The 72,089-nt window shown below is 42.4% G+C and overlaps 1 long non-coding RNA gene across 1 annotated transcript; it reads right to left on the minus strand.

Moving 5' to 3' along the window:
• Nucleotides 1–10,749: 10,749 nt before the first annotated feature.
• Nucleotides 10,750–23,503, minus strand: LOC116988062. The gene is made up of 3 exons (XR_004415852.1): nucleotides 23,421–23,503; nucleotides 12,175–12,177; nucleotides 10,750–10,760 (listed from the first exon to the last, which is right to left on the minus strand). It is a non-coding gene; the product is annotated as an uncharacterized LOC116988062 (long non-coding RNA).
• Nucleotides 23,504–72,089: the final 48,586 nt, after the last annotated feature.

A 72,089-nucleotide genomic window follows, 5' to 3' on the forward strand; every position in this document is an offset into this window, starting at 1 on the left:
AGGTGTATCGTGGAGAGAATAGTGACTGGATTCACCAGGGCATGTTTCAGTAACTTGAAAGCCCAAGAAGGAAGGAGGCTCCAGAAAGTGTTGGACATTGCCCAGACCTAAATAAGTATTAAATCTCCCCACCATCAAAGGGATCTACAGGAAGGATGCCTCAAAAACGCAACTAGTATCATAAGTGACCCACACAATCCTGGCCACGCTCTGACCTCGCTGCCATCATTGGAGAGAACGTACGGGAGCCTGAGAACCGTTAACTCCAGGTTCACGAACTGCTTCATCCCATCAGCTTCTTGAACCACACTGCACAACATTCACCCGCTGAGTTTCTCCAGCATTTTGGTCTACCTTTGATTTTCCAGCATCTGCAGTTCCTTCTGAAACACAATATTACCCGCAGTCTTGCCTTGGTACCGAACTACTATGAACTTTGCATGGGTTGCAGTACATATTTAGGATGGTACCGTTAAGGTCTGGTTACCTAGTGTACCTGATATTTGATTGTATTACTGTTCATTGTATATTTACTTGTTGTATCTGTAGCAAGTAAGAATTTCTTTGTTCCGGTCCCAGTGCATGTGACAAAGTAAACACTCTTTGATGCTTGAAATTGTGCAGATATCTTTGCCCTGCAGCCAGTACTTCTTCTGTGCTTCTGACTGGCAACCTAGTCCAATTTTGTGAAAGAGCAGCACTACCCGAGATCGTGCCTTTTGCTGAGGCATTAGGCCAAATCCTTGCTTGCTCTCTCAGATCAGTGGAAGAGATCCGGGGATACAAATCCAAAGATAATCAAGAGTATTCTTCCCATATCCGGGGCAATATCCAACACTCGATCAAAATTCCATTGCTGCTGGATAGGGCTGAAGAGCACACTGCCCCCAGTCACTAAACCTCATGGCTGTTAATCAGTTGGGACATCTGTGGCAGAGAAAGTCACTGCATCAATCTCTGTATCATTACTGTTGAGTCATTCTCAAATGCTTTAAGACAGTCATCTATAGTTCAAATGAGCCTGCAGCTGAGTGACAGTAATGTGAGAATGGATGGGTAAAGGGTAAATAAACATTTTGCCGAGATCACATTCTAAAACCTCTTCGCCCTGTTAAGCCCTATACCACTCTCAACCAATGGAATATGGAGACAACCTGGTCTTGTGCTACAAATAATATTCTACACGTACAGTGGTGCTAAGGGAGTGGCGCTCTCTCCTTGAATGAGACATTCAACTAAGCTCCTATACTGCCCTTCCAGCTGTACATAAATATCTCATGCGACTATTCTAAGGATGGCGGGGAACTCTCCCAAATGTCTAACTCAGAGTTATGCCACAATCATCACTGCCCATTGTGATCAGCAGACCATTCCCTCTGTTATTGATTTATTGTAGTTCGCTGTGTGTAAAAATGTCTACAATTGCTTTTTAAATGTGCTTCATTAGATATAGAAATTTTAGGTGCGCCTGTTCATGAGAGTTGTCATACAAATGCAAGTCCTTCTTTACATACAAGTTACACATTTGACTAACACTGTCTTCCGGAGACTCAATGGAAAATGACCAAGCAGCAGCTTGCCAGTCAGAACACTGCCACACTGTGGCAGTATCTGGTATGGCTCTAAGCTATTTTCTTGCACAAGTCCCTTGAGTGGGACTTGAATCCACAACCCTCTGCAGCAATGTCACTTTCAATTGTGACAGATCCAAATAAAAATATACTGGAGGCTGCAGGTGCTGTCAAGAAGCTTCTGTGGAGTCAAAGGGATTGTTGACCCTTTGGGTCGAGATTCTGCATCAGGGACTCAGCCTGAAATGTTAATCATCCATTTGCCTCCACAGATGCTACTTGGCGCACTGAGTTTTCCTGGCAGTTTACCTTCAGCGCCAAACAAGAATGGGCACTGTCCTAATGGTGTCAACACTGAGGATTAGTTTATAAATTATAGAGGAAGATGAGTGGAATTACACAGGGCAGTTCTTCCAAAGAAATGCTAAACGACTCTCTGAGTTAAAGGATGAGGATAATGCAGTGAAATAATGCAGTATAGATGAAGATAATATAAGGTCAGTGATAAACCCCGAAGAATGCTAATTGACTTGAACTTTGACTGTTTCTCTCTTCACAGATGCTGAATGGAACATACAGCATAGAACAGTGCAGCACAAGAACGGCTCACTATGTTTGTGTCAAACATAATGCTTAGCTGATACGTGGAAAAGAATGGTGACAATAACAGACAGAAAGGGAATAAATCCAGACTCTGGTTTGCATTAGAAATCAAATGGTATTAGCAGTTACTTGACATTAATTATATGTCAAGCATGCCACTTGTTCCTCTCTGATTATCACTACCCTGTATGAGGCTTGCTTTTGAGCCTTGACAGGAATTAAATTTGAATCGTGAAATTTGTCCATTGCAGCACTGATAGCAATATGTTTGTGATACTGTGCATGTCTGCACCACAATGCCACATTAGGGAATTAATGCGTGCGTGGGAGTGAGTAAGAGACAGAGAAAAGAAAAGAAAGAGATAAGCAGAGGGAAAACTGAATGTCACAATGGGAGAGGAAAAGTGAGTGAGAATTGTGTAAGTAATTAATGCTTTTGGGGAAACTGAGATGTTGAGTTGGATGGGATGTCGCTCTGAACATCGAAGAATGGTTTTTAGTCAGCTTGGTTCAGGGAAAAAGTGACGGCTTGAAAACCCAACAAGTCACTTTGCAACAGAGCAGCCTGGAACGTCAAAACATAGTGCAGGAACCAGTCTGTGCCACTCAAAATAAATGGAACTTGATGGATCTGTGTGCAGACTGTCAGCTGTTGCACAAAAGCACAGCATCCCAAAGAAAAGAGACAAGTCCTGAAAATCAGTGTTTCAGTCATAACAGTCATTTCCCGTAAGCAGGAAATTCTATGGCACTAAAACAGTCAGTGCACATCTGAATGACACAAACACACCAGATTTAATTCTTGCTTCCTTTTAGTTTATTAAGGTTCAATGTATCAAGTATTTATGCAAAGTTATCAGAGGGTAAAGAAAGCAAGACTTATGAATTATAAATTAAATGCTATAAATTACCTTTCACATTCTCGGGCATCGTGTGATATCTTAGAGTCATAGAGTTGTACAACCTGGAAACGGACTTACAGCCCAAATTTGTCTTGCTGACCAAGGTGCCTAACGGAGCTAGTCCCATTGGTTTATGCATATCTTCCATTCATTTCTCTAAGTACCGTCTTTATCTCTTATTCCCCTTTCCCCTGACTCTCTGTCTGAAGAAGGATCTCGACCCGAAACATTACCTATTCCTTTTCTCCAGAGATGCTGCCTGATCCGCTGAGTTACTCCAGCCTTTTGTGCCTGTCTTCGGTTTCAACCAGCATCTGCAGTTCCTCAGTACCAATTTGCCTCTGCCTGGCCCATTAAACCTTTTAAACCTTTTCTATCCACATACCAGTCCAAATATTATATACATCTTGTGCACGATTTGGCCGCTAAGTTTTCTGCACTGCAACGGTCCCTCAGTGCTGAACTGGTACCCAGATGGATTAGTCTGTACGATTCTGGAGCCAGCTCTACAGCACAGCTGACAATCAGAAAAGACAGCATAAGCAGGCACTGAAAGAACAGCCAACATTATCTATATGAGATGGATGATAATTTTACCATCAACTGGGTTGACATCAATAAATTTCATACAATTTTTAAAACATCTGACATAGGGTTAACTTACAGAAAGTGAGATTGGGGCTGTAATACTAAAGAGAATCGCCAGTGGGAAGCCAGATATATGAACAATCAATATACTGTATTAATGTAACTGCTGTTCGGAATGGATTGAGGGACCAATTTGTGCATAGGATATCATGCAAAATGTCTGAGATAGTAAGAGGCAATTTATAGTCCAAGTTGTACAGTATACATTTGATAATTTTGCATAACAGCTGGATTGATTGAACCTCCAATTGTGTAGGAAGGAACTGCAGAAGCTAGTGTACACCGAAGACAGACACAAAATGCTGGAGTAACTCACTGGGTCAGGATGCATCTGAGCCAGAGAAGGAATAGGTGATGTTTTGGGTTGCGACCCTTCTTCAGACTTGGGTCTTGACCTGAAAGGTCACCCTTTACTCCACAGATGCTGCCTGACCCGCCGAGTTACTCCAGCATTTTGTGTGAAACCTCCAATTGTGGTTGTTGCCAAGTCAGATACCATCTACATTAAAATATACTCACAGGACCCATATGTTTAAAAGCATCAAATGACAGAATATGCTAGAACTTGACACAACAAAAGAGCAACACTGAATGTCTGCATTAAATGAAAATGAAGGCAAAACATATGGAAGTCAGAATATAACTTAAAATAATGAGTAAAAATGGCAGGTGAACATAGATAAAAAGCATGAAGAGTTAACATTGTTTTCAGTCTTACCAAATACCTTTTACAAAGCACCAGAACCAAACAAAGGGTATTCTTTTCATTTATTCGTTAGGAATATGTACAAAAGCAAAAAAGACGTTGGATACATTTTGGAACAGTGTCAGATTTACTGAACTTTTTGGCACAATTGTATTCTGAAACAGTTTATATTTCTTCCATCTGCAGATGGTCCAAACCATGAGCAATCTGTAGGAAAGTCTCTCACCCATCACCCTCCCAGCCAAAGCCCCGCACGGTTGCCTGCACTGGACTCATTTCTGCAGTGTGATTTTCAGAAGGGCTGCGAGTAATCGGGACAGGAGGCTCCTGAGACCTGGATCACATTGCGTTCAGTACAGATTCGATAAAACCTTTGGATCTTGATTGGGTCGAAACATATGGGCCAAGCTCAGTGCTCTGCCGGCTCAGGATGATACGTTCAGTATTACTGTCTGTCTCCTCTGTTCTTGATCAATATTTACTGTTTCATGTATTTTGTGTTTTTATGACTGTCGGCAAATCAATTTCATTCCTAGGATAAATAAAGTTCTATCGTATCGTATCGTTTCATGTCGGGCAAATTAATAGCCTGTTTAAGACTGTTATATTCACTACAATGTTTAGATCAGATAGGTAGCAGAGTCATAAAAAGATACAGCACGGAAACTCATCCTTCAGCCCTTCAGGTCCATGCCAACCACCAAGGACCCAATCCTACACAGACCGATTTTATTCTGCCCACACTCACATCAACTCACTCCTCGATTCGCCCTCTCATCTACACAATAGGGGCAATTTACAGTGGCCAGTTATTCCACCATTCATACATTTATGGAAAGTGGGAGCATTAGAGGAAACTTACATGGTCCCAGGGAGCACGCATTAATATCACACAGACAGTGTTGGAGGTCAACATTGAACCGATATCGCCGGAACTGTGAGGCATCAACTCTAGTAGTTGTGCTGCCCTGGAAAAAATTATGTTCTCTGGCTGTGCTCCGATCAGAATGAGGTCTGTGTTCAATTTTATATTGGGGCAGAAGTGGACTAAATGGATACACGGTGCTGAACAGAGGGGTAAGGAGGCATATAGATATATTTGTGGGGAGATCCTTTATTTTATACTACCTCTTGGTTACACAAGCAATGTAACACTGGACGGAATACTCCAGGTGAAGAACACTGCTGGATGTGAATGCGATTCTTTGTGTTGTTTTAGGTCTATTCTGATTCAATTTTTCTGACCTTTCTGCAGTCTTCATCAATTCCTCTTTAAATGTCAGCTTCAATTGCCTCTTGTAATAAAGCATTCCGTATTCTAATGAGCCCTGGTACGGAAACATTCTCTGTGACCTCCCTTTCTAATCTAGTGGTCTCCTTTCTAATCTAATTCCATCTCCTTGCTTTGCATTCAGTGACAGTCAACATTTTCACGCTTTACCCTAAACCCTTCCTTAATTTGAACACTTTCTCCTAATCTTTGTAACATTTTCTGCCCTAAGGAGGGCACCTCTATGGTTTTCCCACGTGCATCTTTGTAGTTTTGTTTTGTCCTGACACTCTAGTAAATTGGTATTCCATATTTCCATACTCCAACAGGCCATTACAACGGCAATGGCATTCCGGTAGGCGGCGCGACTCTCGTCTGCAGCGGCCTCTGCAGTCCGTCTGCGTTTTTATTATTTTATGTCTATGTTTTAATGTAGTTTTTGTTATTTTTGTTGGGGTATGTGTGTGGGGGGGTGGGGGTGGTGTGGGGGGGGTTGGGGGTAACTTTTAAATCTCTCCCTGCACGGGAGACCCGACCTTTTCTTTGTCGGGTCTCCGTTGTCGTTGGGGCTGCAACGAGGAGCGGCCTCCAACAGGAAGACCGGGGGCTGTGGTGCCGACTACTCACCGTCGCGGAGCTGGCCGAGTCCAGAGCGGGTGGAGCTGTGGTGGACGCTGCTGCGACCCGACCCCCGGAGATTCGGTGGCTGCAACTGCGGGTTTGGCGGACGGTAACACCGGGAGCCCACGGGTCCCTGGAGGGAGTCCGCTTTTCGGGGCTTCCGCAGCGGCGACTTCTCCCGCCCGAGTTGCGGGGTTGAAGAGCTCCTGGAGCGGGGCCTACATCATCGCCCCGCGCGGCTTGGAATGGCGGCGGGTCTCTGCGAGCGCACGCCGGGGGCTCTAACACCAAGACCCGGTGTGCGACCTCGCATCACCCAGCGTAGCTTTAATGGCCACGGGACAATCGCCATCGCCCGCCGGGGGCTTTGACTTTGACTTTGACTTTGACTCTGACATCGGGGGGGGAGAGTGCAGTGGAGAGAGAAGTTTTTTTGGCCTTCCATCACAGCAATGTGATGGATGTTTATGTAAATTATGTTGTGTCTTGGGTCTATTTGTTTGTAATGTATGGCTGCAGAAATGGCATTTCGTTTGGACCTCAAGGGGTCCAAATGACAATAAATTGAATTGTATTGTATTGTATTGTATTGTAATGCACAATACGCCGCCCACTTTCAGGGAATGGAGCTGACAGTTGTACTTGGTCAAATTATATTAAAGTAAAGGAAGGGAAGATTCGGGGAGTACAGGAGCAGGGGGTAAAAGACAGTGGGAGTTGAATCCATGTAATAACCAGGGAGGGAGTGCCTGTGAGTTGGCAAAAGGAGCTGACTGTTAATGAAGACAAATAAAGAGTAAAAATGTAAGAATAACTAACAGAGGAAAAAAGGGATCAGAGAAAGAGAAAGAAATCAGGAGGCAGCAAATGTTTAATATACAATGGCTGATCTATCCCAGGAACATAGTCGTCTTTCTAGAGAATTACAGAGTCGTCTTTTAGAGAATATGCAACTCATTGCTGATCCTTTATGTAATTATAAACATCACCTGAATTAGCGTTATCTTCTGTTCTCACCTTGTCCTGCTTTCTGCATCATTGTATTAAAAAAAAAATCACACCTTCTGCTAAATATGTTGTTTGCTGCGTCTATCTGAAAAGTTGATTTAAAGATACAGCATAGAAACAGGCCCTTAGGCCCACCGAGTCCATTCCGACCATCGATCACCCGCACACAAGTTCTATGTCCTGCACGCTACAGGCAATTTACAATTTACAAACCCAATTAACTGCATTTCTTTGGAATGTGGGAGGAAACCGGAGCTACCAGAGAAGGCCCATACGGTCACAGAGAGAACATAAAAACTCCACACAAACAGCACCCATAATCAGGATTGAAAATGTGTTTTTGTTACTGTGGGGCAGCAATTCTACCGTTGTGCCACTGTACCGCCCTTAATGGCCAACCGAATGTTGAGATGGGAGGCCAGTGTTGGAGAGTTTTGTGGGTAGTGGACAGGTTAAATGTGGTAAGGCAACCAAATGTTGAATAGTCAACATTGGATACATAGACAGGACAGGTTTGGAAGGATATGAACCAAACGCAAGTGGGACTAGTGTTGCTGGGACATGTTGTCCGGTGTGGGCAAGTTGGGCCAAAGGGCATGTTTCCACAATGTATACGATATGCCTCTACGATGAGGAAGTGGAAGATGAAAGAGCAGAACCTGGAGAGATTTCGATGATGATCTTACTCAGAGAGGAAAAAAAGCTATTCACAATGATTAGAATGAAATGAGAGCAGTGCTACTGATCTGGGATCTATTCAAACTACAAAGGATTTGGTCAACCTTCTCCTCTCAATACATTCAGGATAGTTCCAGGTTTATATTCCCGTCTATTAATCACAAATTTCTATTAATTGCCTTCTTGCAACCTTCTGTCCTGTCCCCATCCTAATTTCCAACAACAAATTTGAGGAGAGAATGAGAATGTCCTAACATTTGCCTCACCACCTTCACTCTGCGCTCTTCCTGTTCTTGCCAGCCAAATCTTCTCCAGGGATGACTGTAAAGATATTGAGGACAACAGGGTACAATTGGAAGAAGGGTTTCGGCCCGAAACGTCGCCTATTTCCTTCGCTCCATAGATGCTGCTGCACCCGCTGAGTTTCCCCAGCAATTTTGTGTACCTAGGGTACAATACACTACAGCCACAGTTCTTCATGACATTTCTAAGGATTATTCATGCGTCGTGGAATGTGTATAAATTTGATTGGGAATGTTTGGATATGGTTACTTGAGCAGGAACCAAGAAGAGGGAGGTGACTGACTGCTGAATAACTTTGAATGGTAGAAAAGATGGAAATGGGCCAAAAGCTTTCAAACCTTAAAATGGAGGAGTGTATTTGGTAACTTTGAAAGGAAAGAGGTAATTGTCAGAAGAATATAGACATATATTAATGTCAACTAGCACGAGGGCCAGGCGCACTTGCAACCACTTTCCCCAAGCAACATTTATTAATTGGATTAAAGATGCTTTTTTTTTATCTGTACATGTATATAAATGGTTTATTTATTATGTTCCTCCAAAACCGATCAGATTTATGTTCAGAGCTTGTTCTATGGGGTAATGGGCTGGCAACAATGGGGTTGACAGTTAAGATGGGTCTCATTTCTGGCACCATGGAAAGAAATTTGAGATAGCGAAATGGATGAATGGAACTGATAGGATTGCTCCAATAGGAATCACCCGAGACTTAAGGTACCAAATGCTTTCATTAGAGGAAGAGAGTGGGGCAGGTTTGGTGATCCAACAGTCAATCAGACACATTCCCGGTCTTAAAGATAAACATGTTGAATTCCTCGCATTTATTGGAAGTGCGAGTAGGGGAGAAACAGAAGGATGGGAGGAGTCAGCTGTTGAAGAGAGCACATATAATGGAACTTTCCAGAATGGGCTGAGAGGTGTGTATGACGCAAAATTAAAAATAGCAACTAATCAGTGTCATAGATTTACTATAAATAAATGGAAATGATTTGCAGATCTACCACCTTGTATAAATGTGCACTTTGATTGAATGTGACTTGTTCAATCATTTGGTAACCAGTTTATCATCAAAATCACTCCTTCCTGCCTTCACCTCATGATAGATAGAGGCATTCTATTTAAAAGGAATGCAAAGCACCAATTTTATAGCACTAATGGGCAGCATTGCAGACTTCTTTATTAGGCATTTATCAGAAGTATTTTTCAGCTACATTCTGCTCTCAAAGTACAACCAACATACACTCACCAGAGGATGAGTTGTAAGACAGCTGCACCTCCAACGTTCTCAAGTTCCTTTCTTCTCACATGAAGTCCAAGACACCTCAAGTGCCCAACTTAACTTGCTATCTCTTTTCTCCAATACTGAAGAAATGTTAATTATTTCTGCAGATGCTGCCTCATCTATTGTTTCCAGCATTTTCTGTTTCCACCAGTTTATCCATTTGGTTAAACCTCCACCCACCCACTATCTGCTCAATAATTAAACAACAATTTCGCTGTGGTGACATGGCAGTGAAAAGGGCTTGGGTCCAATCTGGCTCCTTTCCAATCCTCTAGTGAGAAATTGTCCGAATATTTCTTCATGAAAACAGTTCCTCCTTAGCTCACCATGCTACAGGTTCTAGGCAAGACAGCTAAAGAAACATGTGTTGGAAAGAACTGGTTTAAATCGAAGGTAGACACAAAATGCTGGAGTAACTCAGCGGGACAGGACACAAAATGTTGGAGTAACTCAGCGGGAAAGCGGGAAGAAGGGTCTCGACCTGAAATGTCACTCATTCCTTCTCTCCAGAGATGCTGCCTGTCCCGCTGCGTTACTCCAACATTTTGAATCTACTTTCAGCTTAAGAAACAGCCTGTAATTTCATGATTTATGTTCATCCATTTCAGGGTTGATAGGAAATGAAGGGTGCTGGAGCTGAGGGTGAGGTCATGGAATGAGCATTGGTGAAGAGAATGCCTGTGATTTCTGCTCACCATCTCTCAGTGGTATGCAGAGCTCAGAAACATTCTGCATTGAGGTGGGGGACTGGGGTTTGCACTGTTCTTTGACCTAGATGGGCCAACACTGCAGCTTCAGTCACTGTAATAAGCTCTGTCCCCCTTGCCACCAACTCTATAACATTATCAGCTGCAACCTGATGTTTCATCACTTCAGATCCCTGTTCAGTGCTACCAACTCCAAACCCAAATCCTCTCCATTACAAGTGTGCCTTTGTAATAGTGTCTCTTGTCCATCAAATGGTTGTAATTTTAAATTTTTCAGGTTTAACTCTTCTGAAGGGCCTTACATTCAACATCCTCAAGACCAAGGTCCTCTACTAACCTGTTCCCGATACAACATACAGCCCTCCAACCATTAAAGGTTCATGTTGAGACCTTGGGAAACATGGACCGTATCTAATTTTTCAGGATCTCATAAAGAAGGCCGACAATGTTGACAGAATTCACTACAGCCTTAAGTGGGCCAGCACTTAAATGTGAACTTGAACTTGCTTGAGCAGTGACTTTGGTTGATTGAAGAGAGGCATATTTATAGGTTCTCACACCCAGCACAAAACTCATGGTCTACCGGGCATGATTGATCCCTGCCCTCCTGTTTGCTTCACAGACCAGCAGCAAGCATCCGCTGTGCACTGGACAAACGCCATCAATATCCTCTCTGCAAAATCTTCCAAATTCACTGGAAGGATAAGCATCCTCTCCTGAGCTAATGTTTAAGAAGGAACTGCAGATGCTGGAAAATCAAAGGTAGACAAAAAATGCTGGAGAAACTCAGCGGGTGAGGCAGCATCTGTGGAGTGAAGGAAATAGGCTCAGTTTCTTAAGCTGAAGGAAGACACAAAATTTCCTTTGCTCCATAGATGTTGCCTCACCCGCTGAGTTTCTCCAGCATTTTTGTTTACCCTCTCCTGAGCTAACATGTTCAGTACTGAGGCCTTAGTCACTCTCAGTTACTCTGGCTCACATGCCCAATACCAGAGCCCTGAATCAGACACCAGTCTGAGTTCTGTCATGGGAGGAGAAAAAGACTTAAGAATGAGCTCAAAGCTTCACATCTCCACCGACTCCTGGGAACCACTGAGAACAGTGACCACTCAAAGTTGAAAAGGGTCCCGACCTGAAACGTCACCAATCCTTTTTCTCCAGAGATGCTGGCTGACCTGCGCAGTTAGTATACTAGGAATACTATTGAGTTACTCAAGACCAGACATCAGGAGCACACAGAATCTCTTTAAAATGGCAGAAGAGCACCACCTCACTGCTCACCAGCCCACCCCATGATACATCCTGCCCCTTTTGTGGAAGAGTCTATAGTTCTCAAATTGGCTTCAAATATCACCTCAGAGCCTAGACAATAGGAGTAGAAACCAAGCACTGCCAACGGACTGCCTAAGTAACCTGGAATTCCATCCAGAACCTCCGTCCACTTCCAACTTGTTTTATAATTTCATCCTTGAAACCTTTTACTAAGCTCTCAGTCAACCTCCTAACTCTTCTTTGGCTAATACTTGATTTTCTACAAAATTCTTTGAGGTGTCATTACACAGTAAGGATATCAAATAAATGCAAGTCGTGTTTATAAGGAATAGCAGACCATAATTGCTGCGATGTACATGCTGAATGGAGTTGCACATTTTGCATAACTGTGAAAGACATTCTGGAATCTGACCACAACACTCAAAAATGTAAACTTTTTCTTTTTGCAGAAACAAACTTCCCAAACAAATTAGAATAGGGACATATATTTAGCTGCAGGATCCTAGACTTATGTTATTCATTGGATGTGGCTGGGGAAGTCAATTCTTAAACATTAGGCTTCAGAGTTAGCCCATGTATTATGGTTGTGATTATATGATTAACTGCCTTAAAACACATTTACATGGGCAGATCCAGTGAAAAAATATTATTTTTCTAGATCTATTCAGGGTAAAATGATTCCCTCGACACTCTCCTTTCTTGGTTTCACCTTAAATATTGCCCGCTCTTCCTTTTGAAGGAAAATACATGGAATTCATGTTGCTTTTGGGGTATCGCCTGAGTCGTCAATGTTTATGTGTTATTTTGGACCAATAGGTCTTTGGACCAAGAGGGAAGATGATAGCCAAGCTTCCATTTTTTGGCTGGAACTTGGTTAGTTGGCTCTGGTAAAACTGGGTCGGATTATTCCTGCTGATTTAAAAACCACTAATTCAACACGATGTTGTTTTTCCCTGGTAAAACACAACCTAACATAAAAGGCAAATGTATAAATTAACCAGTTATATCGATCAAAGATGTAATAATCGTGTTAGAGCATCCATCGTTTTGTCAATGCAGAACAAACCCTATGTTATACCAGATCCAATGAGAGTAGTGAATAATCTAAATCAGATTATTTGTGTGGAGTTAATAATTACTTTTATCGCAGTAGAACTCTGCACTGAATTTATATCGGCAAAAATTATCAGAGGGCAAATTTGTACAACTAAAATTACCAATTTTTAATACGTTTGTGAGTTTACAGCTGCATAAGGAAATCCATCAAACAATCCACCATTTTTCTTTAGATGTAGGAGGGGAAGGGAATCCATTGTGGGAGATCTTCCCCAGAGTCTCGAGCTGAAGATTAGTAACCAGAATTCAGCTACAAGTTCAATTTTCATCTTGAAGTAGACTTCTAAGAAAATCTTAGCTACAATGTCCACGATCAACATGATAGCTGCATTCCAGATAAAATGACATGGTCCATTAGATGATGCTTTAAACAATACAAAGAAATAAAACTAAAAAAAACATTAGAGTGTCTGATCTTATTAAATGGGAAATAAAAAATGAAGAGCTAGTAGGATTTTCCTTTGGGTAGCATTTAATAAAGGCCCAGCTCATCACTGAGACACTCATCCTTCTACACATTTATTAATAATGAAGCAAACAGACTTTTCCCAATGACTGATCTGAGCTTCACTCATTTTGCCAGAGCTCTGGATACAAGAAGAGAGTGAAACACATTGGACACAGTATACTCCCCACGCTCCTCATTAATCTCTGCCCACACCCATGTTGAAGATCTATAACCTATCCTTAAATAAATAAAACCCCATCTTTCTGTTTTCAGAGGATCATATTGTGTAAGGATATCAAGAAATATGGGAATGAGGCATAGAATAGAGGTGAGGTGCAAGATCGACCATTATTGTATTGAATGGCAACTCAGAATCAAGGGCATTATGCCTTCTTCTACTGTTCATTTTATGAGAGACTACACTAAAAATCCTGTGCAGCTGAACAGTGAGACATGAGTGGCCATTTTATCCTACATCACCAGATTGGAATTCCATGGGATAACGTAGCCTTGCTTAATGCACAATATTGCTGTCAATTGACTAATATGGAGCAAAATCAATTGGGAATAAACCAGCGTTGCCCAGAAGCCAATCAGTCATCCAATCCATCAATTAAGCAGTGGTTGTTTTAATGATGTATTTTGTACACCCGTGTTAGCACAATCGTGTCGACCAATTTACTGAGGCAGGTGTTTGATGTGGGGGCATTTGGGGGAATATTTACGTCTGCGGGGGGATTTTTCTAAATGAAGTATGAAATGCACTTTATTGTCTCATGCGTTGTTTCCCTGGCATTGCTGAGTGTGCTATTTTGGGTATAATAACACAGGATTCTGTTCTGCATTAGGTACACAAGTGCTATAACCTGAATAGTTTTCTGAAAACCATGATACACAAGGCTGCTGAAAAAGTGGATCCTTGCTGTGGAAAATGTAAAGGGTAAGCATTCGAGTAATTAGTTTGAAAAAGATTTGGGGTTAACCCGATGGATCATTGGGTATATTCATCGTCTCCTACTTACTGTGGTACTGAATAACAGATTTATTAGGATGGCCATGATAGGCTAGATAGACTCCTTCCCTGCCATAAATGTATTTCATTCTGCGAGTGCCCTATATTCAGCGAGGGTTTCTAACTTTGTGCAGGGATTAGAAGAATCCCTGAAGGTGTATGGGAGGATTAGTTGTGATAATAATAATTTTAGAGGTTTCGATAAGGTGGCAGCATATTTGATAAAATTTGATATTTTGGAATTTGACATTAGAAATACACGTGGAAAAGAAAGATTTTGGTGGCAACAGTAAGAGAGTAAAGGTATACGATTAATTGAATAGCTCGTTCATGAATGATCAGTCATATGGAATCCTCTGCTGCATCATTCTATAACCCTTTCTCATATTTATTTTTGAGATCTGAACATCAACAGCAAGGCCAGCATTTAGCCCATCTCTAATTGTCCTGAGAAGGTGACGTCGAGCCACTTTCCTCAACTCCTCTGGTCTTTCTACTGAAGCTGTGGAGAGTTCCACCATTTAGACCCAGCAAAGGTGAAGGACTGGGTGACAGATGCCCAAGTCAGGATAGTGTGTGGGTCGGAGGAGAATCTGCAAGGGGTGGGTGGTGTACCCATGTACCTTGTTCTTCTTGGTGGGAGAAGCTGCGGGTTTATAAGGTGCTTTCGGGGTAGCCTGGCAACTAACCGCAGTGACATTTGTAGATAGTTCTCACTGCAGTCACTGTGCATCGGTGGTGAAGGAAGTGAGTACATTGGGTGCTGGGCAGAACCCTGCACTACACTCATCTAGGCAAATGGAGATCATTGCAATGCATACCTTCATACATTGTGGAAAAGCCTTGACAGAAGGTAATGAGGAAGTGAATTCCTCATTAAGGTATCAGCTTATGACCTCTTTCAGCCATGATCTTGAAACATGGCTGGTCCAGTTGAGTTCCTGGTCAATGTGACCCTAAGCTTATTGATGGTGGGGGCGTTCGTGATGGTAATGCCATTAAATAGTAAGTATAAGTGGTTAGACGCTCTCTTGCTTGAGAGGATCATTAATTGTGATATCAGTGTAATTTGTCACTTATCTGCTGATGCCTGAATGTTGTCTTGATCTTGCTACATACAGGCATGGGTTGCTTCATTTGCTGAGAAGTTGCAAAGACAATTGAACATCATGGAATCATCAGGGAAAGTCTGACCCATGATGAAAAGAAGGCCACTGATGAAGCAATGAGTGGCTTGCTGGTGACAAGTGCCACTTAATTGGATGGTAGCTTCCATAATCTTGCTGATCGTTGAAAGTAGATTGATTAGGTAATAATTTGCCAGATGTTTTGCTTTCGGTGAGCAGGGAACACCTGGGAAATGTTCTACCTTGTCAAGTAAATACCAGTGTTACAACTGTAAACAACTTGGCTCGAGGTCCAGCTATGTCCTTTGGAGCATATGTCCTCAGTACTAGAGATGGGATGGTGTCTGCTAACCTAACTTTTGTTCTCAGCTGTTTTTTGACACTACATGAATACTAGGCTCTGTGACTGCCGGGATCTCAGGAAGGAGCAGAGATGGATCATCTCTCCGCCACTTCTGGCAGAACACGCCTGCAAATGTACAGCCTTTTATTACCATTTGCTATCATTGACGAAGGTGATGATCTTGGAACACCACCTTTCAAGAGTAGATGTGGTCATACTGGCAGAACTTTGATCTGTTCCCCTGGACAGTGAGACCACCTAGCTGTGTCTATTGCATGTTGTTCCTTGGTGGTGTTGTCACCCAATTACAGCAGGTATATCATGCAATATTGATACCACAAGAGCTATAAGTGACCTTCAAGCACCTGGTAAATGGAGAAGAAATATCTAACAGACAAATCTCCAAATGAACCCTGTTGAGATGTACTTCATCCATGAGGGACAGCCACTGTAAACGTGCCGGAGGGTTGTTGGCAGTATTCAGAGCTAGAGCACCTGATAGAGATTTGTAGGAAAGAGAGAAAAATATCTTCGCTCAGACGGTTGTAACTCTTTGAAACCCTTGACCCCTGGGGACAGTGGATGCTTAGTCAATGAGTATATTCAAAACGCGTCAATAATGTTTTGGCCACTGGGGATGATGGGCATTCATGTGGAAGGTAAAAGATCAACCATGGTCTCATTGAATACGTTCAGATAAACGTACAGGCTACTCATGCTCTTAAATAAGCAGAAAAATAAAAGCAGGCTATAAATTAGAAATAGTTCACTGTGATGATTCTTATCTTCCAGATTACCTCATCAATAACCGCATGGTCTCCTGTGGCAGCGTCCAGATTAGGTTCTGCTCTGTTGGAGCGATGTGGGCGGGTAGTTAAGAAGTGGGTAAGTGGTGGGGAGGATCCTGTAGTCTACAGTACAGCCTCCAATCACTAACTCAAGGCCAGATGATAAATGCTTTGTTTAAATAGCCGCTGTTAGGATATTTGTATTCCGGTTTACTCCAGAGATTTTAAAATAATACAATTATATCCATTGCTGTCTTTCCCCCATGAAGAGGAAAATATTTACTTGGTCAAATTAGAACCTCCGCATTTTGAAGTGAAGAATAGCAATGTTCAAAGAAAAGCCCGGATGTTGCACTTTGTGGTAATTTAATGTCAGCAATGACCTGCTAATTCAATGCAATCCTGCCAGAATTAATTTCTATCAATGGAATATCTGGGAAAGAAGGTGATCTGCATGTATTGTGCAGGTAAAACTGAAGCAACAGCCGTTTCATTCCTGAATCTATCATAGAACTGTCTGCAAAGAAAGACGCCATTCACCCTGTTAGGTCTTCACTGGATCTTTGGAAAGAGTGAACAAATTTGTTTAGTTTAGTTTAGATTAGAGATACAGCATGGAAACAGGCCCTTCGGCCCACCGAGACTGCCCCAACCAGCGATGACCCATACACTATAACCATATAACATATAACAATTACAGCACGGAAACAGGCCATCTCGACCCCTCTAGTCCGTGCCGAACACATAGTCTCCCCTAGTCCCATATACCTGCGCTCAGACCATAACCCTCCATTCCTTTCCCATCCATATAACTATCCAATTTATTTTTAAATGATAAAAACGAGTTCTGTTCAACACACTAGGGACAATTTATAGAAGTCAATTCACTGACAAGCGTACAAATGTGGGCCAAAATACAGAGAGTGATAGACATGGATTGACTTTCTTGTTAAGAAGAATTGCTGCCCACTTGAATCCTGTGTCAGTCTCTTGCAATGTTAATTTATCCTATAAAATATCAAGAATAAAAGTACTGGACTGTGAGTCAAATGACAACAAATCACATTTCACTCGCCTCAGACCATTCTCTCAGTGGCAGCATGAAAGCCATCAACTTGCCCCTCGATTTCAGTCAGAAGTTAAGTGATAGACACAAAATGCTGGAGTAACTCAGCAGGACAGACAGCATCTCTGGAATGGGTCAAGACCCTTCTGAAGAACAGACCCTTCCGAAATGGCACCCAATACTTCTATGCATAGATGCAACCTGTCCGCTGAGTTACTCCAGCATTTTGCGTCTACTGTCAGTGTAAACCAGCATCTGCAGTTCCTTCCTATACATCCAAGTTAAGTGATGATGCCTGCCCCTAGAATCAAACGGGACTGTCATTAGGTCAAACAATTTTCATGAATGTCCCTCGATTGGTGTTGTCAGGGGAAATGTTCCACAGAGCCCTTGTGCAGCCAATCACATAGAAGAACTGACAAGATGAGCAAATTTAGGAAGTAAAAACTATCACAAGGTTCAGTTAATATTTTAACAAGCTTCATCACAAAATAATGATTGGAAATTGCACTAAAAGTTATATTTGACACTCAAATATCATCAAAGAGTTTTGAATAAAATGATTTTCACTACCTTAATGTGGAGGCATTATAATCCACATGTACAAAATCAGTTTATGGACAGAAAGTTTGTTAAGCAGTCGTGTTCGCATAACACACATAATGCAACAAAGTCAAGCATTTTGTAAATACATGAAATTTTCACTAAATTAACTAACTTCCCTTTGTTGTGGTGGAGAATGCTGCATGGAGCGCAGCATGTGGTGAAGAGCGACATCACTGACAGTAACTGTGAGATTTCTGCAACGAACAACCGATGCGTGGAAATCCTACAATTACACTGGATAATACAGATGGTTTTGCTAACAATACAACGGAAAAACCAGGGCTGTGATTTTTTTTTTTTTCGAAAGTGGAGGAGTGGAGCCAAAGGCAGGAGAGGAGCTAGAGGACAAAAAATATTTTCCAATACATCTGTGGTTAATTATCTGTGCCTTATGGGAAGTGTAAATCTGTTACCAAGGGATTGGCGAGATGCCTTCACCTTCTTTATTTTCATACAGGCTTGCACTTCTAGGAAAGGGTTTACAGTGGATTTGATTTGGTCACTCAATTAACTTGGAAGCTATGAGGATATAATCTGAATGCTCTGTGCTTTAGAAGATGAAAATTCTGGAGGCTGGGAGCTGTGTGCATAATGAAGGCCAGGCACACGGGGGACACGGCTCTAATCTTCCTAGACGACTTCTCCAATTATACCTCAAAAAATGTGCTTACAGTTTCAAAGCTGCAAACAACAGGACAGCTGAAGAGAGGGGGAATCGGCACCAATTTTATGCAAACCTCAGATTTGCAAGCATGGTAACTGAATACTACAGTGGTATCTCATTACTGTGTTAGAGAGAGAAAGATCTGTGCAGGCATTACTCATATGAGATGAAGGTGCCTCCTTTGTGTGCCACAATTTACTTATTTACAAGAACATATGCTCCTTGTTTTGTGTTTGCGAAAACAAGACGCAGTCAAGCCTACCAAGCAGCCTATCAATTCACATTAACTACCATTCATTTTGCCACAGAATTCAGTGATCCAGACTTCTCAGATTCACTTCCTGTTGCGAAGAGTTCAGGACACGGGCAATTATATTGGATAGAATATGTTGACATTTGCAACAATACCATCTATCCATACCTGTTTTTCTTCGCTGCATTTCAAGCCCAATATAGTTTAGTGCTTTAGTGCCAGGGAATATCCCAACAGATGTCCCACGGCACTGCTCACAAACCACTTTAAGGTCAGGAGAGATACATCAAGGAAACAAGCCCTTTGGTCCATCAAATCAGTGCCAACTACCCATTAGTGCTGGCCTTAACTTCTGGCTATCCCAGAAAATGGATGCTCTTATAGATCTTTGCAAACATTCAAAAAATGCATTGCTATGAACAGAGCAACATGTTTTGGGCAAACATTACATGCAGAGCTAGACCTTGCCTGGTCAAAGGGAAAGTAATAAGATACGCTTTCAAAGAAGTTAGAATCTGCCTCTAAGGAAGCTGGAAACAGAATCACTCTGCATCTTCAATGGCGAGTGGAAGGAATGATGCAGGATGATGCGCAAAGAGCAGAGGAATGGTGTTGCCAGGATTGCCCAACGAGTAGACAGCATGGGTTTGATGATCTCCTTTTCAGTTTATAAGGTAAAAGGCAAAGTACTGCTTGGAGAAATGCAGAGCAAGCGGGCCACTCATCTGCCATATCATTGTAGCATAACAGTGTAACATGTAAAAAAAAAAAAACTAAAAGTTTGAAGAAGCGTCCCGACCCGAAACATCATCTGTACATTCCCCTCCACAGATGCTGCCTGACTCACTGAGTTCCTCCTGTAGTTTGGATTTGGCTCAAGATTCCAGCATCTGTAGTATTTTGTGTCACTCTCAACTGAAGGTGTACTTGGTTATTAATAGCAGACATCCAACATCCAGACCACAACAATATCACTCAACATCATAAAAGCTGATTGTCAGGCAGTATGGTTGCCAAGAATGTGAATTGGCTTTCATACTTTACATATTACAAGAGGGACAATTGCTTATTGGTTGTAAAGTGCTGTGAGACATCCTGTGATTCCATGTAAGTTACTCTCTTTCTCATAAACTGTAAATGAAACTGTATCCAACCTACAAATGCCAATATTACTATATTGAAAACACTGTAACACTACATTCTGGACTACAGAGTGGACGCTGGCACGATTTGGTTGCCGCTGCTCCCTCTTCACACTGTGTTTTTGATTTTCTGTTTTTGGATTGAATCCTGTTTTTAATTTGTGTCTCTGTGATGTCCTTATTGTTATATTCCGATTATATGTTTACTATGTAAGGTGTCCTTGAGATTTTGTATGAAAGGCGCCCATTAAATATAAAATTTATTATTTATTATTCTGCACTGTTTATCTTCTCTGTGCATTATGTGCTATACTTGCGTATGACTTGATTGAGCTCATGTATGGTATGGTTTGATTGAATTGCATGCAACCAAAGATTTTCACTGTGTTTCGGTACACATTACACTAATGAACCAAACCAATACCAATATCAATCAGTGGATGTATCATACCAACCTGTGTGCATTCCAATCCTTTAATTCAGCAGCCAAAATATGTGCAGCACTGAAAGCTTTGGATAGACACAAAAAGCTAGAGTAACTCAACGGGTCAGACATCATCTCTGGAGAAAAGGAATAGGTGAAGTTTCGGGTCGAGACCCTTCTTCAGACTGAGATTACATGACAATTTGGTACATATGATAATTAAACACTCATGACTTGGTGATGACTCCTAATTTTTGTGTCTATCTTCGGTTTAAATCAGCATCTGCAGTTCCTTCCTACACACTGAAAGCTTTGGGTTGAATTAGGTGACTGTACCAGTGTGGAAAAGGTTGGTCTGAATTATTACTATTCAGCGATTCCTATTGGGAGAACGTGTTTATTGGGATCGGATCGACTCGCTGTGAAGACCTTCATGACAAGCTACCCACTGACATCAATTGTATGGACTCAAAATTAATCCATGCCTGTACCAGAGTGGTGGCATTGTCAATATCCCAACAACAGCCATCATCAAGAGTCAAGTGTTTAATTGTCATATGTAACAAAAAACAGAACAAAGAAATTCAAACTTGCAGCAGCATCACAGTACTCCGAATAAACAAAAAAAATCAAGACATTAAAAACAAACTGACAATAGTGCAAAAATGTTCAATGCCCTGAGTGCAAACAAGATAGTTCGTAGTTCATTGTTTAGTTAATATTTATAGTGTTCAGGAGCCTGATGAGACTTATTTCATAAGATAACACAGCAATAACCACTGTGAGTTCAAGAATGAAAAAATACAGAAAATCAAAAATAAATTGTTGGATGTACATGTCATTAAAGATAGATAGATTGATGTCTGACAAAAGTGCTGGAGAAACTCAGCGGGTGCAGCAGCATCTATGGAGCGAAGGAAATAGGCAACGTTTCGGGCCGAAACCCTTCTTGCCTCTTTCGTTGCCTATTTCCTTTGCTCCATAGATGCTGTTGCACCCGCTGAGTTTCTCCAGCACTTTTGTCTACCTTTGATTTTCCAGCATCTGCAGTTCCTTCTTAAATAGATTGATGTCTCGTTTGTAAGGCAAGGTCATCCATGCTGTGTAATCAAACCTCTAAATGCCGACACAATTGATCAATCAGCATCAGGTCCCTGCTCGTTGATCAACCCATGCCAATCACATTTGGTTATCCCCAGGTATTTTGGTTTTAATAATAAATCATAACATACTCTGGTGAAACTGTGAACTAAAACTTATGGCAATGTTGGTAAGCCTATGATGTCTCTTGGTGCTGAGAGGACCAGACAACTGGAATGGTGCTGGTTGCCATGCAGTGTTTAAGAGGTTGCCATGGTCCCTGAGCTTAGCGGTGAACACTTTTAACAGATGAACATTCAAGAGAAAAAGATAAAATGTCAGACTAACATTCTTAATCCTTACCTGTCATCAAATCCGGGTAGCTTTGTACTGCACGGTACTTTAAATTGTTAGCACAGATCACTAAATGTAAACAAATAATAAATGCTAAAGTTGCTATTTTTAAGAAATCTTTCAATCAGCAAGTAAGTGAAAGTCACCAGGAGTCTTTAAACTAAAATAGTTGCAAACATAATGCAGATGTATGGAGGCGTCTAGAGTAGATAGGTGGGAGTAGGGTCGAGGATGGAATCTAATCATGTTGAGTATCCAGTGTTCGCAACTGGGAGCCACAACCAGGGAACTAGGTAGAAAGCCAAGATCATATTACTACATCATTGACTCTGATATATACTTCCTTCAGCAAGCATCTACGTTGGATGTGTAGGATTGATGAATTTGCCTTGGGGTTTGTTGGGATTAAGTTAAAGGCTGTTAAACTAGCAGTGAGAATTTGTCACACTTTAAATTTCCTGCTGCAGTAGTGCTCCTTTCTGAAGTTCTTTCCAATCCCAATAACACCGTACCCACCTCCAGTCCATCTAGTGGGTGGCTTCAGTGAAGCCTTCAACTCGGTGATGTCATCTGTCCCTTGCACACTACAATGGGCTACAAAGCAAAGGTGGGCAGAATCACTGGAAACAAATGTATGCCTTCCCACCACAATGCATTCTATACTTGTTAAAACCAGGAGGTCAGTGAAATTATGTCAACTGCCCTGACAACCTCAAACCTACGGTCACCATTGTAGATGTCTGATTGGCCTTCCTGAGCATAAACCTGTGTTAAGCAAGAGGCCCAGTTGGAATCGCTGACCATATCCTCAGCAAAGACCAGCTGGTGGGATATATTTTATGGACATCTTTAACATCTCCCTACTTCAACCTGAGGTATCTACCCGCTTTAATAAAATCACTATCATCCCAGTGCCAAAGAAGAGCAAGTTTATATGCCTTAATAACCACCCATTGGCACAGACATACATCATCATGAAATGCTTTGAAAGACTGGCCATGATGCACATTAACTTAACCTCCCAGGCAGCCGAGATCCAGTGCAATTCAGGATCAGAACAGATATCATCTCCCTGGCCCTACTAGATGGCAAGGTCACTTATGTCAGAATTGTTTTTATGGATATAGGTCAACACCATAATTCTAACCAAATTCATCTTCACGGAACTGGTCATTGACTTTTGGAAGCAGGATGGAGTACACATCCTCGTCTGTATCAATGGTGCCAAGGACCAAGAGCTTCCTGTCCCTGGGTGTAAATAACATTAACAACTTGCCCTGGTCCAACCACTTTAACGCTATGGTCAAGAAAACACACTAACACCTCTACTTTCTCAGATATTCTGAGGAAACTTGGTATATGCCCAAAGACTTTTGATTGAAAGATGCAGACTGGAACGAGTCCCTTCAGCTCACTCAGCCCACACTGACCATTGATAACCAGTTGACACTAGTTTCATGTTACTCCACTTTTGCATCCACTCCCTACGCACCTAACCTTCAAACTACAATTAACCTACAAACCTGCATGTTGTTAGGATGTGGGTGGAACCGGTGAATCCAATAGCAACCCCCATGGTCAAAGGGAGAGTGTACAAATTCCACACGAACAGCATCCACAGCCAGGATCAAACCCAGGTCTCGGGTGCTGTGAGGCAGCAGCTTTACCAGCAGCGTTGTTGTGCCACCCTGAAATAAACTTTGCACAACAGAAAGCATCCTATCCTGATGTATCGTAGTACGGCGACTGTTCTGCCCAAGACCACAAGAAGCTGGCCATCCGCGAGTCACGGTGCCAGGTGGAAGAGGGCTTTGCCCGAGCCAGGTGCTTGCCCCTTTACCGGGATTGTACGGTAGTTATTAGAATATTTGTAAATTTGTTGTTTGATGATTTTGTAACATGGTGGTGTGTATGTCACCACGGTTTTGGTTTATTTGGTTTTTGTATCGTGTTGGAATTTAAAGAAATTATTTTTTGATACAAAAAAAACAGACCACAGGAAATTGCAGAGAGTTGTGAATAACTGTCCATTGACTCCATCAACAATTCCTGCTGATTTGGGAAAGGAACCAATAACATCATCAGGGATCCTTACCACTCTCCTCCATCGGGTAGAAGGCACAAAAGATGAAAGCACGAACCGCCAGACTCAGGAACAGCTTATATCCGTGCTGTTATCAGACTCTTGAACAGATCTCTCACACGCCAGGTTGAATTTTTGATCTCCCAGCCTACTTTATTGGCAGCCCTTGCACCTTTTTAATTGTGCTTTTCCTGTAGCTGTAACATAACATGTATGTGCTACATTTTATTTTATTTTTCTCTTTTCCACCACCTTGATATATGTATTATATATACACTTATGTATGGTATGATTTACTTCGATGGAATGCAAAACAAAATTTTCACTGCATCTCAGTGCACATGAAAATACTAATAAACCCGACGGCCGCAGGGAGCTCAGCCCTATTAGTACAACAGGGGCAATAATGAATCGGATAATGCTGGTGTTGATAGTCAAGGGCAGTGAAGGAGGTGAGGATATGGGGAGAGAGGAGAGAGGCTCCATGTCTCTGCATCATTTTCTTCACCCAACAGTCCTTTCATTCAGACACAGTTTCCCCACTTTTTGAACCTTTTGTCTATCCCTCTTCATTACTCTTGATACCCCCTTTTCTCTGCCTCTAGCTTCCCCTCATTACCTGTGTGCTGCTTCTTTGTACACGAGTGTAGCTGGTGAACATCCTTCATCATAATGGAGAGGACCAAAGCCACATCAGGCAAGTCCAATCATGTGATCTGATGTCATGCGATCCCATGCATGTGGTCAGCATGTCACATGATCAGTTCCATTGGAATGCCTACAATCAGAGTTGATAACTCTTAGGACACCCATGTAGTTGACCTACGTCAACCCTTCTGTGTAACGGAGCAGCATCTGTAACCTACGGCGATTCCGGGCTGTCAAAGTTGCCACAGCCAGACATAAAAACAGTTTTTATCCACGAGTAGTTGCTCTACTCAACAGCCAAAAATCTGTAGCCTCCCTTTGATGTGGTATTTTGTTGGTTCAAATGCTTGATCAATGGTGTTTTATCATTAATGTTTTATTATTATTAATGTTTAGTGTTTTCTGAGTCATTCGTAACTGTCACTGTATGTCATGTTGTTACTTGTGGGCGGAGCACCAAAGCAAATTCCTTGTATGTGAATACTTGGCCAATAAACTTACTTACTTAGTGAGAACACAGATATAACAACCTGTAACCTAGCAAGAACCAGATATAACAATTGCAATAAACTTAAATATTCATTGATGCTTAAATGTCACTCTAAAAACACATCTGACAGAGAGCAGCCTAACAATTAGTATTGGGCCAAGCATACAAAAATAATTAATTTGCTTGTTTGAAACTTGAACTGAAATTAAAAATATTCTGTTTAAATTGATGCAACTCATAGATATTCCCATAAGCTAAGATGCACAAGGCTATCCTGTCAACAAGCATTAGAAAATGCTGAGGTCAACTCTAATTGTTCTTGTTTGAAATGAAGCAATAAGTTAATTGTTCGCCGATGCAACAGTTCTTCAGAACTCTGCTGCTCTTTTTACCTTTCCCTGAATTAATGAAAATATAAGGACAGCTTGCATTTATTAGGCACCTTTTGTGACATTTGCCAAGTACTTTAAACACATTACTTTTGTAAACGAGGAAGCACAACCGCCAATTTGTGTCCAAGAACTCCCACGAGCATCAATGTCACAATCATCAGATAATTGTTTTAATGATCCAATTTGAGGTATAATGATTGGCCTGAAAACTCAGGAAGCTCCCCCATCCTTCTTCAAAGTGTGGTCTGGGATCTAATACATGCACCTGAGGGAGCACGCTTGAAACACAACGGTTCAGCATTGCCATAGCTTGACACCAGGGTGTCAGCTCAGATAATAGGTTCAAGTCCCGCAAGTGAAGCTTGATCTCACTACTTCCTGACCCAAAGACAAAGTCATTTGGAGCCGACCCTCTGCCGGGGTCTTTTTGCAGTCAGGTGTCCATGGTACAGATGTACATGTTGCCAGCTACTCTGTTGTACAAATTCAGTCCCATTTCACTCCCTTACGTTTACACACCTGCTGATATTCTGCACCTGTCCTTGTATGGCTGGGCAACACCTGCGCCACATTAGACAACATGATAAAGTTGTTCCTGTCAAAAAGATATCCTGAAGACTAGCTTAATTTTTGGGACCACACCGGACCTTAACTTCTAATCTAAACCTATAGAGACAATCAAGGGAATGACAGGACAATGGATTTGGAATTATGCCATATCGAAGCTACACTGATATTTATGTAAACGTGCTTTGATCTTCTTCACCAAAAACAGGGGTAAGGCTTCCTGTTCAATTTTCCAGGTTGATCTCTTTGTCACATTTCAAAGCCAGTCAGTTCTCCTCATCATAGCATTTAAACTGCTGCTAGGAAGTATACGAGTCTCTCTGGGTTTGTCTGATTTTCCTTGTGGGGATCTATCTGTTCGCATTTTCGCCTCCCTTCGCCTGTTGCTGAAATGTCACAAACATCTCTGCTTGCCGTAATCATGACCCTGATCTCTTAGAAGCAAGACACAGCCCGCAGGGTATAGTGCTCTGTACAACACTGCCAGGTGCAGTGTTTGTACAATGGGGCTTGCAATGCAATGGAAACAAACCAGTCCCCAGCTGAATAATTACAGAGTCATCCCATTAGGTACCAGCTGAGATCAGAGCTGATAATTACATCCAGGGATCGGCTGCCTGAGCTCACATGGAAAGGATAAAGGGGCAGAGCACAGAACATCGCCGTCAGAAGTAAAAGCTCTAACACCTTCCAGCTTCTTCCATTAGGAATTAACTCAACTCTGAGTTCACTGAGGATGTTCACTGTGGCTGATGAACAACGTGAGATCCCAGCACCGGTTCCACATTTGTGTTACACAACACGATCTAGTGTAGCCGAATGACGGCATGCGAACCGCAGCTGCAGAGTTACATGGGCTGTATTCTTCAACAGTATGTTTAACTGCAATGTCTGTAATCTTTCATCTGCACCAGCTTGACAAGCTCCTTAAGCTCCTCAATTTCATGGGTGCCTATGCAAGGCTGGAATCAGCATGCTGCTTCTCCTCAATCAGGCTAATGCAGAACAGTGGTTCCAAACATTAGTGCTGAATTTCATGGACATGTGTCATTTTCAGATATCTAACCAATGTTAAGAGAGGAACCATGCACCACCACACCAGGTTGTTAAGTATGGTCACATCACAACATAGTGTGATAGATTCATAAGACTATCTAATATGGAAGCAGGGCCTTCAGATTACCTTGTCCATGCCAATCAAGTTGACATTGTTGGCCCCATTTGCCCAACATAGGTGGGAAAGGTTTTTCCATATTTCATATTTTCCTGACATTGAAAGAGGCCATTTATCCCATTCAGTCCATGCCCTCATGGAGCAATTTCATTTCTCCGCTATTTTTATCTGTAATCCCACTACGTTCCCATCACTTGCCTACCCTAAGGGCTATTTGCAGTCACCAATTAACCCTCAAACTGCAGGTTCTTGGGATGAAACCCGAGCACCCACGGGATAACTTAGCATTTCACAAGGAGAAGGTGGGGACCTGGGGATCAGATTTGAACCCAGGTCACTTGAGCTGTGAGGAAGCAGCCATGCCAATTTGATGTTCAGTCAACAAACACAGTCCAGAATAATTAAACATATTGTGTAAGGATATCAAAAAATATGCGAATGAGGCATAGAATAAAGGTGAGGTGCAAGATCGGCCATTATCTTATTGAATGGCAGAGTAGAATCAAGGGCATTATGCCTTCTTCTACTCTTAATGTTATGACAGACTACACTAAAAATCCTGTGCAGCTGAACAGTGAGACATGAGTGGCCATTTTATCCTACATCACCAGACTGGAATTCCATGGGATCACGTAGCCTTGCTGAATGCACAATATTGCTGTCAATTGACTAATATGGAGCAAAATCAATTGGGAATAACCCAGCGTTGCCCAGAACCAATCAGTTATCCAATCCATCAATTAAGTTGTTTTAATGATGTATTTTGTACAACCGTGTTAACGCAATCCTGTCTACCAATTTGTTGAGTGAGGCTGGTGTTTGATGTGGGGGCATTTGGGGGAATATTTACCTCTGCGGGGGGATTTTTCTAAATGAAGTATGAAATGCACTTTATTGTCTCAAGCGTTGTTTCCCTGGCATTGCTGAGTGTGCTATTTTGGGTATAATAACACAGGATTCTGTTCTGCATTAGGTACACAAGTGCTATAACCTGAATAGTTTTCTGAAAAAGTAGATCTTTGCTGTGGAAAAATGTACAGGGTAAGCATTCGAGTAATTGCTGGAATTGAATCCAGTACATGCAGGTTCATTGAAATTATTCCTTCTTTAATGGTGAAAAAATACATCTTGCACAACCCAATGGCAGAGCCACAATGTAAAACTGGCATATAGGTTTCAACCATAAAGGTAACCACAATATCAAATGGTTCAGGCTGTTTTGCTCTGAGAGCCTCCTATCACAGCTTGTGTTTGAACTGGGAATATCGCAGTCAGCACAATATAAAAGTTCCTATCTGTTACGTGGTTGAGGGAGATGTATGTCTTTCCCCTTTCTTGCTTGCATTATCATTTCAAAAAGGATTCATGCTGACTATGCAATTTATGCACACCAAGACTCTACAAGTTGTTAGAAAAACTGTTTACATTTGATGGATGCGAGACAAATATTGACCAAGTCTTACGAATAACATCATGGGATCTTTTACATTTACTTTGAAGCCTCAGTTTGATGATCCATCTGAATGGTAGTACCTCCAACAGTGCAGGGCTCTCTTAGTACCACCATGGCGGTGCGCCTGCTGAGAGTTTGTGCTCTAATCCCTGATGTGGGATTTGAATACACAAATTGCTCTTGCAGAAAGCAAGAATGTTAACAGCTGATCCACTGGTGAGACTTGGAGGCAGCCAAACTTCCATTTGACCTGCATGTCAACAATGATTGCACTTCAAGTTATTTATTAGGTGGAAAACACGTTGACTATTGAGAGAATACAAATACAAGATTGCATGTGCAAATCTGTACAACTTGCTCTAAAGAGAAAACTAACCAGCCCCTACACTGTGGAATACATGACGGATCTAGAACCTAAACCTATTATTCAAACACGTGTACTCAACGTAAGCAGCTGATCCCATACAGCTGGTGCAACTAATGTTATCAAGTCACCTCAGCATTAGATATACACCCACAGCTGGCGTCCTGGTGCTCTTAAGACAGTGGAATTGATTGTAGACTTTAGGAGAGCTCCCCCTCCCCTCACCCCACTCACCATCAACAACACCGTCACATCTGCAGAGTCTTTTAAGTTCCTGGGAACCATCATCCCTAAGGAACTTAAGTGGGGGGCTACCATCGACTCCACAGTCAAAAAGGCACAACAGAGGATATACTTCCTGCGGAAGCTGAGGAAACGCAATCTGCCACAGGCAATGATGGTCCAATTCTACACGGCCATCGTAGAGTCTGTTCTCACCTTCTCCATCATGGTCTGGTTTAGCTCAGCCACCAAGCACGACACCAGGTATTTTGTTGGTTCACATGCTTGATCAATGGTGTTTTATCATTAATGTTTTATTATTATTAATGTTTAGTGTTTTCTGAGTCATTCAAAACTGCCACTGTATGTCATGTTGTTACTTGTGGGTGGAGCACCAAGGCAAATTCCTTGTATGTGAATACTTGGCCAATAAACTTACTTACTTAGTCACATTGTGGCTGCTGTTAAATACTTGCTCCTCCACTGTGCTCCATGCCAGTTTACAGCACATTAAAATGGGGAAATGTGGAATATCAGTGGAAAAGATTGCATTTCAGTTGCACCCAACTGAATCAAATGCAGCCATTCTCCTGATGCCAGATGGACAGCATGTGAAGGAGAACTGTCAGCTTTGTATGGGGGCAGGCCACATCTCACTCATAGCAGTACCAGCCGTTGTGTGAAAAGTACTAAGCAGATCACACAGAGACATGGAACACAGAGATAAATGTATCACAGCACTTATGTACCAGGAGCATAGGTTATCTATGGAATTTATCAGGGAACCTCCACCTGGACAGGATATAATCCCTGAAAGCATTTTTGCACCGAAATTATAAATTGATAGTAAAACAGAGAAGTATCTCAATTAGTTCCTCCATTAGACAAAGGCATCTAACTACAGGGAGTATTTTTATCTCTTGGACAGACAAACCACACGTTTCCAACACTTCTGCCCTTTAGGAAGATATTACACCATCAAAACATTAGTTGTTTTCTGATACCCTTCCCTTGTTCGGAGTAACAAGTCATTCCATTTGTCCCTTCTTGTTAAATCCTCAGTTGGCTGGAACTTGAACACTACACTCAATTTTATCATACCTTTCATGATTTATCACAAGCTGTTGCGTTACAGTGGCAACGAACCTGTTGAACACAGCCAATAGACCAATTCATTTTGCATCTGAATTGATTTGAGTCAAATCATCGATAAAAATTGACAATTTATAAATTATTTTAATGGAGCAATTTACTAATTCAATGATGCAAAATGAAACAAATGGGAAATAAAACACACGATTTATCCCATGCTTGTTTCAAACAAAACAAATCTGTGCGATTTATAAATAATACAGCTGAAATGTATCAACTTTTAGCAGTAAGTAAATCGCATTGTTGAAATGGGCTAGCTAATGGCTGATATGCAAAAACAAAAGGAAAAAAATAAATTTATGTTGAGAAATTAAAAAAAAAATGTCTAAGTAATTAGTATTGTGTAACAATGCTTTTAAGGAGTAGATAGAAGAGGTCGACTAGTTAGGTTGAATACTTTGCATCATAGTGCTGTAAATTCTGTGTAATTCTATGTGAAGCTTAACCAGATTTATTTGTAGGTTATTTAAACAAAGTTTTGAACCAATGTCAAATAAACGGATTAGCATCCCAGTTCAAACAATTGCCAAAGGACTATGATGTGAATATCTCAAGCATCATACTCCAGTATATTTGTAGCTTATTTTAAAGGCCAAAGAATGCTTACTTTCTATAACATGTTGTACCAGCAAGACCTCTAAAGAAGATTCACCATCTGAAGATTATTGGAAATGCCTTTTGTGGAGCAGTCTGATTCTTCTGAACAGATGCTAGCTTGCCACAGTAGACGATTTTATCCTTGGCATTTATGTAATCCTTATTCTATATTGTATTCATTTTTCTTTTGAATGTAATTTGAGGAATATTGGAGCCATCTATTCAGTGGAAACCCTGCAGTCTGAATCCACCTTTATGCTGACAACTAAGAGGATGGCCAATATTGCTGAAGGAAATTAGGCCCCATTACTGGCAATAGGATTCTGCAGCTGCGGCTCAGACTAGGTTATAACTCCGCTAATACAGTCTTACACATTGCCTGCCAGCGATGAAGAGGCCGAGACTCCACATTAGCCGCAACATTTGCTTTTGACTCGGAAATATAATAGGGGATTAGAAGTAGATCACAGAGTCATAGAGCATGGAAACCTGTGCCCTTCAGTCCACCATGTCCATGCAGACCACCAATTAACCATCTACACCAACTATTCCTTTCATGGGCATTTGGTAAATAGCTTTCTATTTCTTAATGCTCATCAATATATTTCTTAAATATTGTGAGGGAGTGCCTTCCTCCACCAACTTCTCAGCCAGTGTGCCAGGGATGTTTCCAACAACATTACGAGTGAAAAAGATCTTCAACAGATCTCCTCAAGAGCTTTTCTCTCCTTTACCAAATGTCCTTTAGTTGTTGACACCTTGGTCACGAGGAAATATTTCATACAATCTAGCATGTCTGTGCCCTTCATAATTTGGAACACGTCTATTGCAAACCCCTCAGCATCCTTTGCATCAGGGAAAACAAGGTCAGCTCTCTAATTTATTCGTAACTAAAACACACCATCTCATGGAATCATGCTGCTGAATCTCCCTTGCATCCTCGTCAAAGTCATCACACTCCCTGTAATGATAAGGGTGATGTAACTGCACTGGAGATGAAGCAGGGGAGCATGCATACTCCACTAATTGAGAACTTTGTCAGTTGGACAAGAGTTTTGGGGCAAATAATCCTTATCAGTTCTGTCTAAAACTTCATATAGAGTCTGTTTGAGGTGGACTTCCCAAAGTCGGTGTTACTGTAGAATTTAATAGTGATGATGGTCTTTATGACCAAATGCATTTACATCAACTCTTTAGGGCTCCTGATACTGTACTTCCTGAGTAATTGTTACCAAGTGGAACATAAGGCACTCCCACCTCTCCCCAGAGGGCCCACCTCCCTGCAAGCTCAGTAAAGGAAGACATTACCCAACATGCAGCTGGGGCATGGGGAATCGGAAGACCCAAGCTCTATTTCCCACTCAGCTTGGTGTCAAACTGGCTGATCTCAGTTGAATTGGCTTCAGCCCATCCAGCCAAGGAAGGAGGAATAATCAGCTGGGTTTCCCTCCTCCAAATGACAATCTGAGTGTGAACTTGCAGCCGTGGAACTCGAAGCTGGAGTATTAATGGCCTCTTGTGGGTTAAATCACATTTAAAGAATGCCCTATTGAGTGTTAGTTGGGTCTTGGTCCCTCTCGAAAAACAATTCTAGAATAAATGCTCTCAGTGTTATACCGAGGGAGTGTTGTCCTGATGGCCACCCTGTTTCACACATGAAATATGAAACTGAAGCCTTGTCTACCTGCTCAGGGTGTAAAAATCCCATTGCATTGTTTGAAGGCAGCTGATCAAGTTTTATTCATAGAATGATACAGCAGGTAAACAGGCCCTTCAACCCACCACGACATGCTGAACTTCAACCACCTATTTAAATTAATCTTACATTAATCCTGTTTTTTATTCTCATCAATTCCCCCAGATGTTACGAATAGGAAATTACACCAGAAAATTAACTTACCAACCCACATGTCTTTGGGATGTGGGAGGAAACCGGAGCACACAGAGGAAACCCATGCAATCACAGGGCGAACCTGCAAACTCTACTTAGTTAATACTCAGGATTGAACCTGGGTCTCTGGCGCTGTGGGGCAGTGGCTCAGCTGGCTGAACAACTGTGCCTCCATCACCTTCCTTGCTTTTTCTCTAACACTAGAAGGTTGATGGAGGACCTCATTGAAACTTACAGAATAACGAAAGGCATAGATTTAGTGGATGTGGAAAGGATGTTTCCACTGGTGGAAGACTCTAGGACCAGAGGTCGTAGCCTCAGAACTAAAGGGCGCTCTTTTAGAAAGGAGGAACTTCTTTGGTCAGAGGGGAGTTAATCGATGGAAATCATTGCCACAGAGGGTTGTGGAGGCCAAGTCAGTGAATATTTTTAAGGCAGAGATAGACAAATTCTTGATTAGAATGAGTGTCAAGCGTTATGGGGAGAAGGCAAGAAAATGATATTAGGAAGTAGAGATCAGCCATGATTGAATGGCAGAGTAGACTCGATGGGCCGAATGGTGTAATTCTACTATTTCTTGTGAACTATCATTAAAAATTGTTACTTGAGTCACACTGCAGAGACATTCAGCCCATAGTCATTCTTTTAACACAAATCCCATTTACCCGATTAAGCTGTATTCTTCTTTCTCTTGCCTTTCTAAGCGCATCTCTAAATGCCTCTTAAACTGTGTGATTGCGTGTGGCTCCACCACCTATTTTGCATTGTGCTCCAGATATCAACCAAACTCTGTGAAAAACTTTCTCCTCAGATAAAATATCTTCCCTCTCATCTTAATCCTGTGCCCACTGGTTTGGCCACCTCCACCATGGGAAAAAAATTGTTTCTAACTTACCCATGCCTCCTATGATTTTATAAACCTCAATCAAGTCACTCCTCAGCATCTTTTGCTCCAGCGAAAACCGATCCTGCCTTTCCAGTCCCTCCTGATAACTATGGTCCTCAGATCCAGGCAATATCTTGGTTATTCTACCCACCATTCTCTCCACTATGCTTACATCCTTAATGCTCACACCTCAATGGGTTATAAATTGCTACTGCTGTTTCCAGATGAAAATGTGGATTTAGAATGTATTTGTAAAAACTGAAAATGGTGGAAATTCTCAACAGTTCATGCAGCATCTGAAGGCTGCAGAGCACTTTGGGAATACACAAACTGTAAAATGTTAATGCAAGTCTCGTTTTTTGTATTTTATATGGACAGTTTATGGATCAAGGTAAAGAAAATTGATTTTTTGTGGCCAGCATCAATAAAAAAAAAATAATGTGAAAAGAGTGTAGATAGTAACAGAGGTGAGTAATAATGGACCATAAACAGCAAGGAAGTTACATTACTAGCTGGTTTTAGCCTGCCTGCTGTCCTTGTTTGCACCAACTTAAATACTCATATGACCTTGAATAACATATTTTAGATGGTTGGACAGTAAACCAAAACAATGAAGGGTTGAGGCAATTCAATTATTTGTTTTGCACGCTGTTACAGACACGAACCTCACCTCATGCTGTGAGGATGATTTCAAGATGGAACTTTTGAAGCAAGGCCTTTTATTGCAGTGAGATTTAATTGATCACAGAAAATCAAAAATATGAGGATATTTAATGAAACAAAAAATCCTCAACCAGAAAAATCCTGAGATCTATGTCTTATGACATGTAACCTAAGGTGGTCACAATGAAGTATTAGGGCTGGGGAAAGCTTCATTTAATTTCACTTTTGATGCAGGATTTCGTTGATTTTGAATCTATCTTACGAGTTACATCTTCAGAAATTTACACCTGCACTCCGAGATTCAGGGACTTGAAGAAATTAAGCTTCAGAATAAACAATGAAAGATAATAGTGGAACACATCCCCTAGGAGAGGGTGACAGATGGGACATTGCCAGGGAGTGAGAGAAAATTAGCAATTAACAATCTGGGATGATTATGCTTCCATCAAAACTTCCATGCAGGCAGTCCATGCAAATACATCATAAAACATAGAGAGGTACAGCACAGGAAGTGGCCCTTTGGCCCACAATGTCTGTGCTGAACTTAATGCCGGGCCAAACTCTTATCTGCCTGCATATAATCCATATTCTGGGAAGGCGCAGTTGTTGCCTTGCAGCGCTGGTGACCCGGGTTCGATCCCGACCACGGGTGCTGTCTGTACGGAGCTTTATGTTCTCCCCGTGACCGCGTGGTTTTCTTCGAGATCTTCGGTTTCATCGCACACTCCCAAGGTGTACAGGTTTGTAAGTTAATTGGCTTGGTATATGTGTAAATTGCAGGGCTGCCAACATTGGGTGAGAGTTAAGAGTGAGAAATTGCGAGGGAGCGTAGCCGAGTGTGGGAGGGGGGTGTAGGGAGCTTTTGCATTTTTCAGCTTGAAATTGTGCAATCTGGTGCATACTGTAGCAAGTCTTTTAACTTAAACTTGAATGCAACATTTATGCTTCAAATTGGATTAGGTATGAATTAGGTTAGGCTAAATTAGGGGAGAATACGTGTTTGGCACGGACTAGAAGGGTCGAGATGGCCTGTTTCCATGCTGTAATTGTTATATGGTTATATATGTTATAAATTACATTCCTAATTACATTCCACAGTAGAGCCAGGCTCTGATCAACAGGTGCAGCACATGAATGACCATAGTATATTCATGCATGGAAATCAGATTATAATTCATGCTGTTATGCATATATATAGCGAAACAAAACCATAGAAATAAGTCAGACTTCCATCACTGTTCTGCACAAATAAATTAATCAATCTTACCCTTTGACTATAGAAACAAGACGAAAAAAATGCCACATATTCAACCGTATATGGTTCAATGAAATTAAGATAGAGTAGCAGCGCCTGCTGGTGCACGCAGGTATCGAACCCGGCGTTCGGAAGCCGCGGTCACATGACTCGGGAGGGGCTGCTTGTTTTCGTGCGGTTTTGCTTTCGCGTTGCAGTTCAGCACTGAGCTAATGGATGGATCCCAATTGGTGCCAGGGGATGTCTTGCAGATCTAGGACTTGGAGTCGCATAGACATTGGGGCCATGGTTGCGTGTTGTGGGGAGCGAGGGAGGGGCTGATGGACGAGGTTGGTCTACATAGAAAGCAAGGCCAGGTGTGGGATTTTACAGAATTTTGTTAAAAGACTGGGGTGGGTACAATGTCGGGAGAAGAGCAGAACAGTTAAAATATTCAAAAGCAACCCACTCAAGTTGGGTTCCTCGCACCCGGTTGGGATCTCTTCAAAGAGGATCCTTTTAAAATGAATCTGGCCACTGTCTGTCAAGATATGGTTGTTCCAAGAATGTCCAACAACAGGCACATCTCACAAACAATGTGACTTCATTTCCTGGGCATCACTCCAAAAATTATGTAATACTAAGCATGACGGAGGCAGAAATCAACCTCAACCAGCTGGGAGGTCTCAGTAGACAACTAGAACGTACAGGCTGAAGCTCTGGTGCAGCTTGTGCCATGATAGCTCTCCTGATATCATTGCCTCTCCACTTTCCCTTCCAAGTTGTCCAAGACTCTGCAGGACATGAATAGGTGACATTTTGTGTCAGGACCCTTCTTCAGACTGATTGTAGTGAGAGGGAAGGTGGAGCAGAATCTTGGAAGAGAGGTAGGGCGGGACAAATCCAGGCAAGTGATAGGTGGATACAGATGAGGGGTGGGGGAGGGGGGGGGTGTAGGAAGGAACTGTTAATGCTGGTTTACACTGAAGATAGCACAAACAGCTGGAGTAATTCAGCGGATCAGGCAGTATCTCTGGAGAAAAGGAATAGGTGATGTTTCAGGTCAAGATGTCTGAAGAAGGCTCTCCAGAGATTCTGCCTGACCTGCTGAATCACTCCAGCTTTTTGTGTCTATCTACAGGTGATGGGGGGGGGGGGGGGGGGGGGGGAGGGAGGAGGGGGGGGTGGACAATCGCAAGGTGAGCAGACAATAGGCCTTGAGATAAGGAGAAAAGGAGAGGAGAGGACTGAAATGTAAAGCCAGAGGAAAGAATGTAGGTGGAAGGAGACAGGGGAAGGTAAAAGTGGGCAGGGTTGAGAAAGGAATGGGTGTGCATCCAGGTGGGGCATCATCAACTGCTCAGTCACTCAGAGAGCTCCATGCCACCAAATGTTATTTTTAGTAACCATTACTGGTCTTGCCCAGTAACTTTGTTCCTGTTAACAATACTGCGTCACTTAAATTTGTTTAGCTCTTCTACCATTGTATGGAGTGCTGGCTTGGATTCACAGTAGATAGGCTTGGAATTCAACTCTGTGCCCAAATATTCTTCCTTGAGCATCTCTTTATGTATTTCCAGGACAACTACTGATGCACTCATGCCAAACAGTTCTGTCCAAACCAATCTCAACTCTTCCAATCAATCCATTCCTAGTAGAGTCATACTGTAGACATTACCAGCCAATTTAGGAAAACAACATGTTCCAGTTGTCTAATATTTTCAGGGACTCTCCAAAGTGAATTTTCCCAGCGTAATTCAGTTGAATTCCTTGCCATGTGTTATGCCTGCTTAACTACCATTGCAGGCTCAGAGGGCTGAAGAGTTTGTTTTCCGTTGTATCTCTTGATGACCTTATAACGCTGACTTTGTGTGATGGAAAAGTAGTGGGTGGATTATTATTCAAATCAGTCTTGATTATTAACTTTTGATATTTAAACAATGTCATTGAATTGCGATGTTGCACCAGGTCTTTTAGAGCAAACACATAGTCTTTGCCTCATCTCCACTGGATATTGATCCCAAACTTGTAATTTTCATAATCTTTGTTGGGGCTGGGTTGAACTGACTTTGTAACATTTCTATTATTTTGTTCACATGGGACATTGATTGTTTAAAGAGGGCGCAAGTAAGTTTCTTGGGTTGTTTTGGTAGATGTCCATATTTCTACCAATGAGATTGTCATTTTGCTTTTATGTATGGACTAATTTCAGACATTAGCACCCTCAGTCTTCTATTCCAATAATGTTATTCAACTGAATGAAACACTTGTATCCTTTCGACGTACAATGCCCTGTTGTATTCAGGGATCTAACCAGCCTATGATTGGCCTGCTGTCCAGCATATCATCACTTCCTCAATTACTAGGTCAGCATCATTTTCATACAGCAACTTTCCATCTCGTGCCCAAATCCTCATCTAACATGTGCTGTGCTAAATTTTGAGTGTACAGAAACACTGTACTAATCCTGCCCTGTAGTCATTCAATATCCTCAGTGACCTTGTAACTTTAATGACTGTGATTCCTCACTATTCATATTGCCAATGTAAGCTGCCCACAGCAGCATGTACAGACCTATACACGCTCGAGACATGAGGCCATCTCTGAAACTGTCTATAAAGTATTGCTGTAACCAAGAGGGCAGATAGTAGCATGAACCAAACCTTAATGGGGTGACAGCCTTGAATCACTGTTCACAACCCTTACTGAATGTGCTGCACAAAAGGACCAGCAGACTAATCTCAAAGTGGCCCATTAGTGAGCACCTGCACTGTCGCACAAGCGGTAATTTCCTCTACTCGGAGCTTTGAGACACAGTATTAGATTGGTCAGAACACAACACAGTGATGGTCCAGGGCATTTCATTAATTCCATTTGCTGCTGACTGGGTTCGCAAGCTTTAATAACTCTTTTCATTCCTGGTGTAGATGACTTTGGATGCTCAGTATCTACTCTCTGACACTACTTAAACATTGATTCCAGCTGTTTTGTGTTAGTTAAGTAACAAGCTGCTTGCAATGAATAGTGATGACTCCAAAGAAACTCCCGGGATTCTAAGGCTTAGATTCCAGCTCATGAGAAGCTGATTGTGAAAGGATTCCTACTTGTTTAAAAGAGGAAGCTGAAACATATGTCCAGGTAACACAAACCAGATTCTCCTCAAAAGAAGCAAACTCATTCATTTCAGATTATAAATAGAGTCAATATTCTTCACATCATAATCTGTCTCACATTCCAAAATTCCAAAAAGACCACATAATTTTAGTACATTTGATGCTATAATATTAATCTGCCCCTCCTTTCTCAATTTAAAAGCCTCACGTAGCTTGGTTGCCCTGAATAAATGTGCAACGCTCTTTGTTAAGCAAGGTATGATTTAATTTGTTGGATAACTATACTCGTGTTTGAATTTCGATGGTCACTTCAGAAAAGATGTAGCAATATTTTGAGGTTAATTCATCTCAATTGGACATCTCGGGACGACAGATGGCACAATGGGCTAAGTGTTCGGCTGGCAACCGGAAGGTAGCCGGTTCGAATCCCGCTTGGAGTGCATACTGTCGTTGTGTCCTTGGGCAAGACACTTCACCCACCTTTGCCTGTGTGTAAATGTGTGTGAATGTGTGTGAGTGATTGGTGGTGGTCGGAGGGGCCGTAGGCGCAGATTGGCAGCCACGCTTCAGTCAGTCTGCCCCAGGGCAGCTGTGGCTACAGAAGTAGCTTACCACCACCGAGTGTGACTGAGGAGTGAATGAATAATGCGATGTAAAGCGCCTTGAGTATTAGAAAGGCGCTATATAAATCCCATCCATTATTATTATTATTAGAAAACTGAATTCAGTCGAGTTTATTGTCATATGCAAAGTACTGGGAGGTACAGGTACAGTGAACACATTGCTTGCCACAAGATCACAGACTTAGACAAACCTTATAACCTTATAAAAGACATTATACATAAATTTTGCAAAATTTCTGAAAAACAAAACTCAAAAAGAAGCAGGACTTTAGTGCAAAATGTAATTAGAAAAAAAGTTCATAACAGTGAAATGGAGCAAAATGTTCCACTGTCAAGGTAGAACTAGGGTTGTGCAGGCTGCAGCAGGAACCTGATGGCTATAGAAGAGTTGCTGCTCCTGAACCTGGTGGTGTGTCTATAGGCTTCTGTACCTACTGCCCAAAGTAGCAGCAAGAAGAGAACGTGGCCCGTTTGTTGGAAATTCTTGATGATAGATGCCACCATCTTGGTGGGGAGTGCAGTGCTTGCGATTGACTGGGCTGAGTCCAAGTATTCAGGTTGGTAAAAGGCTAGGTTTAAAGAAGGTCTCCATGGTGCAGTGTGGGGGAAATGCAGAGGCTTAAAAAGGCAATTCCAGAGACTGAGGACATCCACAAATGCCGCGGTGGTGTGAAGGATTGGGGTGGGTGGGCCAGATCAGAACTCAAGAAGTGCAGAGCTCTTGGATGGTTGCAAAGCTAAGTTATGGTAAAGATATTGTGAAGGGATAAGGACATGGAGAGATTTGAACACGCAGCTGAGAATTTTAAAATTGAGGTATTGGTGGAGAGGAGCCTGTGCAAGTCAGTGAGCTCACGGGTGATGAGTTCATGAATGTTGCAAGTCAAAATAACGAGCACAGAGGGGACGATCTGACAATCAAAAAGGGATAATACCAGCAAGAATGAAGAGAACAGACTTGCACTTGAAAATGTCATAAAATAATTGCTCCTTCAAACAGAGCTCTGCTGCACACCTCAGGGATTATTAAAGTTTGTTCTCGTGCCCCCACGCTCCATCATCCTCCACCACGCCAACCCGCATTGATTATTACCCGACCTGAACCACTGTCTACCTCATCTGGGAACCTCGGACTATCTTTAATCGAGCTTTACCTTGCACTAAACATTATTACCTTATCATGTATCTGTATGCTATGAATGGCTCGATTGTAATCATTGTAGTCTTTCCACTGCACGCAACAAAAGCTTTTCACTGTTCCTCGGTACACGTGACAATAAACTAAACTAACTAACTATGCAAGAACTGTGGTTTTATAAAACATCTAGAGACTAGGATCTGAAACAGGGATCTACATATTGAACCAAGGACAGTTGGCATAGATTTGTACAGCACAGAAAAAGACCCTTTGATCAACTTGCCCAAGCCACCCAAGATGCCCCATCTAAGCTAGTCCCCTGCATTTGTCCTCTCTCTAAGCATTAAACAAGTCCCATTTACCCACATTTGTCCCATATCCTCCTGAATCATGTCCTATCCATGCACTTATCAAGTCTTTTAAATGTTGTTATTGTGCCTGTATTCTATATGTAGCGTTTACCCTCATCGTTATTGTGCTCTACTTTCTTCACCAACATATATAACTTTACCGACAATCATGTCATAAATCTTGCTGCTAGTTTGTAAGTTAGTTACTGAGTTTCTCACACTACAACAACCATGATGCCAACAAAGTGCTTTATTAGTTATGACAATTCAAGAAGGCACGATAACATTGTGAGCCATCTTTCCATTTAAATAAGGGAAGAAACCAAGTGGTTACACACAGTTGCTTGAGTGGCATTGTCTTTCAGATGTGAGGGCACCAGATCCCCAGTGAAAAGACACGAGCACAACAAATACAAATGCCAAGTCATGAAAGGCAATAGACACAAACTACTGGAGTAACTCAGTGGGTCAGGCAGCAAAGGATGTGATGTTTCGGGTTGGGACCCTTTATCAAACCAGTTACTCCAGCACTTGTGTCAACTCCAAGGCTTGTAAGGCATCTACCCAATGTACATGGAGGATCTTAAACCTCTCAATGCAAGGAAGGAGATGCAACAGATGAGGTCTGCACTGACAGTAGAGATTGGAGCTGGAATCCCAGAATCACAGATGTGAAAAATAAGTTTAATTAATTAAAATAATCTTAAAACAAAAACAAAAAATCTAGCTTCTAATGGTGACCATGAAACTACCAAATTGTCTTAAAAAACCCAGAAGACTCAAGGAATTGAGGATGCTGTTTTACAAATTACACAAAGTGCTGGAGTAACTCAGCAGGTCAGGCAGCATCTCTGGAGAACATGGATGGATGATGCTTCAGGTCAGGAACCTTCTTCAGTCAGCCTGACCCGATGTGTTACTCCAGCAGTCTGCGTCTTTTAGGTCTTAAAAGAACAACTAGTTTACTAACCTCAAGTAAAGGAAAACTGATATCCTTCTCTAGCCTGATGTCTATGTGACACATTGGTGGAGTTGAAGTCTTCCCCTCCCAAATTGGTCAAGTTAGTTATGCAGTTATAACCCTATTGTTATGTTATCGCAAAAGTTCAAGGAAGAGTGGGAAAAACAGAGAAATGGCGGGACACGGAGACAGCCTCAGAGGAAAAGAAGCATATATGCATCCACACATACACACTCGTACACACAGACACAAGCACATAACTACTAACACACACACAATTACAGATGTGCAAATATACTTGCTCACTTGGATCTACCCTACTAAACCACATGCATGTTCACAAAAACACACACATGGCCACAAGGTTGAGGCAGGCAGAAGGACATGGAAGAAATGAGAGAGACGTCGGAGAAAAATACAAAAAGCACTTTAGGTGAAGAGGTACAAAAGTACATGAAGTACAGTTAAAGAGGAGGTCACAGACACAGGCACTTGGCAGGAAAGACAGACTGGCAGCAAAAGCAGGTGGATGCAGAGAACTAATCCAATAAGCTGCACGTATGTATGAAAATGACACAAAGCAGAAGGCAATTCTAATCTGTATAGCAAATGTTGGAAAGATAGAACAGAAGCCTTGTGGCAATGTGCATCGCCATAGCAACATTTAATAATGCCACATAGAGCTTCCAAAATTGGATATCTAAACATGTGTAAGGCCATTGTAATTAATATGGAAAATGTGTTAAAAACTCATAACATGAATAATTGAAAATAAGAAAAAATAATCAAAACATTCAGTTCCCTGGTGCTTTAACCAAATCTGAAAATTCTCAGAAAATTGAAATATTTCTGATCATTCTAATTGCAAGAACGTGCATGAAGAGCTGGCTGTTGCCCAGTCACTGATGGCCAGCTATAGGAAGTGACTGCTGAATACCATTCTACGAACCAGCTTCAGAACACGCAATCACTGGACACTGAAGCAGCATTTATAATCACAATTTGCTACAGGGGATCCAGAGAGCCAATTTATCAAACTACCTCTCTCAATTAAATGGCTTTAACTGGTTTCTTGCTCCCTTCCTCAATCTGCACATTAAATCCTTCCCAACCTTACGCCAGATTTCCACTCTCCCTCACTACCATTGACATCCCTACTCTCCCTCTCGGGAAAGACCCGTTGTTTTCCTACCCACTTTCCTCTCTCCGTACACTAGATCACCCTTTTTGCAGCCCTCAGATTCGACTCTGCAATCTTCTTTGCTGCCCTTACATTGGATCCCACCTGGTCTCCTTTGTCCTATTGTTAAATCATCCACTCGGTGTCATTATTGTTGCAGGGATTCCATGCCATCTCCTGACAATCCCTTCCTGATGTCTTACAATCCCTTCCTGTCTTAAAGTAAAGCTTTTAACAATTCCTTGTTATTCTTGCACTAGATAGTCATATTTAAACATAAGGACAGAGAGGTGGAAAAGGATGAAGAAAGCACTGATATTGAAGTCATAATCGTTTCTGCCATTCTTTTTCATTTGGGACATGATGAGTGTCCCAACAAATCTGAGGTCTTGGACACCACAAAATGGGCTTCAGATTTCCAGCTTCAGCTTTCTGTCTAAACCCTACCTTACCCCAGATCATCTGCCTTTGATAGCCTCCCTCATCTGGCTTGGATATCCCTTAACTACACCAATGTACTAACAGCCAGGTTCTAAACTTAGATGCTTGATCTCCAAGGCTTCAGCACCCTTTAACATCACCCATTATGCTCATTGACCTAGACTGGTTTTCAGATAAACAACACTCATCTTTTTATCGCTCTACAGCTCTTTTTTATGTCTCCACCCTCCTCCAGCTCTCTGAGGTACTTGCAGCACTAAAGCTTCTGAATGTTATCAGTCCACTTTTGGCAGATGTGAATATAGCTGCCAAGACTCAATGTTCAGTCATTTCTTCCCCAAACCCCTCTGGCTCTCTTTAAGATATTCTTCATGGTCTAGTTATTTGACCAAGCTTTCAGTGATCTGCCCAATTTTTCCCCTTCAAGGCTTGGTATCATATTTTGTTTCATATTGCTTGTGTGAAGAACCTTGGGATGTTTTGCAATATTGGTGGTGCAATAAATTACTCGATGTTTATGTACTAGATCATGAACTAGAGCGTGGAGTTTAATGTTCGTGTGTAGCATCGACATTTCCCTCAATCGCAATGGTCTGGTCAAGCCAGTAATGATCACAATCCTTTGGATCCATGAGTGACGTAGATCTCATCCGATCAATGGGACAGGAAGGCCTTGAAGTTAATTCGCCCCAGATTTGAATACATCAGGAATGGTAGCAACTCGGATTTAGACGGCAGCCAATAATCTCCAGCAGATTGACTGAAATGTGGTTCTCTTATTTATATATGCAGATCTACAAAAGCTTTATGGGTCAGGGCCAACGTCTTGAATCAATTGTGCTGAGTAGAAATGTGCTTACCCATAAAACCCATTGCCTGAACCACACCCGAGTATAATTCACGCACCCAGCCTTCAGCTTATTACTTAAATAACGTTGCTATGTAATAACAGCGTGGCATAAAAGTGCTGACCTATTTACAATGCTAAAAAAAGAATCATTAAAACTGGTGAAAAACACGATGCCTCTGGTTTGCACAGGAGTAGACATTGTAAGTATAAATCTTTTTAAAGTCATCAGGTGAGAACATATTTATTCCTATTTTTCAGTGTCTGCTCCATCACACATTGTCTGATCGTGGTTGTTTCACGATTGTTATACATGGGAGTTATTGGCATGGAAGTATTAATCTGATGTGTGTGGCTTGCTGTTCATGATGCCTGATTTTACTTCGGAGTCACGTGAGTGATTCCGTGAAGAACCCGTTCAGCATGCATGCGCGGCATTACGTCCAGCAGAGCAACAGCGGCACAGCGGGAGTCAGGCGCTCCCGCTATGGAGGTGAAAGAACAGACCGTCAGGTAAGCTGACGTCGGGTTTTTCTTTCACAGGGAGCCTTCTGCTGTCCGGCAGAGAAGAAAGGCTCTGCAACAAACCTGTCCCCTGCTCGACTCCACGGAGGAGCGTCCATCTGGGGGGGGGCAGCAACAGAACAAACCTGTCCCCCGCTCGACTCCACGGAGGAGCGTCCATCTGGGGGGGCAGCAACAGAACAAACCTGTCCCCCGCTCGATTCCACGGAGGAGCGTTCCATCTGGTGGGGGGGGGGGGGCAGCAACAGAACAAACCTGTCCCCCGCTCGACTCCACGGAGGAGCGTTCCATCTGGGGGGGGGGGGGCAGCATCAAGGCGGTAGGATCGCTTACCCGGCGCTCCGCTATCCCGACACCGTGCCGAGCCCAGCCCTCTAGCGCCTGAGCAGTGGGCTGGAAGTACCGCCATGGAGGCGTCCAGCTGGTGGCTCCGACTTATTGTACGGGACGTCTTTCCAGGGGGAAAGACAGCCGCCTGAACAGACCTGCCCCCGCTCGACTCCACGGAGGAGCGTTCCATCTCGCGGGGGCAGCAACAAGGCGGTAGGACCGCTTACCGGGCGGTCCGCTACCCCGACACCGCGCCAAGCCCAGCCCGCTAGCGCCTGAGCCAAGGAAGAGGCATCCGGCCGGTGGCTCCGACTTATCGGACGGGGACGTCTCTCCACCCAGGCGGGGGAGAGACAGCCGCCTGAGCCGCTTGGAGCGGCTCTTGGAGCAGGAGCTCCAGCGAGGTGCACCCCAGGAGGGGCGCTCTCGCAGAGGGGGGTCAGGCACTCCCTCCACAGTGCCTGGTGCACTGTCCATTGCTTCCTCCTTTCCAGAGGATAGCTTTGGTGACCAGGACTGGGCTGGTCAAGAACAGGGGCAATGGTTGAAGATCTCGGGAGTATGCAAGGGGTGCAGGAACAGGAAGAGCTGCTAGGTGTGGTGGACAGCTACGTGGAAACCCCACATGCAGGAGGCCATTAAAAGCCTGACGACAGCCATCACATCGTATTTTCCTCGTTCCATGAACAAATACGGAGATGACCACAACCTTCGTAAACAAGTCATAAGACCTGCCATAAAATCCTGCATTGCGGAGTTGTGCATACCCCAGCCACTGAGCCAGACCCACTGCTCTTTGGCAAAAACCTCACAAAGCATATGAAGGACATGCAAGAGGTTTTACAAAACTTTCGGCTCATGAGGGTAGGGCCGGGACGAGTAACCAAAAACAGTCATTCCTACGCAGCAGCACCCCATCGCGTCCATCAGTCAACGTCTGCCATATCGGACTGATGAAAGCTCGGGGTCCGCATTCTATCACCGAACGTCTTCTTTAGATCAGGGCCCATGGGAAATGTGCCACCCCCCAACGTCACCGCCACGTCAGACGACGTGCAACACTCGTTGGACCGGCAGGAAACAGAAGAATACCCATAACCATGGAGGTAGGTGGGTCTGGTTCCTACCAGTATATAGAGTAATACTAACACATGGGAGTCTATCACGAGTGATCAGTATATACTCAATGGCATTAGTGAATACAAATACAATTCATACTAGAAAAATTGCCACCAGGTCAATATTCACCCCAGAGGGTATTTTTTCCCCTCTCCGTTAAAGAAACAAGAGGGACAAGCTGAACTGGTGAGAATAATTACAAAGGGTATCATGGGAAAACCTGAACCCTTGCAATTCGTATCAAATATATTCACTAAACCCAAAAAAGATGGTGGATGTCGCATCATCATTGACTTAACTTCACTAAATATGTTTGTTAAGTATATACATTTCAAAATGGAACCGGTTGTTACTGCCAAACTACTAAATTCCAAAGGATACTTCATGGCAAGCATTCATCTTAAAGATGTTTACTATTTAGTACCATTCACAAGGATCATCGCAGATACCTGAAATTTACCTGGATGGGGCAGCTATAGCAGTTTAAAGCGTTACCCAATGGGTTCACATCAGCCCAAGAGTGTCACCAAGACACTAAAACCAGCTCTGGCAATATTCAGAAGACAAAAACATATTGTCATGGCATATCTTGATGATATCCTAAATGGTAGGCAAGCATGAATTTGACTATGTTAGCTGTTCAGCTACCAAACAGTTATTCGAAACCCTGGGGTTGTCTTACATCCAGATAAATCTAAGTTGAAGCCATCCTCTATCATGGACTACTTGGGCTTCACAATTAATTCAGTCTACGTGACTGTAACATTGCCAAAAGCCAACATAGTTGAATTGGCACAATCATGCAACAATTTAATGGTCAACAAACTACCAACTACTCGACAAGTAACAGAGTAATTGGGAAAATGGTAGCAGCATTTCCGGCTACATAATTCGGACCTTTGTACCAAAAACGACATACAGGTCATTATGATCGTTTCATGAAGTTACCCACTGAAGTAATATCAGAACTACAGTGGTGGGCAAAAAACGTTTGACATAGTTTCAGCCTATTATCATCACTAACCCTACGTCAGTTATCCAAACAGATGCCAGTGCTCAAGACTGGGGAGCAACTAACTCTATATCCAGCACAAGTAGTAGATGGACTAACCCAGAATCATCGTTACCACTTACACTGGGCATTAATTATCTAGAGATGTTGGGTAACTTTTATGGTTTAAAAGCATATACATAAATATGCATCACTTGCATGTACGGTTATAAATAGATAATACTACGGTGGTGGCCTACATTAACCATAAGGGCGGCATGAAATCGGTATCATGTGATAAGTTGGTCAACACAATTTGGCAATGGTGTGTCCAAAGACATATTTGGCTATCAGTAACTTACCTACCAGGTAAGCTAAATACAGTGGCAGACACCAGGTCACGTAAATTTAATGACAACATCGAATGGCTGTTAAAACCCAAAAATAATTTTCACTAAAGTTATCAAGCAATATGGCACGCCAGATATCGATGTATTTGCATCGAGGCTAAATCACCAGGTACCTATGTATGTCGCTTGGGAACCAGACCCTGAGGCAGCAGCGGTAGATGCTTTCGCGCTGGGTTGGAGAAATTCTTCTTCTATGCATTTCCTCCCTTCTGCCTCATCAGTCGGGGACTACGCACAGTACAAATGAACTCTGCTTCAGGTATTTTGATAGTACCCGACTGGCCTACACAGCCATGGTTCCCAATACCATGACATGGTTGTTGAAACTCTGATGGTATTCCCCAGTGACCCAGAGTTGTTAACACCCAGTGTCGGGCACAAGCCACCCGTGCCATGAAAAAATCAAACTCCTGGGTTGCAGATTCTGCACAAACCACTTCTGGGACTGGGATTATCATAACAAACCGTCAACACCATGTCAGCATCCCTCCGAACATCCACTAAAAAACAGCACTTGTCCAGCATCAAAAAATGGGAGAAGTACTGCTTGGATACAGGGACCACCTACTCAACCGCTACAGTTACCAACGTACTTGAATTCCTGGCGAACCTTCACCACGATGAAGGACTCAGCTACAGAGCCATCAACACAGCTAGAATTGCCCTGCCTGTCTATTTAAAGCCAGCTCCAGGACAACAGGCCATGGGGTCCCACCAGCTGGTGGTCAAACTAATGAAGGGTATTTACAACTCTAACCCCCTAGACCAAGGTACACCCATATATGGGATGTCAGTGTGGTCCTGACATACCTCAGGGGATGGCCACCAGCCAGATCCCTCAACCTGGAACCATCTATGCTCAAAACACTCATGTTGATGGCACTTGTAGCTGCACAGAGGGTCCAGTCACTACACCTATTGCGACTGGACACCATGCTCACGGCTCCAGACCAGATCTCTGTCGTTATCCAGGGAATGATCAAACAGAGCAGACTAGGAACACCTAATCCAGTCGTGGAATTCCGGGCTTACCCGCCAGAAACACGGTTATGTGCCATGACCCTATTATCCTACATAGACACAACCAAAATATTCGAGGGAGATGAAAAGCCTTGTGGGTCAGTCATAAAAAACCTTATGGTCGGGTGACGAGAAATTTCGAGATGGCTCAAGCAGGTGCTAAAAGCTGCTGGGATAAAAAATAACATGTACAAATTTCATTCCACCAGGGCAGCATCCACGTCGACGGCTAAAAGAATGGACGTGCCTATAAACCACATCCTGGCTACAGCAGGATGGTGGGGGGAAAGACCGTTCAGAAATTTTATAATAAGCCGTTGGCAAAACCTGTTTTATTTGCAGGAAAGATTTTACAGACTGCAAATATTTAATTTAAGCCCAGGGGAGCAATTTAATTTCTTTGTTGTTATTGTTAAAAAATACCATTGTGTTTTTCTACAAATAGATTCATTGGTTGGTTACGATAACACACTTCCTCCCTCAAAGACGTGATGTAGTAATAACTGTTACACGGTTTGAAATCACAGAGCTTTGAAATCTTCATGGAATCGCTCACGTGACTCCGAAGTAAAATAGTAAGATTAAACGAGAACTTACCAGTTTGAAGTTTGATCTGTATTTTATGAGGAGTTTTATTACGTGCCTCCGCTCCCGCCCTCAATAATATGGGTCAAATTCATAAACTGACGTCTCCTTATCTTTACTATGTTTACTTCAATAACTGTGTCTATCTGTGATTCCACACCGCTGCTTTGAAGTATGCCGCGCATGCGTGCTGAACGGGTTCTTCACGTAATCCCTCATCGTAACTCCTCATAAAATACAGATCAAACTTCAAACTGGTAAGTTCTCGTTTAATCTTGCTATTAGTGTGCACTCTCAAGGTAGCTTGCAGCCCGACTGCACACTGACTGGTTTTACCTAGGGTGGCACATCGGTGCCGCTGGTAGAGCTGCTGCCTCACGACTCCGGGGTTTCAATCCTAACCTTCGGAGCTGTCAGTGCGGAGTTTGCACATTCTCGTTTCTGGCTTAAGTCCTCCCTCCACCACCTCCAGTTTAAATTCCATTTGGAATATTTTGCAGGACCAAGAAACCAAGAAACCACATGGGTTTCTTTTGTGTGCTCCATTTCCTTCCACGTCCCATAGACATGTGGATTGGTGGGTTAGATTGCCCATGGTGTGTCAGTGAATAATATAAATCTAGGGGGATTTGATGGGAATGTGGGAGAATAAATGTGATTAAAGTAAATGGGTGTTTGCATGGTCTTGGTGGGCCGAAGGACCTGTTTCCATAATGTATGACTTTACAAGGCAAAGAAAAGATCAGTGAAATTAAACCATGATTTTTATTTTTACTTCTTTAGAGACGAGATGCTGCATGCAAAACACAGCCAAGAAAAATAAAATCTGAAGAGTTTAATCTGAATGTTCGTGTGGCTCCCTCTTACTGAGATTCCTAAGTGACTCCTATTCAATGCTCACAGGGAGAGCTGTCAGACAGCCAGGCAGAAGGGAAAGCCAAGGGTTCTACACCATGTCAGAGAGGGAGGTCCCTGTACTGTCTGCAAATGAGACCCAGACACTTCAGCTTGGATCGAGTTTATAACCACATGCTAAAGGAAATCCTCACATGAAATGCAAATCAGGCCATAGCCACCATGCTGTCACATGGAATTTATTGTTACAGCTTTGGCTGATTAACATCCTGTGCGTGAATCGTGAACCAATAATTGCAACACACTCTTTTCTTTATCCTTCCCCTGAGCACGCCAACTCTGACAGGGATCCAGCTCCCCATGTACGCAAGCAACTCAAGCCAGTGATTGTCAGCAGCCTTTACAACCACTAAAACATTGTCGGCAAAACAATTCCACCCTCACTCACATTTTTTTTAACATGGATTCACAAAGGATTATGGGCAAGTGGTCAACAAGGCTTAAATCAGGAGTCACATAATCTTGGCTGCACTTAGCAGTATTGGGGCAGTTTTGCAGGATGAGGTGATGGCTTTTAAATAAACCAATAAGAAAGGTTTTACCAGGTCCTCAAAAATCTGGTCTGATGGAGGGTCATGACAGAAACGTCACCCATTCCTTCTCTCCAGAGATGCTGCCTGTCCTGCTTCTTCTTCTTCTTCTTCTTCTTCTTCTTCTTCTTCTTGCTTGTGGCGTGCACAGCCTAAAGTTGTAGGACAACTTGTTTTATTTGATCTTACTTGATTGTGCACGCCAGATTGATTGCATTCGTCGAAACAGGGAGGACCACGTGAAGGTTGCAATCTCCCACCCCCCTGTCCTGCTGAGTTACTCCAGCATTTTGTCTATCCTGAATAATGATTGGTCAGCACTGAGATCAAGAAATGCAAGGAGGTATTTATCCTTGTTTGGCTGGTAATAATTCCATCAACTATGAGCATTGGTCCCTTTATCTAATTTGTTGTGTGTGGTAGTTCCTGTATACAAGCTGTGCACTGTGTTTGCAGTTGTAAAACTACCATAAAAAATGGAAGCTCTTTATTTTGTACAAACATTGTAAATTAACTAATTTCCTCCCATTAATAAAACTCAGAACTATTTCTACCTTGTTTATTTTATTAAATAAAACTTGGCCTCTTTATTTTCCTTTGTGGATCACTGATTTGGTTAATATAGAAGAACAAAGTTTTTTTTCCTTATGGTGTCTGATAAACCTTATGACGTACCAGAATTGCAGTCAACATAATAATGTGGGGAATATAGCAGCCAATTTGCTCACATGAATAAAATAACATTCAGATTTCCTGTTATTAATGATGTCCATTGATGTTAAATATTGGCAGGGATTCAAGGAGGAGTTCTTGAGAAGTGCCTTAGGATCTGTTGTACCCACCATGGAGGCCAAATTAGTTCTTGGTTAAATGTCCCATCCAAGAAAATAGCACATTCCACCACCTACTCTCCCTCACTACTGAGCTGAAGCCCATATGAAGAACTCTTTACATTGGGATTTAAACTAGTAACCTTCTGACTTAGAGGTGAGAATATTACCGCAGAGCCGAGGCGGGCGCTTTGGAAGCAAGTATATGTGTTATAAATCCGGCGCAAAGCTATGACCTTCGCTGAAGGCAGATAAGCTTCCAAGCAATGCATTTCAAACAGCTTTGCTCTGAATCCTAGTGGACAATAGTTCAGAGGGCAAATACTGTAAAAGTTTGGCTACAAATGGGACTCATTTAATAACTCTGGCTGAGCTGCATTGCATTGGTAGGGAAAAGGTAAATCTGAGCCCTAATGGTTCCCAGAGCACCAAAGGCTTGGTCTGGTTCCATATCCAGCATAAATTTGAGTCTCTGAACAACAGCAAACTGAATTTTGCATTAAGCAAGCTGCAAGCAAAGATTGATAATTGAATACGAAAGGAACCTAGCTTTGAACACATGTCAATTCAAGGGCTTTCAAATCAACATTGGGCTCTTTGTAAGAAATAAAATACAAGGATAGTTTGTAGGATTTAAGAAGTTTAAAAAAAATCTGATTTGATTTAATTAGAGAAGATGGCACTTTGAGACAATTTAAACAAAGTCTCTAAAATCAGGAGTTGACGCAAAAAATGTTTCGCCATCTGGTGAAGAGTTCAAATATCAGGAACACAGGCTACAAACTGTGCTTTGAGATGGTTGAGGAAGGAATGTTGTCAGGGGTGCCAAAAGAACTTCTCCAATGTAGTTATTGGATGTTTAAGTCATCTTGAACCAGAACAGCGCATAGTGGCACAGCTGGTAGAGCTGGTGCCTCACAGCGAAAAAAGACCGGGTTTGATTCTGACCTCGGGTGCTGTCTGTGTGGAATTTGCATATTTTCCCTGTGACCGCATAGGCTTTGGTGCTCCGGGAACCATTAGGGCTCAGATTTACCTTTTCCCTACCAATGCAATGCAGCTCAGCCAGAGTTATTAAATTAGTCCAATTTGTAGCCAAACTCTTACAGTTTTTGCATGTTCTGGTTTCCTCCCGTGTCCCTAAGATGTGCAATTTTGTAGGTCAATTGGCTGCTGGAAATTGCCTCCAGCATGTAGGGAGTGAATGCAAAAGTGGGATTGCATAGAGCAAGAGTGAATGGGTGATCGATGGTGGGTATGGACCTGATGGACTGAAGGGCCCGTTTCCAATGTTGTATCTTTCAATCGATTAATCACTGGGATGGAATCGCAGTTCACTGAAGGAAGATAATGTCCAGCATTACCTCAGAAATTCACTCTAATCGTGTCTCGAGAGGCTATTAATAGAACCCATTTCATGCCATCCAATGAAGTCAATGTTTTCAGTTCAATGGATTACTGTGTTTGGACGGAATTAAGGAATATTATGAGTACAGAACCGTAACGACCTAATTAGGAGAATGTGGGGGAGAAATTGATCATTGTTGGCATTGGTTGGTACTATTCTGCCGCCTACATTTTCACCTCACACTGAGCTCCCGTGTAGTCAATGGAACCAAACATCAAGCAGGCAATTCAATTCCATCCATTTTACACCAATGTCCAGAGGAATTCCTACCCTCTACCTTTCCACACAAAAAAAGACATTTAAACCAGTGATGTGATGAAAACAAAAGCAAAAAGTAGTCCATAGAATAGGAAATCTGAAAGAAAATGGCAATTTAACAACAAAAAAAACTACTTCAAAGGCCAATGTGATTGGAATTTTATTGGCAGAAATCCTCGACTGAAATTCCTGTCTCTGGTATTCCAGTCTCATAATACACTAAATGAGAAAAAGCTGCTCTAAAGCTGGAGCCAGTCCTACACAAACCTTCAGGCATTGCACGAAATAGCATGTGTTTTTCAAGCCTAGGGACCACCAAATGAAGAAAGGAAAAGAACAAATAGAACACTTCAAGTATGAGGTAAGTAAGTCTTAGCTTCTATGGGGAAACTTTTCACTGGCAACATTTTACAATTTTAGAAGTAATGATTTTGTTTTTTTTGGCCCATTCTCCTCTGTATGAATGTCAGGCTTGGTTCAAGGGGTAGGCAGCACGCCATTCCCTGGGATGCTTGTTAGCTGCAAACTGACTGCTTTCATATCTACCCTCCACTCCATCCTGTGTCAGGTCTCTGCCCCCTCCATAGGAAACCACGCAATGCATCACATCACTACGCAGGGAAGCTTTGGTCCAAACATTCTTCAAAGTGCAGTATCAGAAACTCTCCGCAAGGCCTGCATGAGAATGCGAGTGGTACAAAAAAGAATAACTGCATTAAGAGTTACGTAGAAGATTGATCACTGTGGCCATTGTGATCACTATTGGGAAACTCAGCTAAGGTGTGAAGTTCACAGCAAGTTCACACCACAGCAGCTATGTTATTAAATGGATTCTGTGGACAAGCTTGCGGAATGGTAATTGAGCTGCTGTAAACTGTTCCCTGTGCAAGGATCAGAAAATGCTGATGGGAAATCTTGTGGGAATGAATATGAATTTTAGCCAGACATGCATTAAAGGTTCGACAGCATCTCAGTAGCAGGGGGTCATGAACTGACACTCGTTGCCACATTAACCTTGTGTTTCTCCATGATCACCCAGTGTGTCCCTCATGCCTTCTGCAACAGTTCAAGATTGAAGAGCTCTTGTTGCAGCTTGCTGTTCATCTACAGCAAGAAGAAAATACAACTTTGCCAGGTTAATTTTCTTCCTCATTCATGATTAAAGGAAAATATTCAACTTATACATATCTGCTCTTCAAAATATTGAGAATGATCTACATCATGTTGGAATGTCAAAATTGAGTCCGTATGCACTGCACCAGGTGACAGCAGCTAATGGTTCAAAACATGAAGAAATTATTCTCATTGGTAGATTTGGTTCATGCTTCTTTCACATAATGTGTGGATCCTTATTTTCTTGCAGGTACTCTTTCCATCATAACTCATTCCATTCATTTAATTATTCTGTTAGTGTTATGACCAATGAACACCAGGTTTTGATGCGAACCAATAATGCCCCAAGATTGGAGATGTACACCAGAGGAAGGAAGCAGGAACAGCATCTCATATTCCTCTTGGGTAGCTTACAACCCGGGGGTATGAATATATAATTCTCCAATGTTAGTTAATTCCCACCCTTCCCTCCTCTCTCATTCCTACCTTGGTGCCCTTCCATACTTCCCACCATCCCGCCACTCCTTTCTCCCCATCTCCTTCCATAAATCTCCCTGTGGCTTTACATATTTCACTCCCCTTATCTGATAACCTTTTGTCTCCTTTTCATCTCTAGCCTTTGTCCATCCATTAACCCCCATTATCTATATCCACCTATAAATTGGCAGGCTTTGTCCTACCCCACCTTTTTTCCCCAGTTTTCTACCCACCCCCCCCCCCCCCCCACCCCTCCCTTACCCCACCACTACAATCAGTTTGAAGAAGGGTCTTGGCATGAAACATCATCTATCCAGAGATTATTACATATATTACCAGGGGTTCTGGTCTGGGGATGCAATCCTCATTAATATCAAAACACACATGTATTTCACTTTTGTTTTGCCTATTGCTCAGTAGTATAATAAACTTTTCAGTGTCTCCAATTTAAAGGGAGTGGGAAATATTTAAGCATTTCTGACCCCCCTGGTTTTTCAAACTACACTCTTGCTCCAACTGCACACCCCACTTGCACACTATGCCCCAGCTCATACTCCAAATGAATGAGTGAGCCAGATGCCAGACCATCAGTGTTTTTGAACAGTTAAATACCAGGCTTTCATGTGCTTTGATATCAAGGCCATACAAGGTAAACAATAGTTCACCCCCCCACCCCGTGCCTTCCATGGGAGCTATTCTGCTGCAAATAGCCAGTCCCAGCCCAGGCATCATCACTCCAGTGATGGTGGACTCGTAATATTGTGTGAATAACAAATCTTAGACATGGAAGTAAAATCCACCGTCTTCTTACAGCGTCTGGCCAAGGGCAATTAATGTGGCATTGGAAATTTGATAATATCCCAAAAATCGATTAGATAATTGTTAAGTAAGTATATTTTTCATGTGTTCATAAGGATCAAAGCTGAAGATTCAGAACTCGTTTCTAGGATGTTCCCGTCAAACTTGCGATACATGGATTCCATTGGCTTTAATGAGAAACTCAGGAAATAGATCCCAAATGTGAACTCACTCTTTGGTTATTAACTGTCCTTGCTCAGGCAGTAGAAATATCCTCTCTCAGTAGGCAAACTACACTTGCTTCAATGATTAAAACTGTGCAGTAAACTGGGTGCTGAGTTTTTTTTATTGCAAACTGACCATCTGCACTGTCAGTTTGGTTGCTTACAAGCAGAGACCTCCAACAGCTACAGCACTGAACAAAGTGTATCATCACCAGGGCGATGGTAAACCTCATGGGAGAGCCTGAAGACGTCAATATAACCAGTCGCTGACATGTTTCCATTCTGCTGGAACGCAGTTTTAAGTGTACCAGTAATGCCGAGAGATGAAAGGTTCAAGGGAATATTCAGATATCACTGACTGCTTCACAATCAGCATCGGCATCTTCCACTTACTTCAAATACTATAATTAATAGAGTAAGGTTCATTCTAACCCACTTGTCATGAAACCGACAGTCTGGGAGCAAAGCTGTGGAACAACGCACTGCCTTATTTCACTCTCTACTGAGTGCAAGTGATTCTAATAAAATGGCAAGGTGTAATTCGCCTCCAAGTTAACTGTGTGCACCTGCGTGTGTGTGTGCGGATATGCAGGCTTAATCCTGATCCGCACCCTACAAACGGATTCTCCTGGGTCACCTTAGCACCTGCATGGGAAGCATGCAACTCTCTGGCAAGGCGTGATCATCTTGGCACCAGGGTCCTGCATTTGACAAAAAAAATTCAGCATGCCCCCATCATTAACAACACCCCATTTTATCGGTGTGTGTGTGAGAGAGAGAAAAATTACAGGCGGTAACAATCTATAAAATAATTACATTTATTGATAAGACACAGTGCTGGAGCAACAGTAGGTCAGGCGGCATCTCTGGAGAAAATGGATAGGTGACATTTCAGGTCTGGACGCTTATTCGGTCTGAAGAGGGGTACCGACCAGAAATGTCACTAATCCATGGTCTCCTGAGATGCTGCCTGTCCTGTCCGACTGAGTTACTCCACCACTTTGTGTCTTTTTTTGTAAACCAGATCTGCAGTTCCTTGTGTTTACATTTTTGATGCTGGTTGATACATGCCATATTTTCTTCTACCATTGCAGCTTGCACCACCACCCGAACAAGGTGCAGGCAGTCCCAAGAGTATGCTTCAGGGGGCAGTAACTGGCAATTCTCATCGTCTTCATCAGAAACCTCTCCCTGTGATGCCTTGCTGGAGATTAAAGGTTCATCACCTGGGTACAAACAAGGGATGGAGGTCCAGAATCCATATATCTAAGGAATATGTTTATAAGCAGAGTTTTGACTCAAAACATCACCCGCTGAGTTACTCCAGCATTTTGTGTCTATTTTCTATGTTTTGACCATTTTGTAAATTAATCAAACTTAGTTTAGATATTGCCTCTCATTTTTAATTATTACTGTGCTAACAACAACCTTTGTGGTGGTTTTTAATTAGATCTGACGTGAATGTTAAGGCAGTGGCAACAGATATTTAATGCAGTTTTGCTAAAGAGGAAGTGTGTGTACCAGTGAGGAATGTATAGAATTTGGCAGAGAGAAGTGACACTGCTGTGAAAGCTGTGTGCTTCTATTATTTAGTGTTCCATCAAGAATTATATCATCAGCCATCATTACAAACACTTTCAAGCAGCCTCAGATTAAACCAGTGCCCACTTCAAGGCAATCTAATTTCCCAGCTCAGGAAGTATTAAAAAAGATGACCAATGACATCACAATTTAAAAAAGCACCGAAGATCTCGGAGAAAACCCAGGCAGGAATCTTTGTGTCTTTTTTTGTAAACCAGATTTGCAGTTCCTTGTGTCTACATTTTTGATGCTGTTTGATATATGCCATACATATGGCATGGTGGCGCAGTGGTAGAGTTGTTGCCTTACAGCGCCAGAACCCGTGTTTGATTCCAGACTATGGGTGCTGTCTGTACAGAGTCTGTACGTCCTCCCCATGACCCGCGTAGGTTTTCTCTGAAATCTTGGGGGGGTGTTTGCTAGTGCTGTCGGGGAGGATTTAAACTAATGTGGCAGGGGGATGGAAGCATGAGCAGAGAGACAGAGGGGTGTAAAATAAGGGTAGAAGCAATAGGTAGCAAGGTGAAAAGTAAAAGTGGCAGGCAGACAAATCCAGGGCAAAAATCAAAAAGGGCCACTGTTCAACATAATTGTATAAGTGTTGTAAAAACAACCCTGAAGGCTTTGTGTCTCAATGCCAGGAGCATTCGTAATAAGGTGGGCGAGTTGAATGTACAGATAGTTATTAATGAATTTGATATAGTGGGGATCACGGAGACATGGCTCCAGGGTGACCAAGGCTGGGAGCTGAACATCCAGAGATTTTCAATATTCAGGAGGGATAGACAGAAAGGAAAAGGAGGTGGGTTAGCGTTGCTGGTCAGAGAGGAGATTAACGCAATAGAAAGGAAGGACATTAGCTTGGAGGATGTGGAATTGATATGGGTAGAGCTGCGAAACATTAAGGGGCAGAAAACGCTAGTGGGAGTTGTGTACAGGCCACCTAACAGTAGTAGTGGAGTTGGGGATGGCATCAAACAGGAAATTAGAAATGCGTGCAACAAAGGTAAAACAGTTATAATGGATGACTTCAATCTACATATAGATTGGGTGAATCAAATTGGCAGGGGTGCTGAGGAAGAGGATTTCTTGGATGCATGCGGGATAGTTTTCTAAACCAACATGTAGAGGAACCAACGAGAGAGCAGGCTATTCTAGACTGGGTATTGAGTAATGAGGAAGGGTTAGTTAGCAGTCTTGTTGTACGTGGCCCCTTGGGCAAGAGTGGCCATAATATGGTTGAGTTCTTCATTAGGATGGAGAGTGACATAGTTAATTCAGAAACAAGGGTTCTGAACTTAAAGTAAGGTAACTTTGAGGGTATGAGACGTGAATTGGCCAAGATAGACTGGCAATTGATTCTTAAAGAGTTGACGGTGGATATGCAATGGAAGGCATTTAAAGACCGCATGGATGAACTACAACAATTGTTCATCCCAGTTTGGCAAAAGAATAAATCAGGGAAGGTAGTGCATCTGTGGAAAACAAGGGAAATCGGGGATAGTATCAAAACTAAAGATGAAGCATACAAATTAGCCAGAAAAAGCAGCCTACCAGAGGACTGGGAGAAATTCAGAGTCCAGCAGATGAGGACAAAGGGCTTAATTAGGAAAGGGAAAATAGATTATGAAAGAAAACTGGCAGGGAACATAAAAAATGACTGCAAAAGCTTTTATAGATATGTGAAGAGAAAAAGATTAGTTAAAACACATGTAGGTCCCTTGCGGTCAGAAACAGGTGAATTGATCATGGGGAACAAGGACATGGCAGACCAATTGAATAACTACTTTGGTTCTGTCTTCACTAAGGAAGACATAAATAATCTGCCGGAAATAGCAAGGGACCGGGGGTCAAATGAGATAGAGGAACTGAATGAAATCCAGGTTAGTCGGGAAGTGGTGTTAGGTAAATTGAATGGATTAAAGGCCGATAAATCCTCAGGGCCAGATAGGCTGCATCCCAGAGTGCTTAAGGAAGTAGCCCCAGAAATAGTGGATGCATTAGTGATAATTTTCAAAACTCTTTAGATTCTGGAGTAGTTCCTGAGGATTGGAGGGTAGCTAATGTAACCCCACTTTTTAAAAAGGGAGGGAGAGAGAAAACGGGGAATTACAGACCATTTAGTCTAACATCGGCAGTGGGGAAAATGCTAGAGTCAGTTATTAAAGATGGAATAGCAGCACATTTGGAAAGTGGTGAAATTATTGGACAAACTCAGCATGGATTTATGAAAGGTAAATCATGTCTGACGAATCTTATAGAATATTTCGAGGATGTAACTACTAGAGTGGATAAGGGAGAACCAGTGGATGTGTTATATCTGGACTTTCAGAAGGCGTTTGACAAGGTCCCACATAAGAGATGAATATGCAAACTTAAAGCACACGATATTGGGGGTTCAGTATTGATGTGGATAGAGAACTGGCTACAGTTCATTGGCTATATTTAAGAGGGAGTTAGATGTGGCCCTTGTGGCTAAAGGGATCAGGGGGTATGGAGAGAAGGCAGGTACAGGATACTGAGTTGCATGATCAGCCATGATCATATTGAATGGTGGTGCAGGCTCCTGCACCTATTTTCTATGTTTCTATCTTCACTTTTTCCCCACACTCCCAAGGACGTACAGGTTTGAAGGTTAATTGGCTTGGTATAAGTGTAAAATTATCCTTAGTGTGTGTAGGATAGTGTTAATGTGTGGGGATGGATCGCTGGTCGGCACGGACTCGGTGGGCCAAAGGGACTGTTTCCGTGCTGTATCTCTAAAATGAAAACTAAAATACTAAAACACATTGTAGCGGCAATGTGCCAACCACAGAGTGAAGGGTTATATAGTCTGGAACTTCCAGTATACTGAGGACTTGCATTGGATCCCCGCCCCTTAATAGGCATTGGGAGAGCCAAGATACTCAATCTTAGACTATGTATTTTCAAAAGACCGTTTAGAGAATTCAGAGTCAAATCCAGCCAGGCGCACCTCCAGGATTAGTGCAATGTGACATGATGAAAGTAACAGGACAAAATTATCTTTATGATACTAAACTCTCATCTTGAAAATAATAAATTATATAGCTCAATTTACCAATATGTTCATTCATTTATATTGTACATCTAGCAACTGATTTTGAACCTCACAGAAAAGTCTGTCTGTTAAATTTTGTTAAGTTGCCTGTTTACTGATTTGGAAATGGGGCTTGCTCAGTATAATATTTCCAAGTTTATTCAAGTTTAGAGAGTTTATTGTCATGTGTCCCAGATAGGACAATGAAATTCTTGCTTTGCTTCAGCACAACAGACATGAAGGCATGAATACCTTCTGAAGATTGGGAACGTGAGGTCTAGCAGTATTTAATTCACACGTTGAGGTAATCTTTTTTTGGGACCCCAGTAGGCACATATTGGGCAACAAGGATACACTGCTGACTATAAGGGACCTTGAGTGCGTGAGTGAAATAGAACATTGATGCTAAAGTAGAGAGAATATCTGCTGCAAAACTGAAACTAATAATCAATGGATGTGAAGAATGACCATGTGGCTGATGTACTGAAAGAATGGTTGGAAACTGCAATGGTGGCAAGGGCTATCAGGTGCAGGGTGTAACAGAAGAAGATTAGAAAGCTAATTTTGCACCAGGTTCCTCTCCATGTGACGATTCTGCTATCTCTACAACAATGCAAAACACCCGCTTCAGATTTCACTAAAGAATACTAGCTCCTCAGTAATAGATGCAACAAGGGTAAAGCAGTGATTTGGCTGGAGAATTCTACATTTCTATGCTCGGATAACAATTTCATCATAACAGATTGATTAAGCAGCTTTGCAATCCCATGCCAACTCTATTATCCGACACGTACATACAATGTTGACTGCCTCGCTGTAAAATTATTCTGACTGAAGTTGAGTGTTAATCAATTACTTTCAGATAGGTGAACAGGAAGGAGGAACGTGGGAAGAGGGTGCTGTGTTTACTGAAGCCTTCCTTCCATTAAATAATGGAAATTAAGTAACATCCAGCATCTCTTGACTTGGCCTGAGCGAGACTGCTCAATGTGTTTGTCTTTTCAACTGTGAACTCTCCAAATCTGCTCTGCAAGTTTGCAGATCACATTCCTCTTCTCTGCAATTTACACTTATATCTTCCTGTAGTGACCCCCTTCATTCCCTACCCCATTTCTTCCACCACATTTTGGGGTTTAAAGGAAATGCTTCAGCCAATTGGAATTATCTTTGTGGTCCTTAGCCAACATCTTCCATTTGTGAATTCTTACAGCACGACAGCAAGTCATCGTATCAGAATTCAAGCTTCACCTTAAAATGTTCACATCCCCGTTATCAGAACCCCTCCTTTTTACGTCCTTTTATACTTAGCTTCCCATTAAAATATCTTTATTATACTTCAGCTATTTTATATCAGAGGATCTTAATGTTGGACCCTATCATCTTAGAGATGTTCAGCACAGGATCAGACAGTTTATCAACCAACTATTTACACTAATCCTACATTGGCACATTTATTCCCCCCATATTCCCATCAACTCCCCCTAAATTCTAGCAATTACCTATGCATCTAGAGTAATTTACAATAGTCAATTCACTTATCAATCTACATGTAGGAAGAAACTGGAGCTCTTGTAGGAAATTGATACGGAAACAGGGAAAAATGTGCAAAATCTCCACAGACAATCCTGACCGGGGTCATTGGAGGGAGAGGCAGCAGCTGTACTAACTGTGCTACTGTGCTATCCTACAAAGCAAAATTAGTGCATCTTCCTCTGGTTATAAAAATAAGGCAAATTTGGTCCGATGAAATGCTATGCAACTAACTGGTTTGCAGTGATCAGAAGCGCACCTGGATGAGACGCTGACTGCCCTAAGATGTCCACCTTCACAGCCGGCTGAAGGATGTTTACCATTCCAGCTCAAAACCCTTGACTAAAAGTCCGTCATAGATAATCCCCTTCTCCCATCCACTCACTCGCACACGTGCTGAATGTGGTTACACATCTGGAGGCAGTTTCCTGGGTTCTGTACAGATGTTTATTTGGGGATGTGTGGGAGGAAAGAGAATGCAAAAACAATTTATTTAGCCTGAAAATGGATACATTTTTTGGTAGTTAAATGTAAAGGTCAAATTAGAAAGATGCAATTGGGCAATACTTACAACACATCTAACATTTTATGTGGCTTACCAGTTTCTGAAGAAAAGGTTAAAAACTGTGACCATGAGGAATAAAATCCAAAGTTTTAAATTATATAAACAAGAGTTAGTCAATCGGCTCCTCAGGTATGCTATGCAATGCAACCACATTATGGGTAAACTACCTCAAATGCCTTGATGGCTATCTTCTAACCCAACTGATTCTATGATGTCCCCATATTTCGTAGCATTTTGCAGGAGTAAGTTCCAGGTTTTCACAAGACTTATTGTGCTTTCTGATTCAACAGGACTCATCACTGCCCACAGGCTAGTGCCAATCATTCAAAGTTACTGTTGTATTGGGAAATTAAGTATACCCTATGTCTGAAAAAGCATCGCGGCCCAAAACATTGCCTGTCCATTCTCTCTACCGATGCTGCCTGACTGAGCTCTTCCAGCATTTTGTATCTGCTCACGATTTCAGGATCTACAGTTCCTTGTTTCTCCATATCTAGACATTTTGGCAATTAGAAGGTTTGTCCACTAATTTCTTTAAAAAGTTCATCAAAGACATTCATCAACCAGTTTGCACTTTTGAGAAGTGGGTATGTCACCGAGAGTGAAATAATCCTTGAAATGGTCTACTAGAAATGATTTAAAGCCAAACAGTGTTGACGATTTATATCAGTTTAAATCGCAAAATGTTTGCATTGAAATAAGACTTTTACTACTTCCCGTTAAAATTTAATGTACAATGAGTTACATTGAAGTGTAGTGAATGTTTGAGGCAAATGTGACCCTACAGTATTCACAAATCCTGCTAACAACAGCAAGGTGAACGACTAAGTCAATTGTTTTCTTTGGTTGCAATGATTGGGAAAGAAACATGGACTCCTTCACAATCAGGGTGATTGACGGTCTCAATGCTAACTGCAAATGCATATCCCAACTGACTGAGTTTCACAATAGACCACTTTGTTATCCTCTTCTGAGAGGAAGTAAGGAAACAATTTTGAGGTGTACTACAACTATAAAGGCTTATACTGTATACACCGGTTATAATGCATTGTGAACTAACTGCATTGCCCATATTGGATATGGTGACTATGTTCAGACCAAACATATTCAAAGGGAGGTACATGATGGTGGGGTCTATCAGTTGCCGTGCATCTGCTGTACATTGTAGCATTACAAGAAGATTGAAGAGCTGATTTCAAACAAAGGAAACAAGACTCTTGGCTCGAGAGTTACGCAGGAACATTTTGAGGTTACAACTTTCCTAATTTCCTTAGTGTGAAGGAACTAGAATAGATGATTCCACAAAGGCTTCACAGTGTTTCAGAAGGAACTGCAGATGCAAGTTTACACCAAAGTTGACCCAAAATGCTGGAGTAACTCAGCGGGTCAGGCAGCATCTCTGAGAAAAGGAATAGGTGATGTTTTGGGTCAACCTTTCTTTAGAGATCTGAAGAAGGGTCTTGCCCCGAAACGTCACGTATTCTTTTTCTTCAGTGATGCTGCCTGACCCTCTGAGTTACTTCAGCATTTTGTGTCTACCTAAGGATTCACTGGTGTCAGACTGAATAGAAACATTAGGTTGCAAAGATACCAGACAGTATAAGAGTTTAAGATTTCATTTTTGTATATGTGTTCTTTTCTCACATGCAAACATTTCAGGTACAAAGTTGCACCTTCCAGAATAGTAGATTTGATCAAATTTTCAATGGTATAACTCCGAATATAACCAGATTATAGAAAGATAAGGTTTTATTCCTTCTATTTGCATTGTAACTTTACGTAAAATAATACATAAATTTAATCTTTAAATCATTAAACGGACTTATAAATCCCCAAGTAAATGACATTGAACTTTTTTACACGATGGTGCTACCCAAGACTGCTATCCAAACTCTATCCAACAGTTCGTGCTTACTTAAAATGAGTTCCCAGCACAAATTAAGTGACAGGTGAATATTTAATATTACAGTAACTTGCAATGGGAACAAATACTACTGAAGTATTATTCCAGGAAGCAGCCTATCTTGTTCATAAGTAAATTAAAATTGGAATTCCACAATTGTAACCCGTTGCAACAAAGAATGGTCAACCCTGTCCACAAGGTAGCACAAGTTCCTGAATACCAACCTCAGGAACTTGAACAATCAGTCCACAATCTTTGTTTAGGACAACCTTAATTTTTGATGTACACCACCTAGATACATGTACGAGAGGATATATGCATCATCATAGATGGATTAATAAGGCTTCAGAATGTATCTTAGATCTGGACGTCTTATACAACCCCACTATCAAATCCTTTATTCTATCGGATAGCATTTAGCTCCCACTTATTTTAGGATGTAAAAGTTCACTGAATATTATATATTATGGCAAATCAGCTTGACCACAATATATTCAGCTACACTGATATACACTGGTATATAAAGTGGCTTAGATATGCAGATATTCAGTTCTGTCCACAATTGTACATATACTTCATACAAATAATATTCAATCTTACGTATTTTTGTAAACAAATACAAACACTAATCATCAAACATTCTTGTGTAACGATATACTAGTATTCTGTCTCTCACACAACACATACACAGGAACCTTCCTGTCCATAAACATAGCACACACAAACACACAGTTGTAAAAATGTTGCACAAGGATATGCAAGTATCCCAATGCAAGATAAGATCTGGTAAATACACAACCCGGTGTGCACATATTCACCTGTATAGAAGTACAGACTAAGGAAACACATCTACTCCCTTGCTTGATGCTGGTTCAGTTTATGCCTTTCTCAAAGGTTCTTACTCTTTTACAACCATAGAATAGCCTGAAACTTGTATTAGGCAAAGGCTAAAATGTAAATACAAATCAGATAAGAAACACTTCAAGATCTTTCTATTATAATATTCTGTTCCAGTAATATTCCTGGCCAGTAGAACAATTACACGTGACAATATTAGCTGTTTTTGAACAGTTCTCAAAACATGCATTCTTAAAGGAATGATGGAGAGTGTGAAACTATTCACTTGTGCCCTGGTATTCTAACTTGGTCACTTATACATTTATTTTTCAAATGGAAAACTCAAACATTTCAATGCAGTGACCAGCCAGCAAAAACAAGTAAGACTGAGTCTCACCAGTTGATGGGGAGAGCACATTGGGGTAGGGAATCAAATCGTTTCCTCAATGTCCATGCTAACATGTCATTCTGCGTTTTATGTAAAATGATATCGGCACACTAAACGGATATACACTTTATTATACCAGAGGTGTGTGTGTGTCACTTTCTAAACAAAGCAATATAACTAAGTGTGGCAATAAGGCAATTGAACAAAGACTAACAATCATAACAAGAGAACGGGAAATCATCAGAAACAAAACAAAAACTGGAATAAAGACCCCCCACCCTCCTCCCTTACCGTCAGTGTCCAGATAGAGGAAAGGATATGGGTTACAGACCAGCTGAAGGCACCAACTCCTGGGGCGGGTCGTCTGCTTCAGGTAGAAGAAAACAACGGGGGCGAGTGCGGGGTAGGGCAGGGGCTTCTGCTCTTGGTCCTGTTGGGGTCCACAGCTCTCCGCACCCTCCGGGGGCTCCCTGTACTCCGAGCCGGGCTCCTCGCCTTCTCCTCGCTTGACCTCTCGGTCCAGGTCGTTCAGTTTGATGAAAGTGCTGGGTAACGATGATCTTCCTTCTTTCGGACTCGCGTCCCTGTCATCTTCAGCCATGTCCCAGCTTCCAGTATCTGTGAGCGATACCCCTCTGTCTTTAAAACAATGCGAAGGGGTTTCTCTTTGGTGTATCCTGTATCTTGCTTTAAAGAACAGTTAATATATTACATTGACCCATTAGAGTTAATTGCAACTCAGGCATGTTTACATCAAAACAATCAAGACAATTCACTGGGATCAATTTTTCTTTCAGTTCTGTCATTCACCTAAAATCTTCTTTGGAACCATATTTCAGACAATGAAAAACAACGTGAATCCAATTAGGTAGAGTCTCTCCTTAGGTTTAATTCTTCTGAAAAAAGAAAGAAAGCAAAGTATTGCTTATAATTGGGATGTGTTTCTGTGATGCTGTGTAAAATCCCTTTGTCTCGGCACCTCTACAGAGACGGAGAAGTCTTTCTGTGTAATATCTGGGAAATCATTGATTAATGTGGAGAGAGAATCACTCGCGAAAACAATGCTTTTATTTCTTTTTCCGCCCTTTCTGTGCAAACTACATTTAAAGAAAACAAAGAGCGCACTGGCAACAAGACCTTTAAAACAAAACCCGGTGATTCTGCACAGTCCAGAGGATGATGAATGTAATCGAAAGCTGTATATTAAAAACACAAATCACTGCAGGAGGATCTCCCTCTCCCGTTTAACTCGGAAGAAGCAATTATTGATGCAAATTCTTGAGGTACATTTAATTCACATTCATATTTTCTGAAGTCCTTGCAAAGCCAACAGCTGATGAGAATGAAAGAAGATAAAGACGAGGTGTGCGTCTTGCAAGAAAGAGTCTCCCACTGCAAGCGATGATGTCTCTTTTTATTATATTCTGAGGCAAGAATAACTGATGACAAATTCAATTTCTTGTTGCATATAGAGAGAGAGAAAAATCTTTCTGCTGCCGGATTTCTTTGAAGTGTTGGCTGGTGCTGAATGTTGGTTGGAGTCTGCTTGCTTTGCTTTGCTCTGCTCTTGTCCTGCTTGCTGCTTGCTGCTGCCCTGTAATTGAGTGAGCTGGAGGTGCCGATGGCCACAGTGGAGGCTGCACGGCCGCAGCTGGAATCCCAGGCAAACTTCAGACAAACGCCCGCCCCCTCCCACGCCTCGCCTCGCCGCCCATTGGACGCCCGCAGCCGACAACTGTCCAATGGGAAGCGTCGCGGGGCCGGCCCCTCTGGCCTATTGGTGGAGCGCGCTGTCCATCACCCGCCCACGTGTGTCAACAGCTGGAATTGCGCGGAAACTTGCGGTCCCGCCCCCACTTGGCGCTGATTGGCCAGTCCCTTGCGCGGCTAGACCAATCGGATTGCGGAATAGACAGAGCAGCAACCCTATTGGGTGTTCGCCCTGTCCATCAACAGGAGGCTGCTCTGCATGTACAGCTGGAGGACCCGCTCAGTTCATTGTCACATGTGCTGAGGTACAGTGCAAAGCTCTTGTTGCGAGCCAATCAGTCAGCAGAAAGACAATGCATAGTTACAATCGAGCCATTTACAACGTATGGATACATGGTAAAGGGGATAACGTGAATAACGTTTGTCGTTGTTGTTATGCAGGAAATACAGCAACCAATTTGTCGACAAAATGTGTAGGAAGGAACTGCAGATGCTGTGGTAAACCAAAGATAGACAATAGACACTAAATGCTGGAGTAACAGGCAGCATCTCTGGAGAGAAGGATTGGATGACGTTTCTGGTTGAGACCCTTCTTCAGACTGAAAGTCACGGGAAAGGGAAACGAGGGAAATAGATGACGATGTAGAGAGATATAGAACAAATGAATGAAAGATATGCAAAGAAGTAACAATGATAAAGGAAATAGGCCATTGTTAGCTGTTTTCTGGTTGAGAATCTAGACGACACATCAGCTGAGCAGAAATGTTGACCACATTATCCAAGGTGGAGCGTGGTTCGTCTGCGCCGAATTATAGTAAACAATCAGGGCCGACTTCGTCAACTATTTCCTGTCACAGGCATTGGTTCATCCAACTTTCATACAGAATAAGTAATAGAAATAAAGCAGGGTCCTTCATTCAGTCCCGCTGAGTTACTCCAGCATTTCGTGTCTATCTAAAGCAGGACCTTTCTAATTTGCTCCAATACAACTGAATGAGGATAGACACAAAATGCAGTGGTAACTCAGCGGGACAGGCAGTACATCTGGAGAGAAGGAATGGGTGATGTTTCGGGTCGAGACCCTTCTTCACGCATTCCTTCTCATTTGAATATGCTGCCAGTCCCGCTGAGATACTCCAGCATTTTGTGTCTATACACAGTGTGAGCCAGCATCTGCAGTTCCTTCCGACACAACTCAATGAGGAGCAGCCAGATCAGAGCCAAGAGTCGGGTATGGCTGGGAGACTGCCCAAAGGATGTGGGATAGATGCAGATGGGGCTAGGAGGGAGGGAGGGATGGGAAGATGTGGTGGGGTGGTGGGGAGTGGAGGGAAGAGCAGAAGGTGGAGAAAATGGCCATGAACAAAGAATGGGAGGAGGTGGTGGAGTGAATTGACCTGTAGGACAGAGAACAGAGGGTGAGGACATTCACTGGTGGTAGGCATGGGGTTGGGGAAGGAGAAGGGTGTCAGGAGAATACAGTAGGATGGAGGAAATACAAGGCGTGGCTGGGGGATGAGTTAACAAACAGGAGAGAGTTGGGATAAATGGGTTATTATCAGGCTGCCAAACTGTAATGAATGGGTCAAGAGTCAAGTCAAGTCAAGAGTGTTTAATTGTCATATGACACGGGAGCAGAACAATAACATTCTTGCTGCAGCTTCACAGACACATTAAGAGTCAAGAGAGGGAAGAGTCAATAGTGTTTAATTGTCATGTATGCTGGCAATGAAACAATTGAATTCTTACTTGCAGCAGCTTAATAGGTTTGTAAAGTCATTACAGACAGATAAATTAATAACCATAATACTACTGTAAAACATGCAACCATGTTTAGTGCAACCAATGACGGTATTTAAAAGTTGATAGTTGCTGAGGTTACTGTTGTTTAATGTTCAAGAGCCTGATGGTTGTTGTGATGAAGCTCTTCCTGAACCTGGTGATCATGGTTTTCATGTTCCTGTACCTTTGCCCAGATGGTATGTTGAAAAGAGAGCATGGCCAAGGTGGTGTGGGTCTGTGATGATCTGGCTGCCATTTTGATACAATGCCTCTAATAGGTCCCTTCATGGTGTAAAGATCAGATCATGTCAGGCAGCTTCGATCACTCTCTAATCTTTGTTTCTGGGTGTTCGAGTTGCCGAACCAAGCCGTAATTCAACTAGTCGGTGTGCTCTCTACTTTACACCTGTAGAGGTTCAATAGAGTATTAATCAACATACCGAATCTTCACATTCTGCCAAGGAAGTAGAGGCGTTGATGAGCTTTCTTTGTGATTGCATTACGGCAACAAATAAAATATATAATAAATAATCAGTTATTCTAGGTGAACTAACTGATGATAGTTCAAGACAAAGTATAGAGCAATGTTTGTAGTGGTTCTTCTTCTTGCGTATGGCGTGCATGGCCTATAGTTGTAGGACAAGTTGTTCTATTTGATCTTATTTGATTGTGCACGCAGGGTTGATTGCATTCGTCGAAACAGGGCGGACCATGTGAAGGTTGCAATCTTCCACTCCTGAGCAGGGTTGTGGTCAGGGCTGTGGAGGGATGTTCAAGATGGTTGATGGAAAGAAACTGCTCTTGAACCTGGAGGTAATAGTTCTCAGGCTCCTGTACCTTCTTCTGGTAGCAGCAGGAAGAGAGCAAAGCTGTTACTGCAATTTGGAGCCAAACAACAAGCTGCTGGAGGAACTCAGTGGGTCAGGCAGTATCTGTGGAGGCAAAGGGATAGACAAAGTTATGGGCCGAAACCCTGTATCAGGACTAAAGGGCCTGTCCCACTTACGCGACTTTTCAGCAACTATCTTCGACCTTCAAGCTCGAGGGCACTCGCCTGAAAAACCTTGGGCTGGATCGACCGTCAGCAATGAAATCGCGAGCTGGATCGACCGTCAGCAATGAAACCGCGAGCTGGATCGACCATCAGCACACACACACATAAACACACCGCAAAGGCGGGGGCCAGGGAAAGCGGGGGAAATTCACACCCACGATGAACAGGAAGGTAAAAGACAGCTGGCACAGTGTACGGTAAGTCCTTTAGAGAACAGGGGGGGGGGGAGGGGTGGGGAGGGGGGGTTAGAGAAGGGGAGAGAATGGGGGGTGGGGGGGAAGGAGGAGTGGAGACACGGTTAAGAAGCCAGACAACTTTTAATAAAGTTTAGAGGGCATTTAACATTACAGGTTGGTTTTCCTTGGTTCTGAAAACTCCAATGAGACAATTGAAATGCCCAGTCAGCAAAGGAGTTTGCCTATGGCTACCTCGACTGCCTATAACTACATGGCAACCCCACTACTACTGCACTACGAGTTCAAAAGTACCATGCCGACCAATCTTTACTCGCGGAAAAGTTTTCAGCATGCTGAGACATTTTCCTCGACCAAACTGAGGCTGCGAGTATATGGGAAATTCTCTCGAGCATGAGGGAGAGTTCCGGTGACCCCCTAGGACCACGTGTCGACCATGCTGCGGGGTTGTGGCGAACGCAAACTCTTCTAAACTCGCAAATTAGGTCGCCATAGTGGGACAGGCCCTTGAGTGTATAAAGGGGAGATAGTCGGCAGAAAGAGATGAGAGGAGAGATTGAGCAGGAAATGTCAAGCAGGTCATAGGGTCATAAAGTCCTAAAGCGTGGAAACAGGCCCTTCGGCCAATATGTCCCATCTACACGAGTCCCACCTGCCTACATTTGTTCCGTCAGCTTGTTCCTATCACCTTTTGCGTGGAAAATGTACCCCTCCGGTTCCTATTACATCTTTCCCCCTTACCTTAAACTTAAGACCTCTGGTTCTCAATTCCCCTACTCTGGGCAAGAGATTCTGTGCATCTACCTGATCTATTCCTCTTAAGATTTTGTACACCTCTATAAGATCACTCCTCATCTTCCTGCGCTCTAAGGAATAGAATCCTCGCCTGCTCAACCTCTCACTATAGCTCAAGCTCTCGAGTCATGGCAACATCCTCGTAAATCTTCTCTGCACCCTTTCCATCTCGACACCATCTTTCCTATAACATGGTGCCCAAAGCTGAACACAATACTCTAAATGCGATTTTACCAACATCACTGCAACATGACCTCACAACTTCTATACTCAATGCTCTGACTGATGAAGGTCAATGTGCCAAAATATTTTTTGCCCACCCTATCTACTTGTGATGCCACTTTCAACGAACTATGTACCTGTATTCCTAGATCCCTCCCCAGACAACACTCCCCAGAGCACTGCCGTTGTTCACTGTATAGGCTCTGCCCATGTTAGTGATCCCAAAATGCAATACCTTACATTTCTCTGTGTTAAATTCCATCACCCATTCCTCACCCCACCTGCCCAACCGATTAAGATCCTGCTGCAATTTTTGACAACTACTGTCAACTTCACTGTCAACAATACCGCCCACTTTTGTGTTATCTGCAAACTTGCTAACCATGCCATGTACATTCTTATCCAAATCATTGATATAGATAACAAACAATAATGGGCCCAGCACCGATCCCTGAGGCACACCACTGATCACAG

This window comes from Amblyraja radiata, chromosome 26 (assembly GCF_010909765.2).
Source record: "Amblyraja radiata isolate CabotCenter1 chromosome 26, sAmbRad1.1.pri, whole genome shotgun sequence".
Taxonomy (NCBI): Eukaryota; Metazoa; Chordata; class Chondrichthyes; order Rajiformes; family Rajidae; genus Amblyraja; species Amblyraja radiata.